Source organism: Ziziphus jujuba, chromosome 4 (assembly GCF_031755915.1).
Source record: "Ziziphus jujuba cultivar Dongzao chromosome 4, ASM3175591v1".
Lineage (NCBI taxonomy): Eukaryota > Viridiplantae > Streptophyta > Magnoliopsida > Rosales > Rhamnaceae > Ziziphus > Ziziphus jujuba.
Window position 1 is genome coordinate 9,929,712 of NC_083382.1, and position 72,089 is coordinate 10,001,800.

At 32.1% G+C, this 72,089-nt stretch overlaps 5 protein-coding genes across 18 annotated transcripts in view; all 5 read left to right on the forward strand.

Annotated features, from left to right (window-relative positions):
- The first annotated feature begins 22,796 nt into the window (after window positions 1–22,796).
- LOC107416708 (7-deoxyloganetin glucosyltransferase) lies at window positions 22,797–24,692 on the forward strand. The gene is made up of 2 exons (XM_016025232.4): window positions 22,797–23,440; window positions 23,577–24,692. The coding sequence occupies exons 1-2, from the start codon at window positions 22,897–22,899 to the stop codon at window positions 24,470–24,472; spliced, it is 1,440 nt and encodes a 479-aa protein (XP_015880718.2). The 5' UTR covers window positions 22,797–22,896; the 3' UTR covers window positions 24,473–24,692.
- A 2,935-nt stretch (window positions 24,693–27,627) lies between these two features.
- Window positions 27,628–34,831, forward strand: LOC125421886 (7-deoxyloganetin glucosyltransferase). Of its 14 annotated transcripts, none has more exons than XM_048471800.2 (7): window positions 27,628–28,326; window positions 28,900–30,668; window positions 31,144–31,312; window positions 32,040–32,417; window positions 32,778–32,822; window positions 33,720–33,807; window positions 34,561–34,831. In XM_048471800.2, the coding sequence occupies exons 1-2, from the start codon at window positions 27,801–27,803 to the stop codon at window positions 29,790–29,792; spliced, it is 1,419 nt and encodes a 472-aa protein (XP_048327757.1). In that variant the 5' UTR covers window positions 27,628–27,800; the 3' UTR covers window positions 29,793–30,668; window positions 31,144–31,312; window positions 32,040–32,417; window positions 32,778–32,822; window positions 33,720–33,807; window positions 34,561–34,831. The 14 variants fall into 14 exon arrangements, with proteins under 14 accessions (XP_048327757.1, XP_048327759.1, XP_048327758.1 ...); XM_048471802.2 differs by having other exon boundaries at window positions 33,780–33,807; XM_048471801.2 differs by lacking the exon at window positions 33,720–33,807 and having other exon boundaries at window positions 32,040–32,255; window positions 32,325–32,417.
- Window positions 34,832–47,161: 12,330 nt separating this feature from the next.
- LOC107416710 (adhesin AWP1) lies at window positions 47,162–48,881 on the forward strand. The gene is made up of 2 exons (XM_016025235.4): window positions 47,162–47,312; window positions 47,803–48,881. Exons 1-2 carry the CDS (start codon window positions 47,214–47,216, stop codon window positions 48,640–48,642), a joined length of 939 nt encoding a protein of 312 aa, XP_015880721.3. The 5' UTR covers window positions 47,162–47,213; the 3' UTR covers window positions 48,643–48,881.
- A 14,419-nt stretch (window positions 48,882–63,300) lies between these two features.
- Window positions 63,301–65,228, forward strand: LOC125421796 (7-deoxyloganetin glucosyltransferase). The gene is made up of 2 exons (XM_048471310.2): window positions 63,301–63,931; window positions 64,024–65,228. The coding sequence occupies exons 1-2, from the start codon at window positions 63,388–63,390 to the stop codon at window positions 64,917–64,919; spliced, it is 1,440 nt and encodes a 479-aa protein (XP_048327267.2). The 5' UTR covers window positions 63,301–63,387; the 3' UTR covers window positions 64,920–65,228.
- A 6,592-nt stretch (window positions 65,229–71,820) lies between these two features.
- LOC125422059 (7-deoxyloganetin glucosyltransferase) overlaps window positions 71,821–72,089 on the forward strand; it is a 1,699-nt gene continuing 1,430 nt past the window's right edge. Inside the window, exon 1 of the mRNA XM_060816241.1 lies at window positions 71,821–72,089. This exon is cut by the window's right edge and continues 349 nt beyond it. Coding sequence (XP_060672224.1) covers window positions 71,895–72,089 — 195 coding nt within the window. The 5' untranslated portion in view covers window positions 71,821–71,894.

Below are 72,089 nucleotides of genomic sequence, written 5' to 3' on the forward strand. Positions count from 1 at the left end.
TGTTTATGACTGACTATCTTTCTCAATTTGTTTGCAGTGCTGCCAATATCATCTCTGTTTCCATTCCTTTATTTGTGAGTGTTTTTTCCTTCATTATACTCATTTGTATATAGCTTCCAACATTTATAGCATTTTCCATGCCATTGATGGAATTTTGTCACTGTTATTTGAAATCGACATGTTTATAAGTTTGAAGGTGTTACTTGACATGGAAATGTTTCCTGTGTTACTTTTAATTATATCTTATGTTATTTGTCTTGCCTTTAGGAAATTCATAGAATGTATCTGCGGGCATCCTTTTAGCATATTTGTCTGACTCTTTTAGTTCCTGAATATGTATGAAATTAGATATTATTTTTTGAAACGAATTTGGGTGAATGCCTCTATTTTGAAAGCTTTAATGAAAAATACCCCATTTGTGTTGATATGTATATATGTTAATGAAATATACCTTCTCCCTTTCAATATTTTTTTATCTACCCTCTTATACCTATTTTATCTTTGAAAAAAATAAAATCGACTTGAGTGTCTTTTTTTAATATTTATATTTTTCTGGCAGTCTGGATTAATATTTGTTGAAGGTTGGCCATCTACTCAATGTATTGATTTCAATTGGTGTTTTTTTTGCTGTTTTGGAGATTTGGGCATCCTTTAGCAAATCAGTCTATGAGATTGGATTTTGGTTCTATATAATTTATAGAGAGCAAGGGATATTACTGGATATGAGCTATTGCCTCAATTGTTAGATTTGAACCTTTATACTTCTTTATGGATACTCTAGGTATTTAATTATTTTCTTTGAAACTTGTATGCTAAATATTGTAACTAATTGCAGATATTTCATTTGATTTCATCCAGGTATCAAATCGGTCTCCGTTTTAGTGGAGGTGTCTCGTATGCTTTTAATGTTGTCACTAAAGTTTGGCATTGTGGTGCCAATTGGTGTTCGAGATTTTGACATTGATGGGGAACATTGAGTCAATTCGGGATTGATACCAACAGAGGCTTTTGTAGGAGTTGTAATATTCTCTAGTTTTTATTCATAAAACACTTGTACAATTTCCTCTTGCTAATTCAAATTTTGTTTTTAGTTTTTGTACATGATTCTCGTGTCAAGATGATGTGTAAAGACCCAATTTCATTATTAAATTCTCCATATTATTTGAGATGTGGAAAAGCAATAAATAAGAAGGATGAGAATTTAAATGGATGGTAATTGAGTTCTCAAATATTGGCTCTCTAGTTTCTGATCATTTGAACTTGTTTGAATGGTATGCATTGAAATGTAGTTAGTTTTAGATTGTAGACTATTCCCAGTATGCAAGCTTCTTCCAATCACTTTTAAAATGCGGCTCCATGGTAGTATGTCCAAACGAGAGTTGTTAGGAGGGAATTAATTGTGCACTTGTGGAAAATATTTAAATAAATGGATATGAAAGTGTAAAATAAATGTAACAGTTTCCCATTTCTCATCTACCCTCATTTCTCATTAACTGTCGAATAAAGTGGAAAATATTTAAACAAATTTTTTTACCATCTCCCATTTCTCATCTACCCTCATTAACTTTTATCCCTCTCTCTTACTCTCCCTGCTACCTCATTAAATGAATCCTATGTGTCTTCCTCTCTCTTTCTCTTTTGTTGGTTACATACCTTTCAGCCTTTCTTCGCACTGATGAACCATTGCAGAAAACACAATACCACCTTCAGTTCAGTTCACCCTCCCTGCATACCCCCAACCTTTTGTGATAACAACAAGACTGAAAATCTTTATTGTGGAGCCCTGTGTACCCCCAACCTTTTGTGATAACAACAAGACTGAAAATCTTAATTGTGGAGCCCATACACTTCAAAAGGGTGTAATTAAATTGTACGTTTTTGCGGATCAGAGTTAAAGATTTTTTTGTATGCGTGTATATATATATATATAAATATATGTACAGATATGTATACATTTTCCCCTTATATTGGATTCATTGTTTGTCACGTTTTGACATGATATATAAGTACAAGTTCTATGTTGGTGCTATTTTATGTAAAACAATCCATAAATGGTTCGAAAATTTTCATTTGAAAATTACAACATTTGTTTGTTACATACGGTCCATCAGTAATTATGAAACACTTGCTTGTTGGAAAATTTAATGGCGGTTCCATCGGAATATTTAATTTTTCCATTTTCTAAAAGCAAACCGATTGGACAATCGAATTTGTCCACTTCTCTAATGTTATTGTATACGAATGACTTGCTAAATGTAACTATATTTGTGATGTTTAACAAAATAATCCACAGAGCACCACATTGTCAACATTGCATCCATTCAAGCTAACGTTATGTTATGATTTAGCACATGTGTCACAAATTTGACATCTTAATCTACTTGATCCACTATGTCTGTCAAGAATAGCTATTCTACTAGGTGTTAATATGCAACATTTAAAATGCATTTGTACTCATTTACTGAAAATGCATTTGTATTTTATCTTTACTCATTTACTGAAAATGCATTTATATTTGTATTTAAAATGCTATTCTACTCATTTGCATTTAAAATGCTATTCCACTAGGCGTTAATAATATAATTGTTTGGCTTATTTTCTGTACTCATTTACTGAAAATGCATTTGTATTTTTTCATTACTTTTGCTTCAGGATTATAGTTAAACCTTCCAGCAAAAATTCTACGATTGCAATTATTTTTAGTCATACGACCTCACGAATTAACACAAGCTTGTGACAGGGAGATACTTATTATGTTTTGAATTGGTAAACCTTTGTGCTCAATGTCACAAATTTTTGTTTTACTGTTCTATGATGGAACATGGAGTGTATGTTTTGAAGGTACTTGGAGATACCAACATCAAAGAACGAAGATTATACGTATCAAAAGGAATTGTACGTTGGCAGAACTTGAAGATGTTGTCTACAATGCTCTAAACTTAGATTCTACACAACATCAATTAATCTTCAAGTTTATATACCATGTGTGTTTGTCATATGAGCCGTACGTTGTGGAAAATGATAAAGACCTACAAAGTTTTATAGAAGAGTATAGTTCACACAGACCTCAAGACAGATCTCCACTTATTGTTGATGTGTTATCCAGGGTTCCACAGAGTATTAATACTGCTGGATGTGTTGTGAATAGGATACCTACAAGTTCAGGATTTATGACTATTGCCCCACTCTCTGCAGTTCCAGAGACAGCTACTTGTACCTCTGATGCTGACATGCAGTGTCAGGACCCGTCTAAAATTTCTCACCGGAACCCTAGACAAGCCCTGATTCGAGGGAAACCCTACCGGACCTTCGAATGGAAAATCCGGCAGAACCTCCCCTAAGGGTTGGACTTACCACAAATGTTCTGCGCTGAAAACACACTTCTATAAATATCCCCTTATTCCTCCCATATTACTACAATTTAATTTCACAAATTTACAACACTCCAAAATAATAATAGGGAATTAATGCAGTATTTAATAAAATGTGTCCAATACAATATACAGAGCATTATATAAATAAATATAGAATTAATACAATGTCAGATAAAGAAGCAATACAAGATGGAGAGGAAAAAGGGAAGAAATGCTTCTTGGACTTTCGGCAATGAACTGAGACGTCAAGTTCGCCCCGGACGATCAACGTCTCCCAATCCTTGTACCTAGGGGAACAGAATTTAGAAATATGAGATGCTAATCATCTCAGTGAGTAACCCAGTCTAAGATACAATTATAATAGTAATAATAATTATACTACACTTGATTAATTAAGAATAAATAAATAATTAATTAATAATTAATTGGAAATAATATTTTCTCTCAAAACCCTCACCATTCACTCCGTTGAAAAAGTTTCCCTTTTAAAACATTTTCGCAAAACCCAATATTTTATGCCCCAAAAATCAAGGAATAATTAATCCAATAAATTTTAAATAAAATACAAGAATTTAAGGATCCAAAATTATAATGGAAATAAAATAAAAATAGAAATAAAATAATTTTGTAACAATTACTAAATGATTGATAAATGTCATACACAAATAATACAAAAATATTAATGAAACTTACATTAAGACAATTCAGGAAATAATTAAAATAATTAGAATGAATGAATTAATTGAACGATTAAATAAAGGAATAATTAGACCAAATTAAAACCTCCATTTGAAATAAATAATAAAAACAACATTAAATATATTCTTAATTTAAATACAATTTCAAAATATTTATTTTGAAATCCATGTTCTGAAAACCACTTGATGCACCCACTATATACCAGTGGCGCCAACGGTACCCAGCATCCTAAGGTACCGTCAGACAGGAGGTTAAAGAGAGAAACCGGCATACGGTCGCATGGCGTCCCACCGCGCTGCTGCAAACAGGCGTCCCGGCGATGGAGGGGCGGCCTACTCTCATTTGATGGCAACTACAGGACAACCCCATAATCACCTGTGCGCTACTCACACCGACCTGCGCACTCACCACATCCATCTGCGCGCTAATCATATACATATATAAAGAATACCAGTCCGTGTATGGTGCATCTAAAAATCATAAAATTAATATATTTATTTTCAAATTTCAAAATCTCATAAATATCACCGGGTTCATTCCATCCAATTAAACCTGTAAATTTTCCACAATTCCTTTATAAATCATCGTCATAATCCATCGCATAATTTCCATCAATTTCAAACCCATCGACTTTCAAGTGCATCAATTTTCCAATCCACACTATTCAAATGCATAAGCATAATTTTTAAAATAATATCCTTAAATCCTTAAAATTCAATATAGGCATAATTTAATTAAAATCCCATAAAATTTCCAAAATTCATAAATCCATATAAATGCATTTTTATTGCTTGAAATAAACTCATAATAATTTCAACAATAAATCAATAATGTTAAAAATCATAATTTCTTTAAATATCAAATTTTCATAAAATGAATTTGCATAATTTATCAAAATCAGAATATGATTTAATGCACATATACATTTCAATTTATTCAAATTGTGCCATCAAAATTTCAAATATAATTTTGCTAAATATTTAACACATAATTATTAAATCCAAATATTTAATTATCACAAAATAAATATAATTTAACACCCGAAAATAATTTTGAAGGTGGGTCACTCATCTCGAGCACGCAATTAATCCAAGATCCTCCTTGGGATCAATTCCACGACGCACACGTGCTCATAGAACAACAATATTACACAACTCAAATAAATTAATATTCTATTAGGGTAACTAATACCCGGTATCTGGGGGGTTTAACACAAACGTTAACCAAAATTTGCAAGTAATATACCGAAACAAAGCTTATAGAACGAGGATCGCATTACCGGCCTCCATTGACCCGAATTCCGCCGATGGTTGTCGGAATTTGCTCGGGAAGTACCGGCCGAACTTCACCTCCTCATAACTCGCGAACCACTTCGAATTTAAACAATTGAAGACCATATTTGAACTCAGAGGACCCAAAATAGGGGGGAAAGGGTGGAAGAACGGATTGGGTTGGCCGAAAATGGCAAAAATCGTAGGAAAAACAAAATGAGCCGCCACCGGCTTCAACCGCCGATCTGGGCACGTCGCCGATTGGCCGGCTGCCAAACTTGGCGTCTGAGCTAGCCGACGGCTGGGCTTCATTGGTGGCCGGCACGTGTGGCCGTCCGGTGGCTGAAAAAGATGCAACAGGGAGAGAGATATTGATGGGAAGGAGAAAATGAAGAGAGAAGGAGAAGAAGGAAGAAGAAGAAGCAAGAAAGAAGGAGGGGCCCGTGGGCCTTTTTTCCCACATGGAGAAAGGAAAAAAGGAAAAGAAAAAAAAATAAAAGAAAATATTTAAATAATATTAAAATAATCTTATTGTATTGAATAATAATAAAATATGATAGTATTTAATCATGGTTAACATGTGGCATCTCACCGTTGTGACCCATGGCACCCTTTATTAAGTCACACGTGACACACTGTTCACATATTTAAAAATAATATTAAAATAATACTGTATTTGAAAAACTCTACAGGTCCATAACTTTTTAACCAGACGTCCAACTTAAACGTGCCACTAGTCTATGAACTCATATCGATGAGTACTTCATAACCATGCATGAGGCAAAGCTCAACTTTACATGAACAAAAATTCAACTCTGGTACCCTTTGGACAGTTTGGACCTTAACTTGTTTTGCTCATAACTTTCAAACCGTAGCTCCGTTTTTTACGTGCTACTAGTCTATGGACTCGTGATAATGTGTACTTTTTAATGGTACCTCAGTCAATGTGAAATTACATCAGGAACAAAAAGTCAATATTTGACCCCTTATCGGTCAACGACGGTCAAACCCAGTCAACTTTGGTCAAATTTGAGAAATTTCTGGTGTACTTCGAGACGGGGTGTTACATGCAGTCCCCATCGACTGAACTTCATGTGCCGGAAACTCAACCTGGATTCTCCGAAAATCAAATTTGTGAAAACAATGTGCAATCTGTGGAACATGATCATGATAATGAGTGCTTCGATATTAATGATATGAATGAATATCGTGGACATGATTATGATCAAGATGAACAATTTGAGGTTGAGGTCAACACTTATTGTAATGAAGATGGGTTACGTGACATTTATTAGACCCAACATTCGGGACTTTCAACTGATGATAGTCGACATGGTGAGTCTCTTTATGGTAATAGTCCAATTGATAATGGGAATGATGATGTGCTTGCCTCTCCTTGTACTGAAAACCATTTTGACATTCGACAGAATTCTACTGCATCCATGGCTGAACTTAGGGTTAACCGTCGCTTCTCATCTGTCAATGCCCATGAAATCATTCGAAGCAACTAACTCTTTGCGAATAAGAATGCACTACAGAAGACGCTTAGTCTTTATGCACTAAGGAGAAATTTTGAATTCAAGGTTAAGAAGTCAGATAGAGTTCGATATGAGGTTGTATGTACAAACGACAATTGCATGTGGCGGTGCTACCAAACTACATGGTGATAATACAAAGGCCTTCATGATTAGGGCCTTCAAGGATGAGCATATTTGCTCTTTAAATATCATGAAAAGGGATCATCATCAAGCAACAAGTTCAGTTATCGGAGACATTATCCAGCCAATGTTTGATGGGATTTTAAGGCAATACAAACCCCCCAAGATATCGTGCATGACATTCACTCTAATTACAAAGTAAACATAAGCTACAACAAAGCATGAGCCGCTAAGAAAGTTGCATTATCAGGTTTGTGGGGCACGCCAGAAGATTCATATGCAAAACTTCCTTTATGGAGTCACGTTTTGAAAAGCAAAAATCTGGGCACGTTTACTCAAATTGAAACTGACGATCAAAATAGATTTTTATATTATTTTCATGGCACTTTGAGCTAGCATTAGAGGGTTTCAGCATATGCAGAGAGTCGTAGCTGTCGATGAAACTACATTGAAGAATAGATATAGAGGTTTGTTATATATTGCATCATGTTTGGATGGGAACAATCAAATTTATCCACTTGCTTATGGAATAGGCCTTGGGGAGACGGATGCGGCTTACACGTGGTTTTTTGAGAGCTTTAAAGAAGCTTTTAGGGATGATCTGAATATAGCTTTTATATCGGATAGACATAAGAGCATTGCAAAAGCGATACATACAGTTTTCCCTATAATCACCATGGCCACTGTACATATCATCTTGGTACAAATTTACATGCTAAGAAGTTTAAAGGTAATGTCAATGCAATTATATCAACTTTTAATGATGCAGCTAGAGCATATATTGTTGAGCATTTTGATAAAGCCATGCAGCTTTTAGAAGGGGTTAGTATTGAAGTTGTACAATATCTCAAGGATGTAAGTCCTGTAAAATGGGCTGGATCACATTTTCCAGGCAATAGATACAACATAATGACAACTAATATCGCAAAGAGCATGAACTCTGTGCTTCTTGATGCTAGGGATAAACCTGTTTTGCCATTACTAGATCACATTCGTGATGTCTTGCAAAGGTGGTGGTATGAACGTCGAACTAACGCAGCTGCAATGCAAACTCCTATTACTAATTGGTTGGAAAATATCATGCAAAAGTGCTCAAATAATGGCAGAGGCTTACGTGTTATTCCATTGAACTTATATGAGTTTCAAGTTGTTGGCCATGGCATGTTCGTTGGAGTTGTTAACTTATAAAATAAGACGTGCTCATGCAAGGAATTTGACATTGATGGATTTCCTTGTGTCCATGCAATTGCAGCATGTAAGCATCGACATATTTCTCCATATATCCTTTGCTCAGCATATTACTCAGTTGACTCACTCCGTGACGCATATTCGGAAACCATATATCCACTTGGAGATAAATGTTAGTGGCATGCTCCAGATGATGTCATAAACCAGGTTGTACTTCCACCTCGAATTGGCAAACAGTCAGGAAGACCAAGAAAAAAGAGGATTCAATCTCAAGGAGAGGAGCGTCATCAATATAGATGCGGGAGGTGCAAACAGATTGGTCACAGCAGCCGATCATGCTCCGCTGCCGTACCTCTTGATAGCACTACCAACCAACAGCACCATTGAACCGAAGGCCCATAAATTGCGCGACGCTATATTAAGACAAAGGGGCCATGTTATGCGGTATGCGAGTGTATGCAATGTAGTCAGGAATGCAATTAGTTGCTTAACCGGATAACATGTGTTTTGGCATAATAGACGTTGGTTTTATGTGTTCTTTTATTGTCAAATTCATCTGTCGTATTGTTTTGATAACATATCATTCTGTGTTCAGTTTTTGGTTCAGTTGTTTGTAGGTTCTTACTGTTGCACGGATGATATTACTGGCCAATGGTAATGACCGATGCATCGTCGGTAATTGACATTTGTACACCGTCGTAAAAGAATCACCACAATTCCATCCGACAACTTCAATCATGTGTGTTCCAACCAATAACATGCTAAATGTAGCATTATTAATGATAAATTCTGACAAAGTAAGAGACAAAACGGAATTAATAAGTGAAAACGTTCAATTTGTTTTTGCTTCAAACATTACCGTAGGTTTCGTTGGTAATTACCAAAACCCTAGTGGTAATCACATTTTACCAATGTTATGGCCCCCACCAGTCCCCTAATGTGTGTTAAATGTAAGAACATGCAAAATATGGATGCTTACATGATTGTAAGGAGAGAAAACCGCAAAATCTCTGAAAAAGTTCCCAAATTGGAAAAAAAAATACGATTACTGTAGACCTTCGGTAATTACCTATTAAACCTTGGTAATCAACTTATACTCTCTGGAAAAATTACCGTAGGTTTCATCGGTAATAACCGAAACCCCAATGGTTATCATATTTGACCAATGTTTTGGGCCCCACAAGTCCCATAATGTGTGTTAAATGCAAACACATGCAAAATATGGATTCTTAAATGATCCTAAGGAGAGAAAACCCCAAAAGTTCAGAAAAAATTCTCAAATTTGCAAACTAAATATGATTACTATAGACATTCGGTAATTAGCGATGGAACCTATGGTAATCAATTTATACTCTCTGGAAAAATTACAGTAGATTTCATCGGTAATTACCGAAACCCCTATGGTAATCACATTTTACCAATTTTTTGGGCCCCACAAGTCCTCTAATGTGTGTTAAATGCAAACACATGCAAAATATGGATTCTTAAATGATCCTAAAGAGAGAAAACCCCAAAAGTTCTGAAAAAGTTCTCGAGTTGGAAAAAAAATTGTTAACTGTAGACTGTCGGTAATTACTGATGAAACATATGGTAATCAATTTATACTCTCTGGGAAAATTACCGTAGATTTCATCGGTAATTACCGAAATCCCTATGGTAATTACCAATTTTTGGTCCCCACAAGTCCCCTAACGTGTGTTAAATGCAAGAACATGCAAAATATGGATTCTTAAATGATCCTAATGAGAGAAAAGCCCAATATTTTCGAAAAAATTCTCAAATTGGCAATATAAATATGATTACTATAGACATTCGGTAATTACCGATGAAACCTACAGTAATCAATTTATACTCTCTGGAAAAATTACCGTAGATTTCATCGGTAATTATCGAAACCACTACGGTAATCACATTTTACCAATTTTTGGTCCCCACAAGTCCCCTAATGTGTGTTAAATGGAAAAAAATGCAAAATATATATTCTTAAATGATCCTAAGGAGAGAAAACTCAAAAATCTTTGAAAAAGTTATCGAGTTGGGAATAAACAAAAGTTAATTGTAGACTGTTGGTAATTACCGAGGAAACCTACGGTAATCATTTTATACTTTCTGGAAACATTACCGTAGGTTTCATCGGTAATTACCGAAACCTCTATGGTAATGTGGTTTTATTAATTTTTTGGCCCCCAAAAATCCCCTAATGTGTGTTAAATGGAACAACATGCAAAATATGGATTCTTCATTGATCGTAAGGAGAAAAAACCCCAAAAGATCGGAAAAAGTTATCAGAGTGTCAAAATTTTCCAAACTGCTGGGTTTTTTCTACTTAGGATCATTGAAGAATCTAAATTTGGCATGTTTTCGCATTTAACACACATTAGGGTACTTGTGGGGGCCAAAACAATTTGTAAAATGTGATTACCATAAAGGTTTCGGTAATACTAATGAAACCTATGGTAATTTTTACAGAAGGTATAAATTGATTACCATAGGTTTCATCGGTAATTACCGACGGTCTACAGTTAACAATTTTTTTTTTTCTAACTCGAGAACTTTTTCAGATATTTTGGGGTTTTCTCTACTTAGGATCATTTAAGAATATATATTTTGGATTTTTTTCCATTTAACACACATTAGGGGACTTGTGGGGGAAAAAAATTGATAAAATGTGATTACCATAGTGGTTTCAGTAATTACCGATGAAATCTACGGTAACTTTTCAAGAGAGTATAAATTGATTACCGTAGGTTTCATTAGTAATTACCGAATGTCTACAGTAATCGTATTTTTTTTGCCAATTTGAGAACTTTTTATGAAATTTTGGGCTTTTCTCTCATTAGGATCATTTAAGAATCCATATTTTGCATGTTTTTGCATTTAACACACGTTAGGGGACTTGTGGGGCCCAAAAAATTGGTAAAATGTGATTACCCTAGGAGTTTCAGTAAATACCGATGAAACCTATGGTAATTTTTCCAGAGAGTATAAATTGCTTACCATAAGTTTCATCGGTCATTACCGAAGGTCTACAGTAATCGTATTTTTTTGGCCAATTTGAGAACGTTTTCAGAGATTTTGGGATTTTCTCTCCTTAGGATAATTTAAGAATCCATATTTTGCATGTGTTTGCATTTAACACACATTATGGGACTTGTGGGGCCCAAAAAATTGGTCAAATGTGATAATCATTGGGGTTTCGGTAATTACCGATGAAACCTACGGTAATTTTTTCAGAGAGTATAAGTTGATCACCGAAGGTTTAATCGGTAATTACTGAAGGTCTACAGTAATCGTATTTTTTTCCAATTTGAGAACTTTTTCAGAGATTTTGAGGTTTTCTCTCCTTACGATCATGTAAGCATCCATATTTTGCATGTTCTTCCATTTAACACATATTAGGGGACTTGTTGGGGATATAACATTGGTAAAATGTGATTACCACTGGGGTTTCGGTAATTACCGATGAAACCTACGGTAATTAAATATTTTTGCCAATTGGAGAACGTTTTTGGAACATTTGGGTTTTTACTATTTGGGGGCATTGATGAATGTATGATTTGCATGTTGTTGCCGGAAACACCCATTAACTGAGTGTTTGGAGTAAAAAAAAATGTGAATTGATATTACCGAAAGCGTATCGGTAATTATCGATGGTGAATCGGGAATTATCGATGCACCATCGGTAATCATCTTTGCTTTAATTTTTATCACAACCGAGGGTCTTCTTTTCTCTTTTTTTTTTTTTTGTCAACGGTTGTCATTACTAAAGCTAGGTTCAGCATATTAAGATAACATTAGTATAGGGTGTCATAACATTAAACATACGATCTACATTGAAAGTTTATTAAAATATAAATCAACAGCATATTTTTTTCTAAAAAACCTAATGTCTTCCGGGCCAAATGAAAGATTCTCCTCACTGCAGCCACAATCAACGCTGCAGAATAGCATTAATGATTAGCATTAATGAAAACCAACCACGTGTATTTCCACACGTAACCACAATAAAATAGCAGCAGTAGAAGTGCTTTGAAATGACAATACAGTCATACCCATTATCTTGGCAGGGTGCATCTTTGATCATGGTCATCGTGAATGGCTTTTAAGTGGGAGGCACGTCCGGATTCTTCTCGTAATATCCCCCATCCCTCAATAGGTAAGGCAACATATACGTAAGACATTCCGCATTGTTCAACTCTTTATTCTAGACATATTTATTTCCCATATTTGGATCGTATAAATCAATATGTCGGGCCTTCAAGTCCACACATACTGCCAACCAATGGGTGCCTCCATTGTTGACAGGGATGTACACCTGCAAATTAGAACATAACCTCATTATCCACAAAATGGGAAACTTAGTGAGAATTTTTTTAAATATATGTAGGGACTTACATAATCAGATCTCCGCCACGACACGCTAGGTTTGGGTGACTTCCCACGCACATAGCTACGAAGGGTCGCATCACATAAATATGTGCTAGGAGATGCCCCCCATATGGGATAACGCCCTTTGATGGATGACTACCAAATAATGAAATAGATACAATATAAAATGTCATCAATATAACATTAAGCAACGCAGTAACATCCCATCGTCTTACCCAAAATAACACGTCTAATATGGCACAGGTGTGGGTGAACATCTTCTCATTCTCAAATCGCCTTTTTTGTATGAAATACAAAATAGTGTCAATATGCTGCAAAACCACATTAAAGGAAATAAATAACAAGTGCGAGGTGATAAATAAAACTCATTCCAAACGTAGGAACACAATGATTTTGCATGAAAATAAAGTATATAACTTACATCGGAAGTCAACCATCCTTTAGAGGTAAGTAGCTCAGCAAAAAATTTCTTCCCCACCATCATATAAGATGTACACACAGTTGCTTCCTTCGATGCCACCCTATACCACTCATCGAACGCCCTCTCCTTCGATGCATCAATATGTCGATTAAGATTAAATTTGACCTTCTTCTTACACGGGTCGGTGTAAGGAGAGATGACGTGATGTGACTGGTGGTAAACTCTACCGAATCGGCTTGTATCACCAACGTTATGCATCCAATCTTCCACCTCAATCTCAGCTGATTGGTCATGATGTGGACTGTCAGCTGAAGCACCAATATCCCACCCCAAATGCAAAGGCCGATATGGCACCAAAGCCCAGGAATCCTCCACATAGGGTCCTCCAGGTACGATAGGCTCAAACGGTGTAGTACAATCATCATCCTCCTTCCTACCATTGGAACTGTCTATGGGTGCATCAAATTCTTTGGCTTGTTCTCCAAATGACAGTGCCACAGGGGATGATGGTCGCACCGAAGATGACGGTGAATGGTTGTGCATATGATGTTCGGCCTGCAAAACACAAAGGTTATTTTGCAGTTCCCAAACCCTAACAACAAATAATTGCTGAATTACAATATATAATTTAATAATGCTGAAACACTAAAGTATACTAAGTTGTCTAAATGATACCTGATGCTTTTGTTGGTCAATAACAGAACTAAGCATCTTCCTTAACGATGCCATATCTTTATTTAATTCATCAAATTTTGCCTCCAAGCAAGCAAGCTAATCAATATCAATATCCAAAACATAAGTCAACATATATTAGTACAACATATGAAATACAAATTTGCTTGCAAGTAACAATTGCATACCCTGAAATTAGCATATGGAGGGCCACTAGAATGCTCCTTAGCTTTGGACGCATCTTTAGCGCCAACGGTGGCTATTGGTGCTACAAGTGCTGGTGCCGTATAGCGAACTTCATGTATGTTCACTGCTATTGTTCGCTAGTAATCCATAGTCTTCTCCTCATCGGTAGCATCTAACCTCCAGTGCACAACATACTACATGAAGTGAAGAAAGGAAAAAAAAGTAAATTTGGAAACTGACTTTGGTAATGTAACTTGAATGTAGTCGTACCATGTAGTCTAAAAAAAATTTGCCTTACATTGCTATTTGAGGTGAACCAATTATGGACAGCAAAATGGTCGGTTGACTTGTAGCATGCCATCCAAGGATCCTCGGACAACGGGTTTCCCGCCGCTCGCCAAATTGGTTACCAAAATCAGGGATTGCTTCAAACCCCTACAACTACAAAATATAAATTATAGGTTATTAAATATAATTTTTAAGTAAACGCTACATGTATTAAATATATTACCATACCTGAAACGCCAATGGAAAACCTTTTAGGTCATACGACTGTGATTTATTCTTTACTGCACGTCCTCTATGCTGGAATGCATTGTGGAATGAGTTGATCATCTCCTTGTAGCTCAGAATGCCCCAAGGGTAGGAATTAAATACCTCGATATCAGCAACCAAATCAATGTATTTTCTATTTATTTGAACACTCAGATCCATTTCGAGTACACCATGAACTAAGAAATATAGTAACGCAATTCTTATAGCATCCCAATCATCCACAAAATGTGTACCCTTGAATATTCGTTCCAGTTCCGGCGGTTTCAAGTCAGTCTTGTCATCTAGCAACCTCATGAGCAGCTCCTTTCCTTTGGAAATTTGCATATTATACATGGAAGGGTACCTACAAAACTTTAAGCCACTAATGAGTGTGAATTCCCACTTCATAAACCGCCCTCTAGATCCGCCAAAGTTAAACTCCAGTACTTCTGGATTGTTGGACACAACTCGTCTGCAAAGCAGGTGATGCACTACCTGACTAGAGAACCTGAGGTTCTTCATGTCAAGTAAGTGTCCAAAACATGTTTGTCTATACTTTTCCAGCTGCTCACTTGTGAGGAAGCTTGTAATTACTTTGTTCACTTCTATTGGATTCCCGAATGAATGTGCCCTAACTTTAAATATAGCGGCATCCTGAAAGATCCATTCCTTTGGAGCATCAATGGGCTGCAAAATGAATTACATAAATGGAACTAACGTCAACAATTTAATCATACCCTATTTTTCCACCCTAACTTGATAATAATAATTTCCAACTAAATCTTAAGACATATGGGTTCACATTTTTGCACTAGTGGTAATTACCGATGAAACCATTGGTAATCAACCTTCAATGAACTAAAAAAAATCCCGGTGGCCTATCGGTAATTACCGATGGCCATCGGGTGAAGTTTTTCTTGAGTTTTCACATTCATGAATAAATACTGACAGATGTCTTATCATTTACCGCAAAAAACAACATAAATGAATATAAAACTTACCATATCGGATGGGGGAGAGATAAGTGGAACATGCCCTCGAAGTTTGGCGCTTTCCGTCTCAGCTTTGGATTTCTGCCTAGTTGTTCGTCGATGCTTAGAGTTGGGTGCTGCTGTGCTACCACCACGTCTCTTACTTTCCACCTTCTTACCTCCCTTATTTGGTTGACCTCGCAAGTTCCTCTTTGGTGCCATTATAAAGTACAACATACAAATGTACATTGACAACATTAATAAATTTTTATCCACCTTTAACCACATTGTCAACTATGTATACATATATAAATATCTACAATCCTCAATTTCATACGGTCTCTTCCTAAGGATATTGTGTATGCCATCTACAAAACATTTACTGAACATTTACTGTATAGCAGTGTGTTTACTTCCAAATCTTTCTATCTTCTTCTTCTTCTTTATTTTTTTTTTCTTTTTTGGGGATAAAGTGTTTGCATGTTTGCTTCTAGCTAACCGTGTACCTAAAATTTTATGCACCGATCTTCTCTCTCTCTCTCTCTCTATATATATATATATATATCTATACCTTTAGAAAGTACTAACAATTAAAAAGTACTAACTCTGGAATTCTCAACTTCAATTCTAATTAATCATAAAGTATTTTTCTCTTATCTCCAAGTACTGATTTTTAGTAATAAATTACCCTAGCAAAAAGGAAGAGAAAAAACTTAAAAGAAAAAAGGTCTGAAAAGCAACTAAGATTTCTAATGCAGCTATAGTCTAAAGTGGGGTTTTCATAGAGCAACCCACAATTGTGGCCAATTATGATGCTACATGCAGAAGCAGATAAAGTGAAATATTGAAATGACTGGATAGGAAGTAGTCAATTCAGCCAAAATAGAAAAACAAGAAAGTGAAGTATAGAGGTGGAAGACTACATAGAAGCTACACAACAGACAAATTGTTATAAGCCAATCAAAACCAGCCTTTAGACTGTATATATACATATCATATTCATGTTATATTTAATTATTTCTTAACATACAATATATGTCTAAAAATGTGCACAAAAAGTTGCAGACTATAAACTGAACATATAGGTTAAGCTGGACTGCAACATGTCCACCACTTCTATATGAGTATGTCAACTAATGTAGCTACATCTCTTCCCCATACTGCTTGTGTTTAACCTGATTTGGTTATAATAGCTCAGACCTACCGATACCTATATATGCTATACAAATCATTCATTTTATATTTATTTTATCTGTATAATTAGTTTAGGGTCAAGGATTTATCTGTATACAAATCCAAAAAGAAATATAATTAGTTTCCAAAGGGTCAAGTACATTTTTAAAAAAATTCTTCTTTTCAACCCACAAAAGCAGTTTTCTAGACAGAGTTTGAGTATCATGTACTAGTGAGATAACACCTTTAGCTTTAGGATTTAAACTTCGATCAGGGTAAAAATCCTTATATCCCTAAGTTGTAACAAATATATATATATATACATATATTATGTTTTTTTATTACAAACTAACATTATTACAAACTAACATTATTCTTCATCAAATTCATTGATTTCCCTGCCTTCATCCTTTATTTATTTTCCATGCTCAGGGATGTCGATGGAACCAAAAAAAAAAAAAAAAATTTAAATTTCAAAAAAAAAATTAAAAAAATTAAAAACGACGTGTCATCTGGGTGTCGTTCATCCCAGATGACATGTCGTTCGATCCATCTTCAACCTTTGTCCGGGTTGACCTGAACCCGCCTGAACCGGTCCCGATTCGATTCTTGACTCGGTTATTTCTCGCACGTCTGACCACCGTTCAAGGCCAAACCAGCCTCATTTTTTTCCTCTCTTCATTTCCTACTAATACCTAATATCAGTCTATCCTAAAACCTAGGTTATAATCACTTCCATACAAAAACCTAAATCTTCAAAAATTTCACATTTTTAACCGGTTCTAAACACAAATCACAAGTTTCAATGTCTCACATTGTACTAAATTTGTAAGTATTTAACGGTAAGGCAACAAATAAACACAAAAAAAAAAAAAAAATCCACACGGGTCCACGGCAAGGCAACAAATAAACACAAAAACAAATCCACACCGGTCACGACAAGGCAAAAAATCCACACAAAAACAAAGCCACACCGGTCCACAGCAACAAATAAACAAAAATATTAAAACAATTACCTTGGATATAGCCATTCAAGGGTGCTGAGATGAGATGAAGTTTTATTTTTTTGTTTTTTCTTTGTATTTTTTTTTGGGTGCTGAGATGAAGCTTCCTTTGGCTTTTCCACGGCAAGTTTTGTTTTTTTGTATTTTTGTGTATTCTTGTAAAAACAATTACTTCATGTCCTTTGTTTTCTTTTTCTAAAAGGTAGATTTTTGTTCTTTGTTTGTTTAAAACATAAAAGGATATCTAAGTCATTTTTTATTGTTTTAAGGTTAAAATAGATATTGAAGGGTAGAAAAAAAAAATAGCAAATGAAAGGGTAAAAATCGTAAAGCTCATCCCTATGGGGGCATTGGGCCAAATTCCCCCAAAGGAAAAGACAACCTTTCTCTTTGAGTAGAAACTACAGGTCAACAGCACGAAAACAAAGCCCAATGATCAGCATAAAGCCCAATGCATGCAAACGCATCACATAGGACCAAGCCCAACAAGCAAATACAAAATAAATGACGTTGAATATTTTGTACTATACCATATAGAGAGCCATAAGATGCATCCTTGGGTGTTTGGTGAAAGAGAAACTATTTAAGGAAATTGGTTTTTGAAAATTAATTTTTTTAATATAATTTTTAGATAATGTGTTTTTTTGGGATTTTTTTTATAGTATTTGGTTAATTATAGAAGAAGATAGGATTTATAAGTAATTAAATAAATTTATATATTAAAATTAAAAAGTAAAATTGTATTTAAAAAATATGTAAAACTAATTTCTCAAAAAATTTTAAAATGACAAATTTTTGAGAGAATTCACTTTCCCTCTCACTTTCCAACATTATAAGATTTATTTTCTACTGAGACCCACAAATTCCTCCGTTTAAAAACTATCTAAACAAAAAAAAATTTCACTTTCGTAGGGAATTTTAAATTCTCACTAACTTTATCATTACCCAAACACCCCATATAGAAGGGAAGCAGCTCCCGCGAAATTTCATTTTTGTAATTAACCCTAAAACTATGGTATAAATAAATACATTAAGATGAGAGTTTAGAGGTCTTTTTCCTCTGATTTTTGATGGCACAATTATAGTTCTTACCATACAGATCAACCATAAACACAGATGGGCTCTAGGATAGAAGCTGATCATAAATCTCATGTCTTATGTATTGCATGGCCAGCTCAAAGCCATATAAAAGCCATGCTCAAATTAGCAAAGCTTCTTCATTCTAGAGGTTTCCACATCACTTTTGTGAACACCGAGTACAACCACAAACGATTTCTTAAATCTCTTGGTCCTGACTCCCTCCATGGCTTGCCTGACTTCCATTCGAAACAATTCCGGACAGCCTCCCTCCATTAGATAATCATGCCACCCAAGATGTGTTTTTGCTCTTTGTAAAGCCGTTCAAGAGAACATGTTGGCTCCATTTCGTGACCTCCTAAAAAGCTGGCTTAATGATAACAAAAATTCCAACATGCCCCCGGTGACAAACATTGTTTTCAATGCTACCATGTTGTCTATTTTATTATATAGCATTATGGATATTCAAAAATATTAGATTTATTAAAATATTTATCAAGTTTATCTATTAAATAACATGGTATATGATAGATAATACTTAAGTGGTTTATTTTTTTAATTCGTTATTTATTTAAGGATTTATTTTTTCATATTTAGATTATATGAAAATATCAATTAATAATATTTCAACACATAATATTTAATAAATAAATCTAGTAAAAATTTTAGTATCTATAACATTACTGAATAGATACATGATTTATACATATTATTTCGATTTTGCTAATATGGAAACCTTGTTCTCCTTTCGGTGGATTTTGACTGTTTAATTAGTAAGTGATTATGTGTAATCGCCATCCAATAACTGCATTGCACGGACAATGATCTCACAATATAGTGGGAATGTCACTTATAGTTTTATGTCCATCATATACAAATCATAATATGATATTATCATTCAATTAATTTGAATCATTACAAGTTACCATTCTTAGGGTATTATTTGATAGATGTAAAATTTTTAAATTCTATCAGATGCTCACATCCAACATGAAATCCCAATTTCAATCCCACACACTAAAGGTCCTCAGTCCACACATGCCAAGGACTTTTTTTCCTTTTTATCTTTTTTAAACCACATTGCAGTTGCTTTTTTATTTATCTATTTATTTATTGAGTTTTCTTGTCTATCGCTTATATTTCTGTCATCCAAGTACTGTGATTCTAAATTTTTTATTTTTGAGCATGAAATATTTGAGAAAATAATAGTGAGTCTCAGAATATGATGGATTTTTTTTTCTTTTTCCCTATTTATATGGTATGTAATTACGTATGAAGTTCTGACATGTGAACTAAAGATATATATATATATATATATATATATATATATATATAATTTTTTTTTCTTTTCTACGACTTATATGGTGTGTAACAGAGCAAGTTTCTTAATTTTGAAATTTCTAAAATTTGATGATAACAGAACACCACAATACCATTTATTTCTAATAAAAAAATATATATTGGCAATATAGACAGAGAAACCAGAACAGTATATTAGAAAAAGCATAGTTGAACTAGATCAATATATTAGAAAGTATTTGAAGTAATGACTTTGCTGTTTTTGGATCTAGCTTAGCTTACGATGGCTATGGAGTTTTTCCTGGGTCCCATTGGCGTTGTTGTGCGAGGCTATATGAGTTTTGGATGAGAAAACATAAAAATAAAAAATAAAAAAGTCAAGTGAGATTGTATTAAGCCAAATCTAATTGTTAGTAAAATTCAACAGTTAAGAATAGAATAATTTTGGGCTTTATTAAATTCCATGATCTTATATAGGAGCCATGTATATATAGATATATATACATAAAATAATTAATAAAATGAATATAAGTTATAACATAATTTATTGATTATTTTACAATAATTTTCTCTTTTATTTTGAATTAAGCAAAATGACTAAATTAAATTAGTTGAATATAAAAATAAATAGATAATTCCTTTATCTAATTATTTTTTTAAGAAAATCTAATTAATTTACAAAATCATTAATTTCAATTAACAAAATTATATATATTAATTTAAATATCTATAAAAAATTGAAAAAAATCAAAATAAAAATAAAAATAGAACGTAAATTAAATTTAAAATAGAAAAGAAATGGCAAGATAAGAAGAAGAAGAAAAACTAAAGCTAAAACTGATGCAATAAAAAAATAAACCAAGATTATAAAAGAATAAAAATTGAAAAGAAAAAGATTAAAGAGGGAAGAAAGAAAAGAAAAGAGAAGATAATAAAAGAAATAAGGGAAGAAAATTGAAGAGGAAAAAAAAGTGATACTGCCCAAAAAAATTAAACGAAATGAAGAAGGAAGAAACAAAGATTTAAAACGAAAAAGAAATAAAAATAATCAGGAAAAAAAACCAAGAATAAAAGATTTTAGAAAAATAATAAAAAAATCACAAAAAATCAAACAAATATGGTATGTGCTTAAGTAAGTTATGATATTTGTTGGTTGTAGTCAAATATTTAAAGTTTCATTATATATATGAAAAGTTTTTTATTTTTTATTTTTATTTTTTGCAAAGAAATCACTCAACTTTTTTGTTATGTGATAAATAATATTTAAAGTACATATTTTAAAATATTTATTAAATTTATTTATTAAATAATATATATTAAAATATTATTGATTAATATATTTATATAATTAAAAATAAAAAATTAAATTTTTAAATAGATAAATTCAAAAAATATATATTAATTAAATATGAATATTATTGATTAATATATTTATATAATTAAAAATAAAAAATTAAATTTTTAAATAGATAAATTCAAAAAATATATATTAATTAAATATTATCATATATTATATTATTTAATAAATAAATTTAACAAATATTTTAATAATTCCACCACGATAAATAGATATGTTACTTGCGCATAAACGTCCACGACATGGTGGATTGGCAATCTACATCGAAAAGTGATAGAATTTTTACCCCAAAAAAAAAATAAAAAATAAAAAATAAACATTTACATGGACTAGATCCATCATAATTAACCTCCACGCTCATCATATTTGGTCCCTGAGGCGGACGGCCACTCAATTTGTTTTTTGTTTCTTTTTTTTTTTTTTCATTTTTAAAATTTTAATGGTTTTTTTAACTATTTATTTTTTGTCCCCTTCCTAATTACATTTGTGCCCTAGTCGTCTCAGCCTTTACTAATTTTCTTTTGTTTCCGTTTTTTTATTTTGTTTTGTTTTTGTCACATTTATTTGTTTTCTTTTAATATTTCTATTTCACTTATCTGTAATATATTTTTTATCATCTCTTTTATATGTAATCAGTATTATTTAATATGTTTAAATATTTTAACACTATATACATATTTAATTAATATTTTAGTATAGTTTTATATACAAGTACAAATATTTTCTTAAAAAAAGTATAAATATTTATAATTTATTTTCTATTTAATTTTTGTTTGAATTACATAAGCTGCAATATTTTTGCTACTTCTTTTACGTTTTTAATTTACTTTAGATGTTTAAATTGTAACATAAACTAAAATTTATCTTGTGTCTTTCATGGAATGTGTTTACTTTTATTTTAATAGATTTGCAATTAACTTTTTATGTAAAGATTGGTGGAAACCCTGCGGAAAAAATTTACTGATCCGCATTGTCTTATCTAAATGTGATAAAAATTGTCTCAATATGTATATATATATATATATATACAGTCCGTCTATGGTGCGGACGGTCCTCATGCGGACCACAGTATTGGTGACGGTTTTTTATAGTATTGGTGATGCTTTTCTAAGAAACTGTCGTTAATACTATGAAAAACTGTCACTAATACTGCGGTGCTCATGCGGACCGTCCTCACCATAGAATTTCCGTATATATATATATTGTCTCTTTTCGTTTATTTAATTGTTGGGATCTCAATACGTATGAATAGTGAATTATACATATTTAAAATGCTGATATGTGTTGTGTTGTGTGTTTGCTTAATATTCATAGTTAACCGGGTTCTTTTTTTTTTTTTTTTTTTTGGGGGGGGTGTTGTCTTTTTGAGTTTTTGGAATAGATGACAAAATAGGTAACAATTTGTGATAATAATATTAAAAATAAAAACAAAAATGGGTAACAATTTAACGTGCTATCTATTAGAAACTTAACAGAAGTAGTTGTTGGAAACTTTGAAGTACCTACCTAATAATTGATCCTCTGACCCAACTTGGCATGGCACATATCAAGGCAAAAAGCTATAAGGCTGCTCCTTCTTCATAACTTTGAGTGCAAAAAAACTCTACAGAGTTGCCAGCCTATATGGATTCCAAGAAAGAAGAGGTAGCTGATAATAAAACTCATCACATCTTGTGTATTCCAACCCCAGCACAAAGCCATATCAAAGCAATGCTTAAATTAGCAAAGCTTCTCCATTCTAGAGGTTTTCATATTACTTTTGTCAACACCGCGTACAACCACAAACGCTTTCTTAAATCTCTTGGTCCCGACTCTCTCCACGGCTTGCCTGACTTCCGGTTCGAAACAATTCCTGACGGCCTTCCGCCTTCAGATGCTGATGCTACACAGGACCTTGTTCCTCTTATCGAAGCCATCATGGGGAAGATGTTGGCTCCCTTCTGTGATCTAGTCAAAAGACTCAATGATATGACCAGAACTGGCAATGATAGTCCCCCTCCAGTGACTCGCATTGTTTCCGACGGATTCATGCCGTTCACCATCACCGCCGGACGAGAACTTAAAATTCCGGTCGTGTTCTTTTATACTATTCCAGCCTGCTCTTTCATGGGCTTCAAACAACTAGGTACACTGCTAGAGAAGTTAGGACCTCCACCAGTACCCAAAGGTAAATATACATATACATATTTATATATATATATATATACACACACACACATATGAAAGACTTCTAATCTAATATTAGCCTTACAATTTAATTAATTATTTGATTTTCTTCATTTTTCTTTGTTTTTTAATTTCAGACACAATTATAGATTGGATTCCGGGAATGAAAGATATGCATGTTAGGGATATGCCAAGCTTTTGCTGGACAGGAAGTACAGCAGATCATTTTATGCTCAACTTTTGCATAGAAGCAACAGAAAAAGCCCATCAAGCTTCAGCAATTATTATTCTCACATTCAAAGCACTGGAGCAAGATGTTTTGGATGCGATCGCATCTATGTTTCCCAAAGTGTTCGCGATTGGTCCCCTTCAACTTCTTCTTAATCGCATACCGGAACACCCTTTGAAACTCAAATACAGTCTTTGGAAGGAAGAGAGCGAATGTCTCCAATGGCTCAATACCAAGCCAAAAGGCTCAGTTTTATACGTCAACTTTGGGAGCATAGCAGTCATGTCGCCAGAACAGCTCATGGAGTTTGGTTATGGAATTGCAAATAGCAAACACCCTTTCTTGTGGATAATCAGGCCTGATTTGGTAGTCGGAAAAACAGCTGTTTTGCCACCCGAGTTCTCCGTGGAAACGAAAGGAAGAGGACTGATAGGGAGTTGGTGCCCACAAGAGGAGGTTCTTAATCATCCATCAATTGGAGGTTTTTTAACACATAGTGGTTGGAATTCAACCGTGGAAAGCTTGTCTTCAGGTGTACCATTACTCTGTTGTCCATTTCTAGGGGATCAACCCACGAACTGCCGATTTTCTTGCAAGGAGTGGGGTATTGGAATGGAGATGGACAAAGAAGCATTGAAGAGAGAGGAAGTTGAGAAGCTTGTGAAAGAGTTGATGGAGGGAGAGAAGGGTAAGAAAATGAGAAAGAATGTGATGGAGTGGAAAAGACTAGCCCATGAGGCTACTGAACCTAATGGTTCTTCATCCATTGACTTGGATAATTTAGTTAGCCACTTAATTTCTTGAATAGGGCTGGCTAGGTCTCTCTAGCTTCACTTCAACCGGAGACTGAAAAATATAAGGGTATTGGTTTTTTTCTGTACACGTTTATATGCTGGCGATTTTCTTAGTTAATTTCTTTTGTTCTATTTTTTTATTGTTGTCGTTGTTTTCATTTTGGTTTTTGTTGTTAAACACGTTGGAGATGGGTAATAAATTGAATCTGAAGATATGCTCTCATATTTTAGCTTGCACTTTCCCTTGTAGTACTAACAATTATATATGGTTTCATGAACTACTAATTTTTCTCCTAAACAAAATGTGTCAAAAATAATGCCGATCGCAAATTATTTTACTACATATGTCACTTCTATGTGAATCCTAAACATAAATGAACAAATAATACTAAATAAAGAATAATGCTAGAGGCACATATCAAATAGTCTACCAAAATGTTCATCAAATATATATGCGTCATTAATTGATTAGCTTGTACTCAATTGAATTTCTCCTTTTAAAGATTAATTTATTTATATATAGGTTATGTTAATATTTTGACCAAGAAAATAGTAATACATATACATTTGATAAACAACTTAGTAGATTTTATTATATCTCTAGCATTACTCATAAATAAAAGCAAACTGCATCACATTTGGTTACATCACTTGGTAACATCTTAGCATTACTTATAGTTTCCTTGTCGGTAAACAAGCGGTTTTAGAATTGTCTTTTATTCCAAGATATAACTTGTATCCATGTGCTTCATATTGTCCTAGAGTTCACTGCTAGAAATATAGCCATCCCTACCCTTTTACGTCAGTCCCATGAAATGCAAGAACAATCCGGCTATAAATTTCATTATGAACATGATCGAACAACTAGTGTTTATTGAACAAGATATAGAGTTGATTGCAGAAATTACTAGTACGAAAGGCATGTTGTAATTGATCCGCTATAGGATTTACATTGGATGCAGTAGAAGCACCTGAAGTACTAAATAGAATAGGTATTAGTTGGTAATGGTTGGAGCAGCAAACTTGGAATCGTAGTTTCTATAGTATTATGATATCTAAAATATATAAAATAATGGATAAATCATATAAAATCTCTTAAATTATTTGATACTTACAAATTATTACTTAAATGCCCACAATGAATATATTCATTTAATTAAAATTAATAACATTTTAAAGAAAATATTATTGCTAATAACTTTTGCAGAAAATAATGTTCTAATAATTTGGAAGGAAATATTGTTTTTAATATTTTATCAAAAGAATATTATTTTAATAATTTTTGAAGATAACATTTTTTTTAATATTTACATTATTAAAAAAGTTTCGACTAAATTATTTGAAAAATGATAAAATGGGTACGCTAGAAGAGTATTTTTGTTAAATTAATTAAAGTATGTTTTAGCATTTAGTTAGTTTAAGGGGGAAAATGTGTTATATATAATGAAGGCTTTATTTGTTAATTTAATAGTTTAAGGAAGTTATTAGTATTAAATAGTTTTAAAAACTAATTGTATCAAATGGTTCAAGGGGGCTTTGTGTAGTTTAACCTTAAACAATTTTATAGTAGCTAATCAACTTAAAAAAATTTTACTTCATAGCTTGATGATGTTTACCAAAATTTATTTAGCACATGACTTGATTAAATATAATATTGCTATGACGTGTGAATATATATATTATTGGTTGGAAAAATTAATATCATTATGTTATTTGATAAATAATTTTGATATTTCTTGAATTATTAATATTGTTGTTCAATATATGTACCTGCTTTAAAGTCTCTGTCATATGCCAACCTACTCTTGGTCCGCATGTATATATAGTGTTCCTTTGCACTGCCTTAATTGTTTATCAAATTTTATAAATATATAGTATTTTTTTAGTTATATATTAGGATTTGCTTTATTCTTTTATATATATATATATATATATATAGTTGCAAAATTTTTATTGTATGTATATAATACATATATATTTCTTCTTTTTGCAATAATTTTAATTATAAATTTAATTATTATGTTTCTGCCAATTTTTTATTTTTTCAATATATTGTTACATTAATTTTTTTAGTTAAATTATTATGTTGTTATATTGTTACGTTAATTGTATTTAAATTTGTAGCTATCCATAGCATCACTTTCGTATTTATTGTCTCTTCCTTTTCTTTACAGTCGTGGCCACTCCTTGAATTTGTGTTGTTCCATTGTCGTCCTCCATTAACCGAATTGAGAAAACAATGAAGGATGACAATGACTGTAGTGTACACTAAAGAAGTTTAACGACAATACTGAGTGTACAATAATTGTATATAGCAATTAATACGTGCACCTAAATTTATTTTTTGTTGTTACCATCCGAATTATAAATTCTGGATTCAGACTTTATATTTTTTTTTAATTTTCCATATGCGAAGTTCTGAGTTCACATTAGCAATGACAAAAAATTAAGCAAAAATCAATCACCAGAAAATTTGTAAGTATTTATTTTAATGACAAGACACATTATATTAATAGTTATCAAAGAAAACTATATTCACAATTTTTTATTTGGTAATTTTAAACTTAAATAAATTACATAAAGTTAAAAGAAAAAAAAAACCCACATTTTTAAAACAAACTCCATAACAAATTGTGTTAAATTAATATACATTTTGAAGCATTCTAATATCATATTAACCATTTTGTAAACTCTAAGTTTGAATCCCTCAATTCTAATATCAAAAAATTTGCAATGTCCCAAATAATCTTCTTCTTTTTTTCATTTAATTCTATGCTATTGATCTTCCATAATCAAGTTATATGACAAAAGTATTAATTAGCTATATATTTTAAAAAATTTATAGATAAAAATTTAGATAGGGTGTAGCATGACAAAATAAAGATAAGCCCCAAAAAAAGTATACAGCGCAAAGCAAAAGAGTCTTTCTCAAGCTGAGCCCCCAAAGGAAGTATAAAGCGCAAAGAGTCTACCTTCCTCTAAACCTTTTTGAGTAGAAACAATATGTTAACACAGCAAAAGCAAAGCCCAATTGGCAAACATCAAAGCCCAATGAATGCAAACATATCACATGGGATCAAGCCCAACAAGCAAATGCATGACGAAGTGTACAAACAAATGGCGGCTTTGAATGTAGAGAGCAGTATATATTTTATATCTTACCCCTTTAGGTGTACAACAGCTGTGAGGGAAGCAGCTTCCACGAGATTTCATTTTGTAATTGATCCCAGAACTATGGTATAAATACATTAAGATGAGAAAATAGGAGGTCTTCTTCCTCCTCTGATTTTTGACGGCACAATTATATTTCTTACCATATAGATCAACCATAAACACAAATGGGTTCTAGGACAGAAGCTGATAGTAAATCTCATGTCTTATGTATTCCATGGCCAGCTCAAAGCCATATAAAAGCCATGCTTAAATTAGCGAAGCTTCTTCATTCAAGAGGCTTTCACATCACTTTTGTGAACACCGAGTACAACCACAAACGATTTCTTAAATCTCTTGGTCCTGACTCCCTCCAAGGCTTGCCTGACTTCCGATTCGAAACAATTCCGGACGGCCTCCCTCCATCAGATAATGATACCACCCAAGATGTGTTTGCTCTTTGTAGAGCCGTCCAAGAGAACATGTTGGCTCCATTTCGTGACCTCCTAAAAAGGCTCAATGATAACGGAAATTCCAACATGCCCCCGGTGACAAGCATTGTTTCCGATGCTACCATGTTGTCGTTCACTATTACAGCTGGAGAAGAGCTAGGAATTCCTGTGGTGTTGTTGTACACTATCTCTGCTTGTTCCTTCATGGGCATGAAACAATATCATACTGTGGTGGAAAAATTAGGCCATCATCCAAGTAAAGGTCAGAACACACAAACCAACATATTATATATGAATTAATATCTTTGTCAAAAAAGATATTAAAAAAAAAATTGTATGAGTATCATTTTTGTTTGAATTTTTCCGCTAAAAGTTAAAGAAAGTCTTGTATCGCCCCTAAACTATTGTATTCTTTCATGAGAAAGCCACTCTTAAAATTGGCCTTGATTTAGTTGAATTATGCATTTTCTATGTATGAATTTGATGAATTAACTAACCATCCATAACTCATATAATTCAATTGGAAAATTTTTTTATCAGTTTCATTTCATGCTTCACCAATACGTATGCCTAAGTTTTCAAATTTATTGTATCAAATTGCACGAGTTGATTAATGCGACAAAAAAAGGGCAGTTTAGGGGTAACATGGCAGTTTCTATGTTGTTGATGTTTATTTATTTATTTATTTATTTTTAATAATTAATTTAAGGTCACAATGTAAAAGATGTAATAGTTCAAGTAGAAAAATATAGCTAAACGCTTTGTTTGATTATTAAAACTGTAAAAACTGATTTGTCGATTTTTTTCCCCCTATTTCAACGAATGGATTTTTTAGACATAGTTATAGACTGGATTCCGGGAATGAAAGATATACACGTCAAAGATCTACCAAGCTCTCCTTCGACAGCAAATCCAGAGGATTGTAAACTCCTTAATAATTTTAGCTCGGAAGCAACTAATGGAGCTCATAAAGCTACAGCAGTTATATACCACACCTTCTATGCATTGGAGAAAGATGTTTTGGATGCTCTTTCGGCTATGCTGCCGCGAGTGTTTGCGATTGGTCCTCTCGAGCTTCTTCTAAATGGCATAAAAGAAGACGCTTTGAAGCTTAATTACAGCCTTTGGAAGGAAGAAAGTGAGTGCCTCCAATGGCTTGATACCAAAGCACCAAACTCGGTTTTGTATGTGAACTTCGGGAGCGTAGCAATGTTGTCGAAACAACAACTTGTGGAGTTTGCATTTGGACTTGCAAATAGCAAACACCCTTTTGTGTGGATAATTAGGCCAGATTTGGTAATTGGTGAATCAGCCATTTTGCCACCTGAGTTTGTGAATGAAACTAAAGAAAGAAGCCTAATTGCGAGTTGGTGTTCACAAGAGGAACTTCTTAATCACCCATCAATTGGAGGGTTCTTAACACACAGTGGTTGGAATTCAACCATTGAGAGTTTGTCTTCTGGTGTTCCAATGCTGTGTTGGCCGTTCTATGGGGACCAACCGATGAACTGTCGATATACTTGCAAGGAATGGGGGATCGGATTGAAGATTGATAATGAAGTGAAGAGAGAGGAAGTAGAAAAGCTTGTTAGGGAGCTGATGGAAGGAGAAAGAGGTAAAAACTTGAAAAGGAAAGTCATGGAGTGGAAAAGACTAGCTGAAGAGGCCATTGCTCCGGATGGCTCTTCATCCAAAGACTTTGATAGTTTGGTGAGGCAGTTCCTTTAATTTCATGAGAATGCTACCTAGCTCTCTCCGGAAGAACATATTAATATTATTCTTGATACGTTAGTTTCCACAGTGATTATTATTCTGTTATATGAATTGAATTTGTTATCAATCATGTATTGTTATATATATATATATATATATGAATATCTGCAAGAAAAATTTCATTAGTAACAATATTTGTAATGTCAATATGAATGTTCCCACTATATGTAGTTTTTTCTTGGCCATGTGTTGTAGTTGCCATTGATTTTCTTTAGCAAAAATGTTGTGGGCAGAAATAAAAGTTACCACATATAAATGCCACTAAAGACAAAATTAAGCTGCAAAAACACAGTTTGCCATGGATTATATTGTCGCTAAATTGTTGAAATTTTGGCAAAATTAAACTAGTGCAACTGATGCCAAATAATTTAGTAGCAAGACTAATTTATCGCCGGTAAAATAGAAAATGAGAAAATAAAGTTCGTCTCGCGGATAGGACTAAGCCACCGTAAAAGCATAAAACTAAACCTTCTCTCTCACCCTCCTTGTACAGTAGCCCGCTTCTCTCTCCCTCATCCTCTTTGTCTAGGAATCTGAACTCAATCTCTGCCATTCTGATTTCCATTGAAGACTTATTTCACAGAGCGAACAATGGTAGCTTCTTCGGACAGGAATTTGATCGGGGGTTGTTGACGGTGGACTGCAGTTCTGCAATTTGTGATGGTTTCGGGTCGTCACCGACTGTCATTGTTTCTTCAATCTCCAATCTCTGACTTTCACTGTTTCTGCAATTATGATGCTTATGCTTATGCTTTGCTTTCCACGCTTGGCTCCGGATTTGGAAGGCTTATGATTTCCACGCTTGGCGTCGCCTCCATAAGCACTTTCAAGGTCTCTCTACATCGATCGTTATTATTATTATTATTTTTTCATTTTTGCGTTGTGTTTGGTTTCTAAGAAAAAACACAGAGTGAAAATTTTGTGAACGTCTAAAATGTTTTATTCTTGTGAGATTAACTTTTAAATAATTTCAACAATTCAGATGTATTTAGGTAGTGAAAACCGATAGACAAATTTGATTTAATTTTGGCGTTTAATAATTTCTCACCATCAAAATGTTCTTCTTTTATACCTATTATACCAGATACTGTGACCCTCTATTTAGGCTTCCTGACATTTGCCCCCCTCCTATATGACCTTTTACCAGAATTTTGAATTCTTCCAATTTGATAAATCAGAAGGGGATATTTCGAGTGCTTTTTCCCTAAATTTTGTGTCTTTCGTTGTTTCTCAGGTTCATGCTCTAATTTTTGTGAGAATGCAATACAGTTTTGTGTTTACTTGTCTTTCAATTTTACTTTTTAAGGTTTTGGTAGAGCGAGGAAGTGAAGTGGGCTTATACATGGTAAGTTTATGTTAGGCATGCAGAATACGAAATTACAGGAGGGACTAGGGTGTGTTGTTTTTCAAGGGGAGAACACATGTTGGCAATGGAGGCAGAGCAGAGTTCGCTTGCTGGAAATGGAGATTTGTAGGTAACAGAGATTGTCCTTGTTTTCATTCAGATCCAACTACTAGTTAAAGGATTATCCTTGTGCTTTAACTACTTCCAAAGCTCTTGGGTTCAATCGGCATTTCGACTGTTAGCCATCATATTATTATTAATTTCGTGCCATGTATACCTCTTTTATTCTTTTTAGCTCCTTTTGTTACTCTAGAATACCATCATATTCTCAAACCTCTTTTAAAGTGCAAATTTATTAATCAAATCTTAGTCCTTTGACTGCTGATAATAGTTCCATGCTTCTGGATGCTTCAGATGGAATGCACAATAACATATGCCATACTTCTTGCTTCTTTTATTGGCAATCTGTAAATATTTTTGAGAATTCAGCAAAAAGTATTGTAAATATATGCGGTTATTTACTTCAGAGGGTTGTGGATTCTCTGTCTTTGTCTCTGGCTCTGTCTCTCTCTCTCTCTCTCTCTCTCTGTCTCTCTCTCTGTCTCTGTCTCTGTCTCTCTCTCTCTCTCTCTCTCCATGTATTATATTGTATTTTGCTATTTGTTTCTCCATGTTATTATGCATGTAATTTTATCTTTCATTTTCTCAGTGTTATTTATTTCTCCATGTTATTGTATTATTAATCTCAGGTCACATTTATCGTCAATAGCTACTAAAGATTAATCATGTTGTTTCTCCCTGTTGAGATTGTAATCAGTCAACTTGTATTTATTTATTTATTTATTTATTTTTTTCAGTGTGAACCTAAACTTCTTGGGAAGAGTTCAATGTTGGATTTAGATCTCACAGACCAATGGTTCTTGAACGAGCAAAAGTTGGTCGCTACTTACCAAATTTTGAGAGTAACAGTCTATACTAATTGCATTTTAGTAGAAAACACATTTAGATGACTTCATTGGCCCCTGCCCTGTTACTCATTGTTAATGCTGATATTATAGTCTTGCTTGCTAAATGTAAGTTTTTACTCATTGTTAATATTATTACCACATAGGTATATATATTCTTACTTCGCAAATTTGTAGAATAAGAAGGCAAGGCTCCTCCTTTCTCTTGCACTGGGCTCTGTTTTGTTCTAGAGTTTTGCAGTATGGCTCCTTTGGTTCTACCATGCGAAGGTTTGAGTTATTTCTACTTTCTTACTGTTATCAAGCACGGTGTGAAGTTGAATACTATGTTTATCTACTTTCTTATTTATGTGGTATTGCTTGTGTTGGGAAGTTTACCGTTGCAAGCCAACTTGCAGAGACAATACCAATAACATATATATGTGCTTAGATTGCCTACTGTTTGGGGAAGGACTTATGCTTTGGGAAAGTCTGCATTATTATATGAGGAAAAACGAATGGTTTGCTTCATGGGGTGTTGCCCTCTGCATAAATACATGCATTATTATATTTGTATATGTAGTTTCTATTCTCTGATTGTATTGATACTTTTTTCTTATATTGAATTTTCCAATTTTCTTTGTTATCCAGGTACTTTAAGTCTTCCTGATATTTGAAGTTTGAACAGTTAATCAGGTCAGCCTTCTTTCAATTGTTGACTGGTTGAACCTTTTTCCATCTCTAACTATTCTGAGTACATATTTATTACATATGTTTAAAAAAAATAAAAATAAAAATTTGGGCTTTTGTCCATTAAGAATTTAAAATGTTGCCTTCAACTGTGAAATAATCCGGGACTGTTATGAGGCTTTTGCATTATATTGCTCTGAGAGATATTTTATAGACTGCTTAGGTCAATTGCACATTTTTGTAATGGATAATAGATAATGGATCTTGAATAGCTTTGGATGTGTCAAAATTTAGCGACAGAGAGAAAGTGTCCAATTTTTAGAAGTGGCCAATCTAGATGAGTGATAGTCATGAGAAGCATTCATATGTTTCTTCCTATGTTTTTTGCTTGTGTGAAATACAAAATTATCTAAATAATTGTTTCCATGGTTGTTCAGGTTACTTCATTAAACTTCTTAAGCCACCTCTTCACAGGGAGTGAAACCACCTCTGTTTGGCTTGAGGTGGTTAAAGCTTAAAAAAATGCCCTAGGCTCTCCCTTGCATTATGTGAATTAAGCTCTTGTATTAATAGTCTAGTTGTAGATCATATTCCTCATTCCTCATCTAGTCCATTATATAAATGTGCTGGTTTTGGAGATAAAGAACGAATATGTTATTTGCTTAGTGAAAAATAGTGAAACTGTTTCAGGTTTTATATTTACCATGCATGTTTCCCACGTCCCATGTCAATTTACCCACTCTAAATGGCTCTGATAATAGGTAATTATGGTTTTGGTTCATCATAACCTTCTTGCTATACACCTAAACTTGAGCCCTTTCCAAAAGTCCTAATACTTACTAAAAGTCCAAGGTTTCAACATTTGACTTCTTCCTTTAATTTTTTTCCCCTCCATCCTACAAGCTTATCAAGAACAGTTGTCGAGACTTTCTAAGGCAGAGGCTTTGGATGTCCTAATTTCAGGGAAGAGAACTTGCAAGCGTCAATTCTGGTAATTGAGAATCGTTTGACATTATTAGCTGCAGGCGAGAACTTCTTCATATGAGTATTGACAAGCAATAACATCCTAAATGTCAAATTCATTCATTGACAACTCAAGGCTAATAACTTTTAGTACTATAAGCGAACAATTCAGAATCTCTGAAATCATATAGAAGTGAAAATGACTTCTCCTTTTTGTTGCTATGTGACTGGAACCCTTCTTATTTTACAACAATGGCTGCAACATCAATCTTACTGTTCATTTTTCACCAATGTATATATATATATATATATTCAAATTATCAATAAAGATTTTAGTACTGGTTTCTTTATTTCAATCAATCTTTTTCTGTTCAAATATTTATTTTATATTTGTTGAAGTGTTAAAGTATATAAACTAGTGTTGACCACTGGCTACCGGCTCCATGAAACAAGTAATCTCCCATTATGTTGGGTTCACTAAGCTGGGCTTCTTAGTGGTGGGTGAGATAGGAGGATTGGTTATTTAACATTCTGTACTTTAAGAATGACCATTGATTTATTAAATGCATATTGCTTATAGAGTTTCAGTAGTAGTCATATGTAATGCTACTTCTGTTTCTCTGTGTTTCCATTCTTCTTTTTTTGATTGCTAAAAAATGCAATCGAGTGGATATGCTTTTCCATTTTTATATTTTTATATCATGTATAATTGATAAAACTACTATTTTTTTTGGTGTCATTTTAAAATAATATACGTTCTCCTTTTGTTTTGCATTTTCAGATATCAAAAACTCACAAGCTAGGTTGATGACATTGGTTGTACCATAAGAAAGCTGCAAATGTGACCCAAGATTTCGTTGTTGGTGCCAACTAAGTGTAGAGGATAAAATGCTCTGCAGGAGGTTGAGGATCATACATGTTGGGATTACGGTTGTCGGAGATGTTGCTATTAATTTATAGGGTGCTTTTACGATTCCAATTTAAAAGATGTGTCGTGTTTTAGCTGCTAAATTGCTTGCTATTAGGAAGTAATAAATTTTTGTTTGCGGGAAGGTTTTATCGATGGTGAGATTTTAACTGATTCCCAAACCAAGGGCGGAGCCAGTAATGTTGGAGTGGGGAGGACCAAGAATTAAATTACATTATATAAAAAAAAAATTTAATTAATTAATTAATTAATATTTAAATCAAATTATTTTAAAAATAAAACAAAGCTACACAAGAACTTCGCATAATTATTTGTTTTATTTTCTTTGAAAATAAAAAGGTATAAATTAAATTACTTAATTTTATTGAATACAAGTAAAAATATGTTGGAAGAAAAAAAGATTAAAAGACCATATGAAATACTAAGCTTTTAGCGGTTATATACAAAAGTAAGAGGTTTTTATTTGTTTTTATTTGTCAATGTGATGGTAAAATACTTTCACAGTCTCCTATCTTATAAGAAGCTTAATTTAGAGTAACAAAATATATTTGGTCAACAGAAGAAGAAAAAAAAAAAAAAATAGAAAGAGTAAGACTGAAGAGATTATAATACATGATTGATTAATAGGTCACAAACTAATCAGTTTTCTTTATACAACTAATTTATTATTTCAACTGTTTTAATAATAACTTATAAATAATTACAAACTTTAAGTATTAATATTTTGTTGATAATCATGGATACTAATAAAATATAGGGGACCAAATATGTAAACTATAAGATACAAGCCTAAAATATATTAAAATACACATATTGTAAAAATAAAAATAAAAATAAAAAAGGCAGGGAGCCATGGCCCCATCAGAGCCAGCTATGGTTCCTCCCTTATTACCAATTTCGGTTCCGAGCTTAGATGTAAACTGTTTTTCAGTGGATGAGCTTAAGTTTCTGTTATCATCATGGTGGCTTTATTGTTTCGTTTGCAAATGGCAAAGCTAACCAGGTTGCTCATGGAATCGTCAAGTATGCTAAAAATCTTGGGTCTTTTGTTACCTGGTTAGTTGAGGTGCCAATTTGGCTTCCTCGATTGCTCCAGTTTGACAGTAACGGATAAGATATTTCTATTCATACCTTTATTTGGTAATGTCTTTTATTGATTCATAAAAACAGTAATATGTTTTTTTTCCCTGAAAAGGTTAAGTATTTAGTTACATATTATGAAAAATGTTCATATTCTAATCAATAAATGAATATTTCTTTTCATCAACTTGTAACACTTTTTGGAAAAAGCATTTGTTTCTAAGTATTTTAGACTTGTGTTCAATTCAAAGCTAAATAAATTTTTAAAAAATTTTAAAATTCTAAAATATTCAATTTAGAGTTACATAAAATCAGTATATAAAAGTCTAGACGTAATTAATTTAAATTATACAGTCTATAAGTGTTTAATTATAATTTTCTAATAATTTATCAAAATTTAAAAGTATTTAAACTATCACTGATTTGAAAGGATGATAAAATATACATATATATTTTTTTCCATTTAGAAGGGTTAGTGTAAAAACCACAATCCATCACATATCCAGCTTCCATGGCAAACATTTTACTTTCTCTGTCTTACAGTTTCTCACGCTCTCAAAATAAAAAGAAAAACAGTTTCTTCATCTCCCAGTTTCTCAAACTCTCAAATTAAAAACATCAAAAAAAAAAAAAAAAAAAACACGGTAGTTTTGATATAAATTTAATTTTGTCTTCCACTTATATTTTGGTATTTTGGATTTTTCTGATATATGTAAACTAGGAGAAAATCTTGCGTACCATATCAGATTATACCCCTTTCATTAGTTTTTTGTCTGTTTTTCTATTTGCCTCATCATTTAAAATTTTCCAAATTCACCATTTTTTATTTTTTTGAAAAAGTAAAATAATTATATATATATATATATATATATTTTTTTTTCCCATGGCTCTTTTTTCTTTCGTAGCAACACCATATGTGCAGTTTTACAAATAACTCCGATCGCAGTCGGAGAAAATAATAGCAAACATGTTAGCCAGATTGCACACGCATAAACCTCCCACGGAAAAATCAAAGTGTGGCTCTCCCATTTGCTTCTTCATTTTCTTAAGCTTTTGAGTGTTTTTTTTTTTTTATATATATTTTTTTCAATCTATAGGTGGTGAATGAAAAATGGGAGCAAATTTGGGATACTGACGCTTTATTATGTCTGTACTTCGTCATTTTTCTAAACTTTGAGGTTTTTTTTTTATTATTATTATTATTATTTTATCTGCAAAGGTGAATGAAATGTTGCTTCAGGTTTGAGATCTCTAAAGGATAAATTTTATTTTATTATTTTTCATAAAAATTATCAATTAAACTTGAAATTAGACAAATGAAATATTGGATATGATGCTTGTTCGATTTTTTTCTTTTACCGGTAAAAAATTTCATCAAACTTTCTAGAAAAAAAAAAAAAAAATCCTTCATCAAACTTAGATGAAGACTTTTTGTGTTTGGAGAACCTCCAAAATAACTAACTTTAACATACCTATTTGATGTATTTTGTGATCTGCTTCATAGCACTTAACGATTGAGAAACCATGGAGAAAACCAGATCTGAAATATAAAAGATCGTTCTTCAAAACGTTGGAGTAATTTTTTAAAATTTTTTTGAAACTATACTTTATTTTCTCGTAAAGAGACTAGGGCCGCTTACTTAACTAACCAATGATCGGTTATTGCCAAAAGTTTCCCAAAAAAGAAATAATAATAATAATAAAATCACTAGTCTCTGACACCATTTCTCTGTCATGATGGAGACAATTCAATGGAAGAATCAATTGCATTAATGAATCACTGCTCCACAACTACCAAGATTTACCACATAAATTGGCCAAGCAAGCAAAAAGACAACAAAGCCCCACTTTTAGTAAGCAGTCGGTACACTGACAGGTAGACACGTTCCACTATTCCAAAATATGAAATCCTCAGTTCGTGCATATCTTCCACGTGATACCTCTGTCCCGAATTAGGTGTCTCCGGCCCAATATTATTAATTGAAAATTCATTATGCACGTAAGGGGTAAGTGTCAATTTGGTCTTTCTACCATTTTTTTTTTCTTTTTAAGTTTGATGAAATTAACAATTTAGCATTTAAATAGACAGTTTCTATGAATATTATATATATATATATATATATATATTTTTTTTTTTCAATTTAAACTTTTATCTATATAAATTATAGATAAAAAAACAAAATGAAACAATTTTTTTAAGTATGTTTTCCTTTAATTTTTATCAAATTTTATTTTAAATATGTTTTCCATTAATTTTTATCAAATTTTATTTTAAAAACTTTCTGTATGTTTTCCGATCAATCCTGATGGTTTTGAACTCAACGAAAGTTGGTTTCGTGTTCATTGTTTTCTTAGCTTTCTTTTGGTATATTATTTGTGAATTATGATGAAGTATTTTGAAAAATACTATTTTTTAATAAAATATTATTATTTAAATATGATCATCTGAATTATCTATTTATTTAATATTTAAATAATTATTATTTATATTGAAGATGTTAAATTGTGTTGAATTGAATAAATGTGGTCTTGGATTAATGTTTTCAAAAAGTTGGTAAGCTGTAAATTTTTAAATTACTGTTAAATTATTATTAATTTTACTGTAAGATTATGGTATTTAGTAGAATGTATTTTTATGTACTCAATTATATGTGAAATTGTAAATGGTTCTAATGATAGTTGGATGAATTGATTTGAAGATTTGAGGAACTAATTATATTAAGTTACCGTGATAAAAATAAATATGTTTATGCGTTTAATTATTTATTTATTTATGGCATTTAATTATTGTGGAAGAGATTAATTATATGAAATTATGATTTAATTCTTATTAAATATATTGTTGATTTAAATGTTGAAATTTTGATACATAAATAATGCATTTATGTGATTTTAATTATGTATAAATTTTTATGTATTTTTCTTTATATTGTTTTGGAATAAATTGATTTTATGGATTTGAAGAAAAATATTTATTTAAATTTGAGTATTTCCAAAAAATATATTTATGTATTAATTAATTAATTTATTTATTTACTCATTTATTATTCATAAACTTGATTTTTATCTAATTTTATCAAAACTCATTATTTTAATAATACTATAAAAATGTATAGTTTTTAGATGCACCAAACACATACTGGTGTTCTATAGTTATGAATGTGATTAGCGCGCTGGTGGAGTGTGATGAGCATGCAAGTTTATACTCTCCTATGGTTGCCATTAGACCGAGGACGGGCAAGTTTGATATTAGCCATAGCCGCCCCTTCCATGATCGGGATTGAGGTTTATAGCATCGGCGCTGTTGGGATGCCAGGGTGGCCTGAATATAGATTTCTCTCTTTAACCTCTTCGTCAGGCGGTGCTTTGAGATGCTAGGCACCGTCGGGCATCACTGGTATATCATATGTGCATTAAGTATCTTTTATATATATATTTTATATTTGTATATATCACACCATATGGGGACATTAATCCAATGTGATCCATGAAAAGCTAGACTTGTAACCATGTTGCCTACGAGTCCAGGAGATTAGACGGTCGATCTAAGCAACCACCTCGGACTGTATTGGCAGCAGGGTGTCGGCGACCTGAAATCATGGTTTGTGCAACATATTAAAGGGTACCGCTTGTACCCCCCGATACGAGTGTATATTTCATAATATGTTTTGAATTCTAAAATATTACTATTATTAATATTACAATTATTATTTATCAGAATTACGTTTACAATTATTTTTACTATTAGTAATATTATAATCATCATTATGATTATTGTTATTAGTATTATTTTTTATTACAATTATTTATTTTTATTTTTATTTTTATTATCATTGTTATTATTATTACTATTATCATATGGTATCTTCGGAAGAGTCTCACAGCCTACGGGCAAGAAAGATAGTCATTAGATAAGTATAATAGTCTTGAACAAGTGGTAGCTTTTAGGCAAGTGAGATAGTCCTTGGGACAGCTGTGATTATGTAATAGCCTTGGACAAATGATTACCTTCGAATAAATATGATAGCCCTCGAGCATGTATGGTAATATGGTAGCCTTCAGGAAAATTATATCAATACTATTTTTATCATTAAAAATACTGCTACTAATATTATTGTTGATGTGATGGTTGTATTACATTTCTTTCTATATTACACATTTATATGTTGGTAAAACGATAATTGAAATGTACGACATTAAGTGGGTGGTGTGGGCGGACATGAATGTTTGAAGATATATTTTGTTCTTTACTCACTAATTCATTTATATTGTGTATGCGTTTTTATATATCTTGATATCGAATGACTACAAATTATGGAAATTATTATAGTAAGGTGGAAGGAATACGGTAGTACCATATAGGAGTACATCTTCCTGCAGATAATTTTTGTGGTAAGTCCAACCTTTAAGAAAGATGCTGTCAGATTTTTCATTGGAAGATTAGATAGTGTTTTCCTGACAGTGAGGATTGTGACTCGGAACTGTAGATAAAGTACACGCTACATACAAATCAAAACAAAACAAAAATTCAAAATAGAGGGACTATTTTTTTTTTTTAACCATTTTGTAAAGTTCATATAAATAGTAGTAGAATAGAAAAATAAAATTACGTGGCAATAAAACCCATCCACCCTTCGAAACGACCTTTAAACAGATTAATCTAACTAAAGTTAAAGTCTGTAGTCCAATTTATCGGCCTTGCAAACTGGATTTTGCTTGGCCAAAATTTCGTGCCCAGCCAATTTGTAATCCACTTTGTAAGCATGTTGTCCGGGGAATCGATGGCCACGAAAAAACAAATCGCCGCAGCGACATTTGAGTGCCCTGTTAGTCCCACTTCGTTGTTGCAGATCTCTTTCTATTAGAACATGTTTGTTTTTCTGAATTATCTTGATCTCCGAATTGATCATTGTTTTCCTTCAGAATTATTCCATTGATTAATGGTTGTTTCATGTCATCATCTTGTTGGAGATCAATGCTTGCTTTTGATTTAGAAATTAGCTGGTGTTTGAGATAATTCGTGTAGTGTGAAGTTCCACATCAGTTTGAAATGGGAACAAAACGCTCCATATAAGTGGGTGTAGATACCTTTTCCTTGCGAGGCCTTCCAAGGGAAACAAAGCCGTGAGGGCCATGCTCAAAGCGAACAATATCATAGTTGGGCCTAAGGCGCGGGCCAGTCGGACTGGCAGGTGAAGGAATGGGACCCTTAACCACTGCGAGGCCTTTTAAAACCTTGAGAGCTGAGTTGTAAGAGGATTCTTCAGGCCCAAATAGGACAATATCGTATGCGGGTGGTTTGGGCTATTACAGATGGTATTAGAGCAGGACCTGAATCGGTGTACCAGCGAGGACGTTGGGCCCCAAGGAAGGAGGATTATGAAGTCCCACATCGGTTGAAAAGGGGAACGAAACACTCCATATAAGTGGTGTGTGGATACATTTCTCTTGCGAGGCCTTCTAAGGGAAACAAAGCTGTGCGGGTTAGGCCCAAAACGGACAATATCGTAGTTGGGCCTGAGGTCCTGGCCAGTGGGACTGGCAGGTGAAGGGGTAGGACCCCTAACCACTGTAAGACCTTTTAAAATCTTGAGGGTTGGGTTGTAAGAGGATTTTCCAGGCCCAAAGTGAACAATATCACTGCGGATGGTCTGGACTATTACATGTAGCACTAGGAGCACAAGTTTCTTTTCTCTGCACATCCATAAAACCCACACCCGTTTGCACAAAGACCCGAATCCATGTCTCTCTCTTGCCAATATTTTTCTTGAAGACTCAATTTTTTTCTTCTTGTTCCAACTATAGATGTCTTCTTCTCAGTATAATTTTTCTTCTGCAGTGAATTGTATTTTTACAGAAGCAATGTGTGTGTGTGTGTATATATATATATATATATATGTACAGGTGGCCAACCTTTATTTTAGTATTAGGTTCTGTTTGACAAGGTTTTTTTTTTGCTTAAAAGCTCTACTTGAGGACTAAAAGCTCTTTTATAAAAAAATAAATGTGTTTAACAAAAGTTAATAAATACTTATTGATCAAAAAATAAACTTTTTTAAGCTGTTTTGTAGAAGCCCAAATTTTGAATTTTTCTAAAAAAGCTCTTTTTTTACTTTATATAGAAATTTAACAAGTATTTAATACAGCTTAATAAGCATTTAATGCAGTTTTTTGTTCACAACCAAACACTAATTAGCTTTTTAATAAAAATTCTTTTTAAAAAAGATTTATTATACAAAGCGCTACAGACCAAAGCTCTATTTTCATCAGTAACACCAAATGAACCCTTAGAAATATGATAGTGTTTCTATTAAATTCCTAAATCACTCAAAACATTCCTTTTATGGAAGTGGATACATATAATGGTGAGCTTGTTTGTCAATTTCTTTAGAAGGTAATATCCAAATTCTTTTTTGTATATCTTTATTGGAAAGTAATATACTTTTAAACCAAGTAATGTGTAAGGTGGTAAAATAAACTCAATATAAATTAAGTATAAATAAATAAACTTTCAGAAGGATAAGGGAAACACATTATTCTCTGCTTTATCTGTAACAATTTGCTATCCATATTTGATACCCATAAATTTTATTACTTTTCATGACCAATTTCTTTTTTTATCTATCCTTATGGGAAAAATTATATGATTAATATTTAATTAATAAACACATTGGCCATCAAATAACGTATCGACTTATGCATATAATTTGGTGATCGATCATCACACATTAGTTAGACATATCTTTAAAAAAAAGTAAAAAATAATTAGACTTATCTATTACAACAATATTTTAATAAAACCATATAAATATTTACTGTTCCAAATTTAATTAGTATTGATGATTATTAGAATTTTAATAATAACTCTTACTTTACTTGCAATCCTCCATCAAAACGAAAGCAGATTTCACATTAACACCTAGATTTATTGCTCCCTAAGAAACATGGAGCAACATGTATCCCACTCAAAATCTTTACAATTGACTTTCAATAGCTATGGATATATAAATTATTTTAAAAGTCCAAAACTGATCTTTAAATTAAAAAATTTAATAGAAACACTTATTTATTTACTTAGCTAATTAATTAGGCATGGTTTTATTAGTTTAAAAGATAATGCATCCCTGCCATTTTTGATACTCCGTCTCCTACAGGTAAAACTCCTGCCTCTCACAAATTAACGGTAGATTACTATTACTGGGTTGGAATTTGCAGTAATCTACCGTTTGTGAAAGATGGGAGTTGTACTCGATAAAGTAGGAGAAGAGCTTCAGTGGATGGGCGCACCAGCTAAGATGTTCTGCCTGCCCACTTAAATTATGACACCTATGAAAATTGTGTTTTTAATTTTTCAATTCCTCTTTTTGTCTATACGTGTGTTGAAATTTTTGCCCTAATATAGATAACAACTACTTCTTTCTCTTCCCTCCATCCTTTTCAGTTCTCTACTGTGTCCCACCTTTCTCTCTCATCTTTCTATTTTTTCAAAGTATAAAATCAGAATCATTTTTGTTTCCTTTTTTTTTTTTTAACTCTTTGGTCTCTTCATTGTTCTTTAACCATAGTAACCCACAATTTAAATAAAAAAAAAAAAACTCTTTCAACAAAATAAAAAACATTTCTAACAAAATATAAAATAAATTGAAAAATTGGAATTAGTTTCCTAAAATATTTTTATTTCTGCCAAACCAAATGGGAAGATCTACTTTTTATTTTAATTTCCTATGTTATGGGATTCATTTTCTTCTCACACCCATAAATTTTTCTTTTCAAAAATTATTTATATAAAAAAAATTTAAATTTCAATTAACTTTATCGTTACTTAAACATTCAATCATATCATAACAAAAAAAAAATAATAATAATATTTTTTGTTTGTTTGCCTGTTGGTCAAGATTCCCATTATATTATTATTATTATTATTATTATTATTTTCGGGCTAAAATTATAATTTTTTTGTTTCGAATATCATTTTAGATACCAACGTATTCTAATACTTTGAAAACGAGTGGTCGTAACCACTGGACCAATCTTATCATGGTGAGGGACGAGATGTTATTTAAATTATTTGTTATGTTAGATAATAATTCACAAAAAAAGTAGCGGATAAGATATTTCTATTCGTACCTTTATTCGGTAATGTAATTTATTGATAATAATTCAGAATAATAATAATAATAATAATAATAATGAAAAAGCATTTGTTTCTAAGTATTTTAGAGTTATTTCAGCTGTTTTAATAATATTAATAACTTATAAATAATTACAAACTTTAAAGATTAATATTTAGCTGATAATCATGAAAAGTAATAAAATATAGGGGAACAAATATGTAAACTACAAAATACACATGTTGTAAAAATAAAAAAGGTCAGAGAGCCATGGCCCGCTCAGAGCCAACTACGGTTCCGCCCCGATCCCAAACTATGGTGAAGTTATTTACCAATTTCGGTTCTGAGCTTAGACGTGAACTGTTTTTCAGTGGATGAGTTAAACTCTCTGTTATCTTATCATGGTGGCTTCACTGTTTCGTTTGCAAATGGCAAAGCTAACCAGATTGCTCATGGAATTGTTAAGTATGCTAAAAATCTTTGGTCATTTGTTACTTGGTTAGTTTAGGTGCCAATTTGGCTTACTCGTTCGCTTCAGTTTGACATGAGAGGTTGTATATCTGTTTATGTTTAATAAAAGTTTTTTATTTCAAAAAAAATAAAAAATCAATGTTTTGATTGCTCAGACAAACGTTGACATCCAATAAATAGCAATTAAATGGAACCAGAAAAAAAAAAAAATCGCAGTTAAAAAGCAAACGAGAGTAATCTTTGTCTTGTAGGGATAATTGAGGGAAAATTATTAGTGACATGTGGAACAATCGAGCACAAAAAATAAATAAATAAACAATACTTCAATCAGGTAAAAGCAAAAAGAAAAAGTTATTATTATTTTTTTGTTTGTTTGTTTGTCTGTCTGTCAAAATTCCCATAATATTATTGTTTTTTCAGTTTTTGGTTAAAACCATAATATAATTGTTTCGAATATTATTTTAAATACCAACGTATTCTAATAATTTGAAAAATCACTGGACCAATCTTATCATGATAAGGGACAGGATATTGTTACGTAAATTCTTTTTTTTTTTTTTTTTTTTGGTGCTGTGCCCCTATTGTTATGTAAATTCATATCTTTATATGTTATATCATATAATAATTCACAAAAACAGTATGGATAAGATATTTCTATTCAAACCTTTATTTGGCAATGGCTTTTATTGATAATAATTCATAAAAACAATAATTTTTTTTTTTGCTTGAAAACAGTTAAGTTACAAATTATGAAAAATGTTCATATTCTAATCAATAAATGAATATTTCTTTTCATCAACTTGTACACTTTTTTGAAGAAGCATTTATTTCTAAGTATTTTAGAGTTGTGTTATGTGAACTTTTATATCGGTTAGAAAGAAAAACGAAGTATGCTTTATAAGTGGATGTTGATACTTTTTCTTTGCGATGCCTTTTAAAATCTTGAGAGTTAGATTATAAGAGGATTCTCTAGATCCAAGGAGTACAATATCGGATGCAGATGGTTTGAGCTGTTACAGTTGGTATCAGAGCCAGTACCCGGATCGATATGCCAAAGAGGACGTTGGACCCCAAAAGAAGAGGATTGTGAAGTCCCACATACATTAAAAAAGGAGAACGAAGCATGCCTTATAAGTGGGTGTGGATACCTTTCCCTTGCGAAGCCTTTTAAAACCTTGAAAACTGGATTGTAAGAGAATTTTCCAGGTTGAAAAAAAACAATATCGCATGCAAATGGTATGGACTATTACATATTTAATTCCGAGCTAAATGAATTTTAAAGAGATTTTAAAATTTTAAAATATTCAATTTAAAATTACATGAAACCAATATATAAAAGTTTGAAATGTATTTAATTTAAACTATTGTATAACCGTAAGTGTTGTCTAACTGTCTAACTGTAAGTATTTAATCATAATTTTTTAATAATATATTAAAATTTAAAAATATTCAAACAATCATTGATGATTTGAAAAGATTATAAAATAATATATATATATATATATTTTTTTTTTTCTATTTTAGAACGGTTAGTGTACAAACCAAAATCAATCACATATCCAGCCTCCATAGCAAACATACCAAATTGACACTTACCCCTTACGTGCATGATGAATTTTCAATTTATAATATTGGACCGGAGACTCTCAGAATAAAAAGAAAAGCAGTTTCTTCATCCCCCAGTTTCTCAAATTCTCAAAAAAAAAAAAAAAAAAAACAAAAAAACAAAAAAACAAAAAAAAATCTCAAAATTAAAAAAAAAAAATGGTAGTTTTGATATAAATTTAATTTTCTCTTCCAATTATATTTTGGTATTTGGGATTTTTCTGGTATATGTAAATTAGGGCCGCTTACATTAACCAATCAATGATCCCTTATTGGTTATTCCCAAAAATTCAAAACAAACAAAATATAAAAGAAAATCACTGATCTCTAAGCACCATTTCGCTGTCATGATAGAGACAATTCAATGTAATAATCAGTTACAAAATGAATTACTGGTCCAAGTACGGAGCAAGCAAAAAGACAACAAAGGCCCATTTTTGATAAGCAGTCGGTACACTGACAGGTAGACACGTTCCACTATTCCAAAATATGAAATCCTCAGTTGGGGGCATATCCTCCACGTGAAACCTCTGTCCCATTAGGTGTCCCGGTCCAATATTATAAATTGAAAATTCATTATGCACGCAAGGGGTAAGTGTCAATTTGGTCTTTCTATCCTTTTTTTTATTTATTTTTTTTGGCCTTTTAAGTCTGATGAAATTAACAAATTAGCATTTAAATAGACAGTTTCTATGAATATTAATATATATATATATATATATAATTCAATTTCAACTTTTATCTATATAAAAAATATAGGTAAAAAAACAAAATGAAACAATTTTTTAAAGTATGTTTTCCTTTAATTTTTATCAAATTTTATTTCAAAAAACGTTTGTAACGAAGTATATATTGTTTATATCTGTTTGATTTTTAATAATTATCTTCCAAATAATAATATAGCAATGCATTCTCAACTAAATTTTTAATTTTAATTAATTAATTACATTTATTCAAGAAAAATAACTAATTGCCTAATTCGTGTACAACTTGCCAAGTCACAATGTTATTTTTAAATAAACATTAAATAGTAAGGGAGAGAATCAATTCTACATAAAAGGTTATCTGGTTCACGGATGAAATTTCTTAAAACAAAAAAGCCTATCGAACAAATTGGAACAAAAGTTGACGGGTAGTCTTGTAATTTTCACTTTTGATAATGTAATATTTGTTTTCACAAGTAGAGTCATCAATAGCCACTCCTTTGCATGTATGGTGTGTCTATAAATACTGAGAGCTATGAGAGAGCCTCTTCATCATTCGAGCTTCTCCAAATTCCAATTTGTCATCAAGATGAAAAGTTTCTTTGCGCTTCTCGCCTTCTCTTCACTTCTTCTGGTAAGGATCAGAAGGTCATATTTTTTGTTAATACAATGCCACTAAAAGAAGTTTATTCCATATCTGATAATACAGTTAGTAATAAATTCGAAAGCTGTGATTAGAAATATGTATTTGTGGCAAAAATAAGTTTCTGTCTCTCAGATTTGTGACTTATAAAAAATATATATATCACTAAAATGGGTAAAATATGTTACTAAACCCTTAGTGTGATGGTGCTATATGATAAACTAGCTACAAACATACTTTCATGATATTGATTAGTATACCAGTCAACTTGGAATTATTAGACATTCATCTTATGTTCATATTAAAGATGAAAATATATATTTGCCCCTCTTCAAGATCTTCTAATATTACTTCTTGTAGCATGCATTTCTCTCATGCTACTAATCCAATTCCTTGAAAATAGCAATGGTGATGAAATAGGAAATATATTATTTATGTTTACTTTGATCATTGCTCTAATATTTTTTTGATGATTATGCAGTTGGCAAGCACCATCACAGCAAGGAAAGAGCCTGCTGAATATGTGAAGACTACCTTGGAGCAAGTAGCCAAAGATCTTTCTATAGATCCATCTTCTTTTGTTCCCTTTTACCACAGAAAGCAAAATGACATTTCTGTTGATCCATCGTCTTTTATTCCCTTTTACCACGGAAAGCCAAATGGCCTTTCTGTAGATCCATCGTCCTTTATTCCCTTTTACCACGGAAAGCAAAATGACCTTTCTGTTGATCCATCGTCTTTTGTTCCCTTTTACCACGGAAAACCAAATGGTCTTTCTGTAGATCCATCGTCATTTGTTCCCTTTTACCATGGAAAGCCAAACGACCTTTCTGTAGATCCATCGTCCTTTGTTCCCTTTTACCATGGAAAGCCAAATGATCTTTCCGTAGATCCATCGTCCTTTGTTCCCTTTTATCGCGGAAACAAAAATGGCAATTCTGTAGATCCATCATCCTTTATTCCCTTTTATCATGGAAAGGCAAATCGCCTTTCTGTAGATCCATCTTCATTGGTTCCCTTTTACCACGGAAAGCCAAATGGCCTTTCTATAGATCCATCGTCCTTTGTTCCCTTATACCACGGAAATCGAAATGGCTTTTCTGTTGATCCATCGTCCTTTGTTCCTTTTTACCACGGAAATCGAAATGATCTTTCTGTAGATCCATCTTCTTTTATTCCCCTTTATCAGGGAAACCAAAATGGCCTTTCTGTAGATCCATCATCCTTTATTCCTTTTTACCACGGAAACGAAAATAGTGATCAAAACACCAAGATTAATGAAGAAGGTGTTGCCAAAGTTGTTTCTCCTGATCATCAGTAAACAGTACTAGTAGATGATAAGCAAAACCAAACTTCAATAGAAAATCCTATCAATAATAAGTATGTAGTTTGAAGTTTGTTAATGCCTTTATGTGGCAAATTGTAGTAGTTTATGACCTTGGATGATTTATCTTCTATGTTTGTAGTGTTGTTATCATTGTTGACTACTCTTGTATGCATTTCTTTAACTAAATAAATTATTATGGCTTGTGTTATATATGCATAGGCCATAGTTGTGAATGTTTCTACTCTTTCCCCAGCTTTACATGAATGGTTTAAAACTTACTTAATTAAAAAAGTTCATGAACCTTAAAAGTAAACTAGTGCAAAAATACACTTCTTATGAATTGCATACAATTTTTCCTTTTCTAGAACATCACAAATAGCCTTAAGATGCTCAACATGCTCTTTTAAATTATGGTTATATATTAAGATGTCATTAAAATACACAGCAACAAATTTTCCTAAATATGCTTTTAAAACACAATTCATAAGATGCATAAATGTACTAGGTGCATTAGTTAAACCAAAAGGCATAACTAACCATTCATAAAATCAATGTTTAGTTTTAAAAGCTGTTTTTCATTCATCATCTTTTTTCATGCGAATTTGATGATATCCACTTTTAATATCAATTTTAGAGAAAACATAAGCACCATGCAATTCATCAAACATATCATTTAATCTAGGTATTGGATATCTATACTTAATTATTATGTCCTCTAATCAACACACATTCTCCATGTTTCATCTTTTTTAAGCACTAATAACATAGACACAGCACAAGGGCTCATACTTTCTCTAACATAGCCTTTATCAAGAAGTTCACTGACCTGAACTTCTATTTTATTTCCTCCGGATTGACTCTATATGCAGGCTTATTGGAAAATGAAGCTCTAGAAATGAAATCTATTTGATGTTCAATTCCTCTTAATGGAGGTAATCTTTTAGGAATCTCCTCTAGAAATACATCTTCATATTCCTGCAAAAAAGATATAATAGAACTAGACAAAATAGGATCATCAAGGTTAGCCAAATAATTCATAAAGGCTTAAAGATCTTGATAAAATACTTTATGAATCTTCCATAGAACCCAGCATGCCTTTGAAAGCTTTTAAGTCCCTTAACTAATGTTAGCAATGGTAAATTAGCAATTGTCTCGATCTTGGTTCGTGAAGCTCAATACCATTTTCAGAAATCCGATCACCAAGCACAATTCCAAAATGACAATTCTCCCAATCAAGTACCGAATTAGTATTCTCACACTGCTTCAATACCCATGCCAAATTTTCTAAACACTCATCAACAGAATTTACAAACTTAGAAAAATCATCCTTGAATCCTTCTATACACTTCTGTACCATATCATTAAATATTAACATCATGAACTTTTGAAAAGTTACAGGTGCATTATACCACCAGAATGGCATCATCCTATAAGCGAAGGTACCATAAGGACATATGAATGTCGTCTTCTCTTCATCTTTCGATGCTATGGCTATTTGATTATATCTTGAATAGCCATCTAAGAAGCAATAATAAGCATGTCCAATAAATCTCTCTAGCATTTGATGAATAAAAGGGAATGGGAAATGTTCCTTTCTTATAGCTTTGTTCAATTTTCTATAATTAATATACATACTCTCCAATATGTCTTTGTCCTTATGGGGAGTAACTTATTGTTCCCAATTCGCACAACTGGCATCCCTTATTTCTAAGGCACCACTTACACTGGATTTACCTATGAACTATCTGAATTAGATAGATTATTCCAGTCTTAAGTAACTTGAGAATATTTACCTTGACAACCTCTTGCATATCAAGATTGAGCTGCCTTTGATGATCAATTGTTGATTTGTGATTCTCCTCCGTCAAAATCTTATGTGTACAAATAGATGGACTAATACTTTTTATATATTCAATAGACCATTTAGTTGCACTCTTAATGTGTGTTAAATGCATCCAATAATTTATCTTCTTATTCATTAGTAAGTGATACAGCTGTAATGAATAGAAAACTAAAATTCTTATCCATATAAGTATACATTAAATGAGTAGGTAATATTTTTAACTCCACATTTGTTGGTTTCCCTCGCTTATTCTCCATATCATGTATACGACTTTTCTTAAGCTCCATTACCTACTCAATTACCAATTTCTTAGCCTCCAATTGGATCTTATCCTTTAAATCTTTAACATAAATTAATTGAACTAAACATACCTCCAAAGGATCATCTGAACCACATATCTTTTCTTACTTAATAACCTCTTCATCTGAGTCAACTTCCTTCTTTGGGTACTTCATTGCATCGAAAACATTCATGTCACTTCTTGATCTTACACCCTCAAAGTAAGTTGTCCATTTTACACATCTATCAAAAATCATCCGATCGCTAGAAAATGTCTTCTCAAAATGAACGGCATCTCATGATCAACTTACATATCCAAGATAATAAAATTTGCAGGAAATATGAACTTATCTACCTTGACAAGACATCTTCAATTATGCTTTTTAGGTGCTTCACTAAATGATCTACCAAAGGAAACCGTAATAGACTTGACATCTCTAGTCTCAAGTTTTTGAAACGTAGAAAGAGACATTACATTAATTGGTTAATTTCAACTGCAATTCCTAAGATTTAATTAATATCAAATTTTATCCTTGCATTTTGAAACAAGACAACCGTAGTCCCTACTTTATAAGGGTGTTTGAAATATGTTACACTTTCTCATACATGATAATTAAAATTAACTTTTACACTTTTGAAAATTAAATTTAAAATAAATAGAAATTGAAACATAATAAAATTATTTTTATTAAAAAAGAAAAATTTCTCTTTCCTCTCGCCTCCGTCTTCTCCTATCTTCTTAATTTTCTTCCGTAATGGCCAAAGCAGCCATCGGAAATCTCTGCAAGTTCATCATTAAAAAAATTAAAAGCTTGGTATTAGAAATTCCTGCTAATCCCCCTAAAAAAAATCAATAGCAAACCCAGCGCAACCAAAAAAGTTAAAAGCTTGGTCTTAGATGGAATTTGCGTTCTGTTGCACCACCATCGAAGCCATGATGAGGTGTGATTCCTCTGTCAAAGTTGCACCAATTGCACATAGCAACACATAAATACCACCAATCATCGTGTGTGTCATGTAGAACCTCAATGATGCATTGATAGACTCTAACAGCTTCTTGTTAGTCTCATTATTTACTGCCAAAGTACTTGTTTTTTAGAAAGATACTGCCAAAGTACTTAACATCATATTTTTCCATATAGAAAAAAATTAAAAACGATTTAACGGTTAATTTGCTTAATATTCTAATTAATTTGACTACAAACAAAAATGTTACGTTTTTTACGTTTTTTTTTATGTTTGTATTTCACAACACCATAAATTGGAAAAAAGTAAAAATCTAAGTGTTATTATATAATGTTGGTAGGAAATTTTTGTTCAATCTACCACAAATGGTACCTCCTAGAACAATTTCCTAGGTTTGCCACTGGGGTGATCCTATGGCTGTAAGTGGGCCCGACTAGTTCATAAATAGCTCAAGTTCGACTCCTTTTTTAACTTGCTCAAACTTGATTTGTAAAAAAAAAAAAAAAATGAGTTGACCTTGAATAAGAAAATAAGTTCGAAGTCAATCTTTAACAATAAATTAAACTAATAAATAGTTAATTTTGCTATTTATATGCAATTATATAAAAATTATATTATAAAATTAACCAAATTGAATATTTATAATGCATAAATAAAAATTTTTATATTTTAAATCTACAAACTTTTTAAGAATAAATTAATTTTATAATAAAATTAATAGAATAAATAAACATAATTAATTATTCATGTTAAATTATTACTTTTAAAGAATAAATAATGAAGTTTTTAAATGTTTTCATGAAGAAGTTGAACCAAACTTAAGCAATTTATTTTAAAATGTTATAAACTTGAGCCAAGCCTAAACATTACTAAAATTATGCAAGTTAAGCTTGAGAATGCTAATACTTAGCTCAAACTGACCTTATTTACATTGATCATGAGCCGTGAAAATTTATGTGCACTAGTCAACAGTCCTTTTTATTTATTTTATTATATAGCATTATGAATACCAAAAATGTCAAATTTATCAAAATATTTATTAAATAACATGACAGATAATATAATAATATTTAATTGATTTATTTTTTTTAATTCACATATTTATTTAAAAGTTTATTTTTTCATATTTAGATTATATAAATATATCAATCAATAATATTTTAACATATATCATTTCGTAAATAAATATAGTAAATATTTTATACATGTAATATTAGTGAATAGATACATGGTTTATACATATTATTTCAATTTTGCTATTATGGAAACCTTGCCCTCCTTTGGATGAGTCGTTATGGGTAATGATTGTTTAATTACTAAGTGATTTTGTGTAATCACCATCCAATTACTGCACTGCTGGGACAATGACAAATTGGTCACAATATAGTGGGTATTTCACTTATAGTACATTTATGTCCATCATATACATTTTTCTTTTTTCTAAACCACATTGCAGTTGCTTTTTATTTTTATTTTTTGTGTGTTTTCTTTTCTATCGATTATATTTCTTTCATCCAAGTACTTTGATTCTAAATTTTTGATTTTTGAGTACGAAATATTGAAGAAAATAATAGTGAGTGACACAATATGATGGATTTTTTTTTTCTTTTTCCCTATGTATGTAGTATGTAATTATGTATGAAGTTCTGAGATATGGACAACTAGAGATATTTTTTTTTTCTTTCTAACGACGTATATGGTGTGTAACAGAGCAAGTGTCTCAATATTTAAAATTCTAAAATTTGATGATAACAGAACACCAGAATACGATTTATTTCTAGTTAAAAATATATATTGGCAATGTAGAGAGAGAAACCAGATCCATATATTAAAAAAGAATAGTTGAACTAGATCAATATATTATAAAGTATTTGAAGTAATGACTTTGCTGTTTTTGGATCTAGCTTACGGTGGCTATGGAGTTTCTCCCGAGTTCCATTGGCGTTGTTGTGCGAGGCTATATGAGTTTTGGGTGCGAGGCCATACAAGTTTTCGATGAGAAAACATATAAAAAATAAAAAAATGAAAGCCAATTGAGATTGTATTAAGCCAAATCTAATATTGACTGTTGGTAAAATTGAACAGTCAAGAATAGAATTTTGAACTTTATTAAAATCCATGAATCTGATATAAGAGCCTCAATATATATATATATATATATATATATATATATATATATAATTATTATTATTAAAATGAATATAAATTATAACATAATTTATTGACTATTTACAATAATTTTTTCTTTTATTTTGAATAAAATAAAATAATTTAAATTAGATAAATTTAATATATAAAAAAGTAGATAAGTCTTTTATCTAATGATTTTTTTTAAAAAATATCTATTAATTTATAAAATCATTAATATCAATTAATTTAGATATCTATAAAAAGAAACAAAAATAGGAAAAATCAAAATAAAAATAAAAAAGAGAAAGAAAATTATTATTTTAAGAAAAAAGAAATGGAAAGATAAGAAGGAGAAGAAGAAGAAGAAAACTGAAACAAAAACTGATGGAAAAAAAAAAAAAGAAAAGAAAAGATTGAAAAAGAAAGATTGAAAAAGAAAGAAAGAAAAAGATAATAAAAAAAAAGGGAAGAAAACTGAAGGGGGAAAAAGTGATACTGCTCAACAAAAATTAAAAAAAATAATATAAACAAAGATTATAAAAGAATAAAAATTGAAAAAAAAAGATTAAAAAAGAAAGAAAGAAAAGAAAAGAAAAGATAATAAAAAAATAAGGGAAGAAAACTGGAGGAAAAAAAGTGATACTGCTGAAAAAAAAATTAAAGAAAAATGGAAGAAATAAAAATAATCAGATAAAAAAAAACCAATAATAAAAAAATCACAAAAAGGTCAATTCTTTTTTTTTTTTTTTTATGAGTAGAAAGGCAAATTAATTGATTAAATTTTATCCGACCCTTTTATACAGGATTAATTATTTCATGCGAAGGAGATTATTACGCTGGTTTATAATTTTTTAATGCTACCAACTTTTCACATCAAATCAAATCAAGCATATAAATGCTTCAATCAAAAACGTGCTTTAGTTCATAATTTCCTCTCCTTTTTTATTTATTTATTTATTATTTTTTTTTGGTAAAAAGTACTGCATTAAGCACAAAAGAGGGGGGCACCGGAACAAGAAACCCAGTTACCCCAAGGTACAAGAAGAGATCTCCTCCAAAAGGATTTGCTCTTGAATAGTATCTGGACAATTAAACATATTAGAGCTCGAACAAAAAATGGTTAATTTATTTTTCATTGCTTCTTTAGCTGCTAGATCAGCACACTTGTTTGCTTGTCTTGGAGTCCAAGAAATTCTCCAGTTGTGTTTTTTCATTGTCTTCTTAATGGACGTGATGATCTCCCAAGAGCTCCACGCATACGGCTCATCCCTGTCCAGCAGCTGGTTAACCACTGAACGGGCGTCACTCAGCCATTCTATGTCTTTCCAGTTGGATTCCTCAGCTGTGGCCATTGCCCACTCGATGGCCTTTATTTCGGCGAGTTCACTTTCCATTGGAGTAGCTGGTTTAGCAGCTAGCAGAAGGACTTTACCTTTGTCATCCCTTGCTATAAAAGCTAAACCAGTTTTATCTGGACTACATGCAGCATCTGTATTTATGCAGATTTTGCCTTTTTGGGGGGGGATCCAGCTGACCTTTTTGGGAGAAGGAGTAGGGATGTGTCTATTTAGCACCACTTGACTGTACTCTTCAACTAGAGATTCCCATCTTTTCGTAACCGTGATCAAGGTGCCAGTGTTTTCAAAAATTCTGTCATTTCTCATCTCCCAGACTACAAATAGAAAGGTGGCCAAGAGCAGAGTAGTAAACTCTTTGCCTCCAAACTTTGAATGTAATTGGGAGGACGGATTTAAACACCACAAAACTATTTCTTGAGCATTATTGGCTACTACAGAGTCTATCCTGAGGCCCCATTTGCTTCCGAAGGCTACTGCTCTAGCTGCTGGACACTTGGTAAATAGGTGGGTCGGGGATTCAAAAAAGAAATCGCATAAGGAGCATCTCGAGTCCCCTTTGCCTGTTCTTTCAAATAAAAGGCCTTTGAAAGGCAGAACCTCGGCTGCCATCCTCCAAAGAAACATCTTGAGCCTCTCGTGGAGTTTGGAGGCCCAAATCTCCTTCCAAAGTTTATCGCCAGTTTCCCCGTTGCTTGATAGAATTCGATAACAGCTTTTCACGGAAAAAACTCCATTGTTTGTACCAGTCCAGCACAGTTTGTCCTCAACGTTTGGTCCACGGCACTTTACATTTTTGATGGCCACAATGGAATCTTGGTCACACATTGCTTGTAGCTTCGTTTCGTCCCATGAGAGGGTGTGTGGGTTCAGCAACTCCGCAACTCTCTGCACTTGACTTTCATCCGCTCCCTGAATGAGCTTGGGAGTTTTGTCTCTGATATCTGGGACCCACGGGTCCTTCCAAGGGTTGGTGCCCCATCCGTTTCCTATTTTGAAACAGGATCCCTTTCGAACTATCTCTTTCGAACATAAAAGGCTCTTCCAAACGTAAGAATTTCCTGCTTTGAATTTGCAACCGAAGAAAGATTTGTTTCTTAGATACTTAGCTCGGATGATTTGTGTCCAAAGGCTGTCCTCACCCTTGGCTAGTTTCCAACCAAGTTTAGCCAAGAGAGCTAAGTTGAAATCTTTGAACTTCCTGAACCCCAGGCCTCCAAGAGCTTTAGGTTGGCATAGAAGGTTCCAGCTTTTAAGAGCTAGGTAGTGTTTGCTCCCCTCCTTTGCCCCCCACCAAAATCTTCTGATAGCTGTGTCCATCTCATTGCATAGAGAATTTGGGATTTTGAAAGTTGACATTGTGTAGACAGGGCCTGCTTGTGCCACAGACTTGATCAATGTAGCCTTTCCAGCTTTTGAGAGAACTTTACTCTTCCAACCTTCCAACGTGTTTTGCAGTTTTTCCTTGAGCTTCGAAAATTCCTTACTTCTATTTTTTCCTAGCAAGAGAGAGTTTCTGAGGTACATAGAGCCAGCTTTTAGGTCCTTGAAACCTAGTTTTTCTTTGATCAAAGCCTTGGTTCTTGCTGGAATGTTTCTTGAGAAGAGAATCTGAGATTTTTCTGAATTTGGCTCTTGTCCTGACCACCTGCTGTAAAGCCTTAAAACTTCTTGGATTCCCTTAACATTTTGGTCATTTGCTCGGCAAGCCACCAGAATATCGTCTGCATAGAGGAGGTGAGAAATTGCAGGTGCTTCCTTGCAAATCTTGATCCCTTGGATGTTTGAATTTTTCTCCATTAATCTCGTGAATATCTCTGAGCATAGGATGAACAAAAACGGGGATAGGGGGTCTCCTTGGCGGATTCCTCTTTCCGGGTTGACCGTATCCATTTTACTTCCGTTGATTAGGAGATCGAATTCCACCGAGCTGATGCAGCTGAAAATCATTCTCCTGAAGTCCTCAGAAAAACCCCATAACTTTAGAACCTTGGTGATGAACTGCCACTCCAGCCTATCATAGGCCTTCTTCATGTCAATCTTAACAAGCATCAATCCATTCTTCCCTTTGTGTTTCCGAACTTTGTGGGCAACCTCTTGACCGACTACCGTATTCTCCGCTATCCATCTGCCTTCAAGGAAGGCTCCTTGGTGAGGGGAAATGATTTTGGACATCAGGGGCCTCAATCTAGCTGTAAGGATTTTAGCTACTATCTTGTAACAGAAGTTGCAGAGGCTGATAGGCCGGAACTGGTTGAGATTAGAAGCATTCTTTGTCTTGGAAATGAGGACCAGCATTGTCTTGTTCACTCCCCTTGTGATAGTCTTTGTTCTAAAACTTTCCTGCACCATATCTATGAGTTGAGTCTTTACAATACTCCAGTAGGATTTGTAAAAAATACCCGAAAAGCCATCAGGTCCAGGGGCCTTTAGAGGGTGTAGCTCCCAAACTGTCTTCCTGATTTCTTCCTCCAAGGGGATTGCCATGAGTCTACTGTTTTCCTCCTCCGTAATATAGCTGACTCCCATATCATCCAGCTCTGCCTCAAAGACTGGGTTTGAAGAAGTGAAGAGTTCAGTAAATCCTTCCTTGAAATAATTGCTAATTTGTTCCCTGTTATGGATCCATATCTCTCCTTTCCTTATGCAGTCTATTTTGTTCCTTCTTCTTTTAACAAGGGTGGACGTATGGAAAAATTTGGTATTACGATCTCCTTCAAAAAGCCATGTTTCCCTCGATTTCTGTTTCCAGATGCTTTCCAGCCTGGTTCGTTGTATTCTTAATTCATTCTCCACGACAGATTGCTTTGCTCTTTCTTCCTCTTTTCCATACTGAATCTCTTTCAGTTCTTTTTCCAGCCTCTTTATATTTTCTTGCACAAAGCCAAAGTGTGATTTATTCCATCATTTCAGAGCTATTTCTGCGTTGTGGAGCCTTCTGAGCAGCTTGTGAGCCTCCATACCATTTCTTGTGTCTTCGTTCCAAGCCTTTTTAATTATCTCACCACTAGAAATGTCCTCTGTCCATGCTTTCAAAAATCTGAAGGGGCGGTCTCTCCTCTGCTCATTCTCGTGAGAATATAAAAGGAGAGGAGAGTGATCCGACTGTTCTAAAGCCAGATGACTGATTTTGGCTTCACTAAAGAGGGAAAGCCAATCTTGACTGGCCAAACCCTTGTCAAGTCTCTCTTTTATGTAAGATCGTCCTTCCTGTTTGTTTTCCCACGTGAATTTTTTCCCCGAAAATCCGAGATCGATTGCTCCCACATTCTGTACAAAAGTATTCAAATAGGAGTGATTTCTTTGAAAACCTTTGCCTCCAACCTTTTCTGTGTCATCCAGGATTTCGTTCAGGTCTCCTAAGATGAGCTAAGGCAGCTTGCAGTTGAGAATTGTTTCTTCAAGAAGTTCCCAAAATTCCGCTTTTTTTTTTTCTGTAGGGAGTTCCGTATACTCCAAGAAAACACCATCTCTGTTTTTCCTCTAGGTCTTTGACTGTTCCACAAATCACTCGTTCAGAACTCCAACTCAGCTCAAACTTACATTCATCCTTCCACATAAAGGCTAATCCTCCAGCTCGCCCTTTCGCTTCAACTATTTCGAAATTGTTGAAGTTGAGAGTTTTGCAAATTTTTGTCATTTTGTCCTTGTTTGCTTTAGTCTCCATGAGATAAAGGCAATGAGGGTCGTGTCTTTTGATCAGGCTACGGAGGGCTCTGGCTGTATCTTTTCCTCCTATGCCCCTACAATTCCAAGAAATGACCTTTATTGGCGAGGGGGGGGCATGAAATGGCCCGCCTCCTCGGCCGAATGAAAATCCTGGTGATTTGTTGATGTTTGTCCTCTCTCGGTCCTTCTAGATGGTGTTCTTGTCTGGATATTGGATCTTCTAGCATCCTTCTTCCACTTTCTTGACCTTCCTGAAATTGCTTCATAAGATCCTTGACTGAAGGGAATTTCTTCAAAAATAGCGGTTGTGATCTGGGTGCTTGGCGTATTTGGGGATTCCTCTCTGGGTTCCTGGGGTCTTTCCTCTTGTGTTCCTGCACTCCCTTGAAAGCTCTCGAAGGATATGGGTTCCAGGTCTTCCAACACCTTTAATACTCTTGGGCTTTTTCTGAAAGGGTGTTCTGAGAGAGCTTGGGCTACCCTTTTTAGAAGAGTGGGTGGGATTTCCTTTCTTGCAATTTTTGAACCACTTGGCCCAGAAATATGGCCCGGTTCTGGTATAGGCCCAATTGGTTTGCTTCTTTCCTGGTTATTAAAAAAAGATATATTATTTAAAAGTACAGAGGCCCACTCACCTAGAATTTGAGGATCAAAATTGGAAATTTTTGCTTGGTGAAGCATGGCTGCGTAAAAATCTTTCAGATTTCCTTCACAATTTGAATCCATAGTCTTTTTTAGAGAATCGAGTTCAGGACAAGTATCCAAGGCTGATTGTAGGTCTGCCATAGGCGTGCTTTTGTTGCCCTCCTCGAGCAGCACCACCTGCTTCTGTCTGGCCCTATTCTGACATTTGGTGAGTTGCTTTTCTAGCTGTCTATCACATTCCTGTAGCTTCTTCCTGTGATGGGTTTGACTTGCTTCTTCTTCCGGTAGGTTAATGAAGAGAAGGTTGCCGCCGTGCTCCGCCCTGATCCACGGTCCATACAGCTTGGCCGTAATTCCGTTTGCTGAGGTAATAGTTGCTGGGTTTTCATATCTGCAGATTCCAGTGACATGGTCCAGTTTTCCGCATTTGTAGCAGAAATCAGACAACTTCTCAAACTTAAATTGGATCCATCTTTCGGTTCCATCTTCCCTGTCTTGAAAGAAGCCCGGTGGAAGGGGGTTGAGGGTGGAAATATCAACTCTGATTTTGAGGAATCGTTGGCCTACCACACATTTCTTTGTCAAGGATTCCTTGTGAACACCTCCCAATTGGTTTCCGATTTGTGCTGCTGTGTGTTCATTCATGTATAAGGAGGGTAGCCCGTGTATCTGGATTGAGAAAGCTGTTGTGTCAAAAGAGATTTCCTTGATGGATTTGTTTGGTGGCCACTCTTTTAGAATGAGATGGGCTCCGTCGATGGACCAGGGTTTGTTCCTGAAGATTTGATCCTTTTCCTCCAAGGAGCCGAAGAGGAAAGTGAAGATGGACCAGGGTCTGTTCCTGAAGATTTGATCCTTTTCCTCCAAGGAGCCGAAGAGGAAAGTGAAGGTGCTTTCGTCAATCTTCGCGACTTTAACCTTGGTTTTTACTCTCCAGATTTTGGAAATGGTTTCTGCAAGTTTGAATCTTCTGAATCTTCTTGCAGTGAGGATTCTTCCTACTAACGTTCTTTCTGAAAAGGACTCTTCCTTGTCTGTGTTGGGTTTCAGTGTGAGTGTCCTTAGGACCTGTTGTAAGACTTTCAGATTGCTCTGCTGGTTGTCCATTTCTCTATGAAACACACTTACAGGAGAAGACTGGATTGGGAAAAATTTCGTGTTTCCGGATAGTGTTCAAGATAAAATAATCCTTCTTGCTCTTTTGTGTGTCAGAGTCTTTGAATGCCTCTGAAGCTCCCTCTTTATCTCATAATTTTTCCTTTTTGGGTAATTTCTCTTTGTCTCATATGAATGCAATAACACACAAAGAGAAGAAGACTTGGAAAAGTCCAACAAAAGGAAAATGAATTTACGGAAAAGACTTGGAAAAAAGTTCTTTCTCAATCATCTACTTATTTTCCGTTTTCTGTTTCTCTTTTACCTTTTCTTTTCTTTTCCTTTCTTTCTTGATCAACTCTCTCTCTCGACGCGAAGCCGAACTCCGGTCTGTTCCCCCTCGACGCCGATCTCAGATCTGCTTCTCTCTCTCGACAACGATCTCAGATCTGCTGAAAAAGGACCATATTTTGTTTTGGCCCACGCATAAAGTTGGGATACTGGATTGGTTGCATTTATTTATTTATTTATTGTGCGTGCAATGTATGCCTCTCGAAATTTCTTTCGTACTTCACTGTCAGATATTGATTAATTGTCAATTATGGCACCTACTACGCTGTTTTTCTCTTTCCAATTTTCGTTGGTCATACTCAAGGTACTTGTTTTTTTTTTTTTTTTTTTTTTTTTTGAGGCATACATTGCATGCACAAAATTTATTACTAATTTTTATTCTTGAGGCAAGGGTTTGAACTTTTAGAAGAGGAAAGAGGGGTTTTCCTAGTCTCTAATATTTTTCAAAAGCAAAAAATATGTATAATTTTTGATAGTTTTGATAATTTTCCGTTAGTTTGACTATTATATATATTTTGCAAATATTAAAATTGCAACAAATGTTAATTAAGTTAATTATTTTTATAACTAAAAACTAAATAATATTTAATTATAGCATTAATTTATATAAATATTTTCTTTAACATATATTTGGATGCATGACAGGTCGTAGACCAAATACGCATAAAAATATTATCAATACATTTTGATATATTATATTTATATATATTAGTTATAATCTAGTAAACTATTAGCTCACTTTATAATTAAATATATAGCAGTCAAATGGTAAATTATGGATAATAATAGTAATTTATAATATTTTATTTTTATTGTTATTTTTTATATTAAAAATTTACTAAAGAAAACTAAATCCAGAGCCAGTTTAATTATTATATAATGCCCAAATAACATTTGATTTTTCAATAAAAAATAAAAAAATTATTTATTTTCTGTTTGAAGAATACCCATATTTCTCTTCGGGGTTCTCACGAGGAATACCAATAACGTTGCAGATAGGCTAACTCATTTTGCTTTCCCAATTGATCACCTGAGGTAGGTCCAAATTGGCTGGATTTTCTACTAAAAAAGGATCCATCTTTTGTGTCTCTGGTTTAATGGAATGATTTTTACTTAATATATATAAATATTATATCCATAGTGAAGAATAATTATGAAAGACAACCTTCAAATCAAAAAAATATACAGATATGATATATGTTTAATAAGATATAATATTTGTACATTATAGTCAAACATTTAAAGTTGCATTATATATATATATATATATATATATGAAAAGATTTTTTATTTTTTTATTTTTTTACAAAGAAATCTCTTTAACTTTTTATTATGAATAACAGTTGAGCTTTCAGAATATTTATTAAAATTATTTATTAAATAATATATATTAAAATATTATTAATTAATATATTTATATAATAAATAATTAAATATTATTATATCATCTAACTCCAACAGATAACTAATTTTGTTACTTTCCATGGACTAGATCCATTGTAATTAACTTTCAAGATCGTCATATCTGACCTCTGAGGCGGTACCCAGTCAATTTGTTTTTTGTTTTTTTGTTCTTTTTTTTTATATATATATATTTTAAAAATTTTAATGATTTTTTTAACTATTTATTTTTCCGTCCCCTTACTATGTGCCCCTGCCGCCTTTACTATTTTTCTTTTGTTTTCGTTTTACTGTTTTGTATTTGTTTTTCACATTTATTTTTTTTTTTAATATTTTTAGTTCACTTATCTGTAATATATTTTTTATCATCTCTTTTATATGTAATCAGTGTTATTTAATATGTTTAAATATATTAACACTATATACATATTTAATCAATATTTTAGTATTTTACTATTTTAATATAATTTTATATGCAGGTACAAACATTTTCTTTAAAAAAGTATAAATATTTATAATTTATTTTCTATCTAATTTTTGTTTGGATTACATAAGCCGCAATTTTGCCACTTCTTTTAATTACTTTAGATGTTTAAATTGTAACATAAACTAAAATTTATCTACTGTCTTTCATGGAATGTGTTTTTTTTTATCTTTTGTTACTTCTTTTTAGTTTGTTTGTCCGAATCTCAATATGTGCGTTAAGTGAATTATACATATTAAAAATGCTGAGGTATGTTGTGTGTTAGCTTAATATGTATACATAGGTAACCGGGTGGGTCTTTTTTTTTTTTTTTTTTTGGTTATCTTTTTGAGTTTTTGGAATTAGATGACAAAATAGTTAACAATTTGTGATAATAACATTTAAAGTAAAAATAGACAGGTAACAATTCTCTGACCCAACTTGGCATGGCATTAAAAAAAATATCAAGGCAACGCTATAAGGCTGCTCCTTCTTCATAACTTTTGAGTGCAAAACAAAAAACTTTAGAGTTGCCAGCAGATATGGATTCCAAGAAAGTGGAGGTAGCTGATAATAAAACTCATCATATCTTATGTATTCCATGCCCAGCTCAAAGCCATATCAAAGCAATGCTTAAATTAGCAAAGCTTCTCCATTCTAGAGGTTTTCATATCACGTTTGTCAACACCGAGTACAACCACAAACGGTTTCTTAAATCTCTTGGTCCCGACTCTCTCCATGGCTTGCCTGACTTCCGGTTCAAAACAATTCCCGATGGCCTTCCGCCTTCAGATGCTGATGCTACCCAAGACCTTGTTTCTCTTGCCGAAGCCTTCACGGAGTACATGTTGGCTCCCTTTTGTGATCTAGTCAAAAGACTCAATGACATGACCGGAACTTGCAATGATAGTCCCCCTCCGGTGACTCGTATTGTTTCCGACGGATTCTTGCCGTTCACCATCACCGCCGGAAAAGAACTTGGAATTCCGGTTGTGTTCTTTTATACTATTCCAGCCTGCTCTTTCATGGGCTTCGAACAACTAGGTACTCTGCTGGAGAAGTTAGGACCTGCACCAGTACCAAAAGGTAAATATATATACGAACGACTTTTAAACTAGTATTAGCCTTTCAATTTAATTAATTATTTAATATTCTTCATTTCTTTCTTTAATTTTCAGACACAATTATAGGTTGGATTCCTGGAATGAAGGATATATACGTTAGGGATATGCCAAGCTTTTGTTGGTCAGGAGGTACAGCAGATAATGTTCTGCTCAACTTTGGCATAGAAGCAATGAAAAAAGCCCATCAAGCTTCAGCAATCATTATTCACACATTCAGTGCATTGGAGCGAGATGTTTTGGATGCGATCTCATCTATGTTTCCGAAAGTGTTCGCATTTGGTCCTCTTCAACTTCTTCTTAATCGCATACCGGAACACCCTTTGAAACTCAAATACAGTCTTTGGAAGGAAGAGAACGAATGTCTCCAATGGCTCAATGCCAAGCCAAAAGGCTCGGTTTTGTATGTTAACTTTGGGAGCGTAGCAGTCATGTCGCCGCAACAGCTCGCGGAGTTTGGTTTTGGAATTGCAAATAGCAAACACCCTTTCTTGTGGATAATTAGGCCTGATTTGGTAGTCGGCCAAACCGCTGTTTTGCCGCCCAAGTTCGTGACGGAAACGAAAGGAAGAGGACTGATAGGGAGTTGGTGCCCACAAGAGGAAGTTCTTAATCATCTATCAATTGGAGGTTTTTTAACACATAGTGGTTGGAATTCAACCGTGGAAAGCTTGTCTTCAGGTGTACCATTACTATGTTGTCCATTTTTGGGGGACCAACCCACGAACTGCCGATTTTCTTGCAAGGAGTGGGGTATTGGAATGGAGATGGACAAAGAAGCAGTGAAGAGAGAGGAAGTTGAGAAGCTTGTGAAAGAGTTGATGGAGGGAGAGAAGGGTAAGGAAATGAGAAAGAATGTGATGGAGTGGAAAAGACTAGCCCATGAGGCTACTGAACCTAATGGTTCCTCATCCATTGACTTGGATAATTTTGTTAGCCACTTAATTTCTTGAATAAGGTTGGCCAAGTATATCTATCTTCAACCCGAGACCGAAAAATATAAGGGTATTGGTATTTTTAGTACGCGTTTACATGCTGGTGATTTTCTTAGTCAATTTCTTTTGTTCTTTTTTTTTTTGTTTTTTTTTTTTTAATTGTGTTTTTTTTTTTTTTATTCGTTGTTTTTGTTTTGGTTTTTGCTGCTAAACATGTTGGAGATGGGTAAGAAATTAAATCTGGAGATATGCTCTCATATTTTAGCTTGCATTTTCTTTTAAAGTACTAACAATTATACATGGTTATAGGAACTACTAATTTTTCTCCTAAACAAAATGTGTCAAAAATAATGCCAATAAAAAATTATATTTTACTGCATTTGTCCTTTTATATGAATACTAAATATAAATGAACAAATAATACTAAATAAAAGAATAATGCTAGAAGTATATATTAAAAAGTCTACCAAAATATTTATCAAATATATAAATGTATTATTAATTGATTAGCTTACATTTAATTAATTTATTCCTTCAATGATTAATTTCTCTATATATAGGTTATGTTAATATTTTGACCAATAAAATAAAATAAAATAAGTAATATGCATACATTTGATAAAAAATTTGTTAAAAAAAAAATCTATTAAAATTTTTAAATTTAATATTACTTAAATGCGTATAACGAGTATATTCATTTAATTAAAATTAATAACATTTTTAAGAAAATATTATTGTTAATAAATTTTGCAGAAATAATTTTTTAAAATCTTATTTTTTTTTGAAAAATATTATTTTTATTATTTTTGAAGAAAATATTGTTTTTAATTTTTTTTATCAAAAGAATATTATTTTAATAATTTTTGAAGATAATATTATTTTCAATATTTATATAATTTAAAAAAAAGTTTCGACTAATTATTTGAAAAATGATATAATGTGTACGTTAGAAGGGCATTTTTATTAAATTAATTAAAATATGTTTGAGCATTTAATTGATTTGAAGGGGATGCCGAGTATATATAGTCAAGGGTTTATATGTTATTTTAATAGTTTAAGGAAGTTATTGGTAAATATTAACTAGTTTTAAAAACAAAAAGTATTGAATGGCTCAAGGGGGCTTTGCGTGGTTTACCCTCAAATAAGTTTATAGCCGCTAATCAATTTGAAATTTATTTGATAGCTTTGATGATGTTTACTAAAATTTATTTAGTAAATAACTTGATATTGCTATGATGTGTGAATATATTATTGATTGGAAAAATTAATACTGCTATTTTTTTGGTAAATAATTTTGATATTTCTTGAATTATTAATATATGTGCCTGCTTTAAAGTCTCTGTCATATGCCAACCCACCTTTGGACCGCATGTATATATGTGGTTTCCTTTACACGGCCTTGATTGTTCATCAAATTATATATATATATATATATATATAATATTATTTTAGTTATATAGTAGGATTTATTTTACTCTTTTATATATATATATAGTTGCAAAATTTTTGTTTTGTGCTGGTGTTATACATATATATATTTCTTCTTTTTCCAATAATTTTAGTTTATACATTTAATAATTATATTTCTGCCATTTTTTTTTAAATTTTTTTATAGACTGTTACGTTATTTTTTTTAGTTAAATTATTATATTGTTATATTTTTACATTAATTGGTATTTAAATTTTTAGCTATCCATAGCATCACTTTCTTATTATTGTGTCTCTCTTCATTGTCTTTGCAGTTGTGGCCTCTCCCTGAATTTGTGTTATTTCTCTGTCATCCTCCATTAACAGAATTGACAAAAGCAATGAAGGATGGCAGTGACTGCAATGTACACTGAAGAAGTTTAACTACAATACTAACCATACGAATTATAAATCCTGGATTCAGACTTTGAATATTTTGTACTATACCATATAGAGAGCAGTAAGATGTTTTCTATTGCATCCCTTAGTGTAGAACAGCTGTGAGGGAAGCAGCCGCCACGAAATTTCATTTTTGTAATTAATCCTAAAACTATGGTATAAATAAATACATTAAGATGAGAGATTAGGGGGTCTTCTTACTCTGATTTTTGACGGCACAACTATAGTTCTTACCATACAGATCAACCATAAACACAGATTGGTTCCAGGACAGAAGCTGATCGTAAATCTCATGTCTTATGTATTGCATGGCTGGCTCAAAGCCATATAAAAGCCATGCTTAACTTAGCAAAGCTTCTTCATTCCAAAGGTTTTCACATCACTTTTGTGAACACCGAGTACAACCACAAATGATTTCTTAAATCTCTTGGTCCTGACTCCCTCCACGGCTTGCCTGATTTTGCTAATATGGAAACCTTGTCCTCCTTTCGGTGGATCTTGACTGTTTAATTAGTAAGTGATCATGTGTAATTGCCATCCAATTACTGCATTGCACGGACAATGATAAATTGCTCACAATATAGTGGGTATGTCGCTTCTAGTACATTTATGTCCATCATATACAAATCATAATATGATATTATCATTCAATTAATTTGAATCATTATAAGTTCTCATTCTAAGGGTATTATTTGATAGATATAAAATTTTTAAGTTCTATCATATGCTCACATCAATCATGAAATCCCAATTTCAATCCCGCACACTAAAGGTCCTAGGTCCATACATGCGAAGGACTTTTTTTTCCTTTTTATTTTTATTTTTTTAAACCACATTGCAGTTGCTTTTTTATTTATCTATTTATTTATTTATTTATTTTTTGTGTTTTCTTGTCCATCGATTATATTTATGTCGTCCAAGTACTATGATTCTAAAGTTTTGATTTTTGAGTATGAAATATTTAAGAAACTAATAGAATATGATGGATTTTTTTTTTCTTTTTCCCTAGGTATATGATATATGGTATGTAATTATGTATGAAGTTCTGACATTTGAACTAAAGAAATATTTTTTTTTTCTTTTCTACGGCTTATATGGTGTGTAACAGAGCAAGTTTCTAAATTTTGAAAATTCTAAAATTTGATGATAACAGAACACCACAAAACCACTTATTTCTAATAAAAAATATATATTGGCAATATGGACAGAGAAACCAGAACAATATATTAGAAAAAGCATTGTTAAACTAGATCAATATATTAGAAAGAATCTGAAGTATGACTTTGCTGTTTTTGGATCTAGCTTACGATGGCTATGGAGTTTTTCCTCAGTCCCATTGGCGTTGTTGTGCGAGGCTATATGAGTTTCCGTGCGTGGCCACATAAGTTTTGGATGAGAAAACATAAAAAAAATAAAAAAGTCAAGTGAAATTGTATTAAGCCAAATTTAATTGTTAGTAAAATTCAACAGTTAAGAATAGAATTTCGAGGTTTATTAAAATCAATGATCTTATATAGGAGTTGTATATATAATTAATAAAATGAATATAAGTTATAACATAATTTATTGATTATTTTACAATAATTTTCTCTTTTATTTTGAATTAAACAAAATGACTTAAATTAAATAAGTTGAATATAAAAATAAATAGATAATTCTTTTATCTAATTATTTTTTTAAAAATTCATCTAATTAATTAATAAAATCATTAATATCAATTAACAAAATTGCATATATTAATTTAAATATCTATAAAAAAATTGAAAAAAATAAAAATAAAAATAAAAATAGAAAGCAAATTAAATTAAAAAAAAAAAGAAATGGCAAGATAAGAAGAAGAAGAAGAAGAAGAAGAAGACAAACTAAAGCTAAAACTGATGCAATAAAAAAATAAACAAAGATTATAAAAGAATAAAAATTGAAAAGAAAAAGATTAAAAAGGGAAGAAAGAAAAGAAAAGAAAATATAATAAAAAAAAATAAGGGAAGAAAATTGAGGAGGAAAAAAAAAGTGATATTGCGGAAAAAAAATTAAAAAAAAAAGGAAGAAACAAAGATTTAAAACAAGAAAGAAATAAAAATAATCAGAAAAAAAAACGAAGGATAAAAGATTTTAGAAAAATAATAAAAAAAATCACAGAAAGGCCAATTCTTTTTTTTTATTTTATTTTTTATTTTTTATTTTGATGAATAGAAAGGCAAATTAATTGAATACATTTTATCCCACCCTTTTATACATGATTAATTATGCCATGCGTAGGGGAGCATTTCTTACGTCTATAATTTTTAAATCCTACCATCTTTTCACATCAAATTAAATCAAGCATATAAATGCTGCCAACAAAAGCACGCTTTAATTCATAATTTATATTCTGCCTTTTTATTTATTTATTTATTTATTGTGTGTGCAATTTATACCTTTCGAAATTCACAAAAAAAAAAAAAAAAAAAAGTGTATACCCTTCGAAATTTCTTTCGTACTTCACGGTCAACTATTGAATAATTGTCAATTGTGGCAGCTACCACGCTGCTTTTCTCTCACGCTGCTTTTCTTTCGTCATTCTTAAGGTACTTCTTATGGCGAAAATTTTTATTTTATTTTATTTTATTTATTTATTTTTTTGTAAATGTCAAAGTTACGTATTACAACTAATTTTTATTTGTGAGGGAAGGGTTTAAACTTTGAACTTTTACTTAGAGGAAATAGTAGTTTTCCCACTCTCTAATATTTTTTAAAGTTTTTATAGTTTTGATAATTTTCCGTCAGTTTAACTATTATATATTTTTTACAAATGTTAAAATTGCAATAAGTGTTAATTAATTTTAGAACTAAAAACTAAATAATATTTAATTATAGCATTAATTTGTTACAAATATTTTTTCAATATATATTTGGATGCATGAGAGGTCCTAGACCATAGAGGCATAAAAATATTATCATTACATTTTGATATAATATATATAATTTAAGATTTAACAAGGTATTTAGTTCACTTTATAATTGATTTTTGATTATATAAAAATCAACGGTATATCATAGATAATAATAATAATCATTTATAATATTTTATTTTATTATTATTTTTATAAAAACTACTAAAGAAAATTGAATCCGACAGTCAATTAAATTATTATGTAATGTGAAAATCACACTTGATTTTTCAATAAAAAAATCAAAAATTATTTATTTTCTGTTTGAAGAATTCCCATATTACTCTTCTGGGTTCTCTCCGAGTAATGCCAATAATGTTGCAGATAGGCTAACTCATTTTGCTTTCCAAATTGATCAATTTTGTGTTTGGCTTGAGGAAAGTCCAAATTTGGCTGGATTTTCTGCTGAAAACGGATGTATCTTTTGTTTCTCTGGTTTAATGGAATGATTTTACTTATATATATATATATATATGTCCTGTATCGCATTATTATTAAGGATCATAAGATGATATTATATGTATATATGTTTTGATATAGTAAAAGGTTAGTAGAGAAAAACTGTAAAAGATAACTTTCTAATTATAAAAATCATACAATATATAATATGTTCAAGTAAGTTATGATATTTGTTGGTTGTAATCAAATATTTAAAGTTTCATTATATATATATATATGAAAAGTTTTTTTTTTTGGAAAGAAATTTCTCAATTTTTTATTATGTAATAAATAATAATTAAGCTATATATTTTAAAATATTCACTAAATTTATTTATTAAATAATATATATTAAAATATTATTAATTAATATATTTATATAATCAAAATATAAAAAATAAAATTTTTAAATAAATAAATTTTAAACAATACTAATTAAATATTATCATATTATTTAATAAATAAATTTAATAAACATTTACTAACTTGTAACACAATAAATAATTTTGTTACTTGGGCGTAAAAGTCACATGGTAGATTGGCAATCTTTCATCGAAAAATGATAGATTTAAAAAGAAAAAAAGAAAAAAAAAAATTTACATGGACTAGATCCATCATTATTAACCTTCACGCTCATCATATCTGATCCCCGAGGCGGACGCCAACTCAATTCCCTTTTTTTTTTTTTTTTTTTTTAAATTTAAAAATTTTAATGATATTTTTAACTATTTATTTTTTGTCCCCTCTCTAGTTACATTTGTGCCTTTGCCGTCTCTGCCTTTACTATTTTTCTTTTGTTTTCGTTTTTTTTATTTTTTATTTTTGGTTTTGTATTGTTTTTGTCTCATTTAGTTGTTTTCTTTTAACATTTCTATTTCTTCTATCTGTAATATATTTTTTACCATCTCTTTTATATGTAATCAGTATTATTTAATATTTTTAAAAATTTTAACACTATATACATATTTAATTAATATTTTAGTATAGTTTTATATACAAGTACAAATATTTTATTAAAAAAAAGTATAAATATTTATAATTTATTTTCTATTTAATTTTTGTTTGAATTACATAAGTTGCAATATTTTTGCTACTTCTTTTTTACGTTTTTAATTACTTTAGATGTTTAAACTGTAACATACACTAAAATTTATCTTTTTGTCTTTCGTGGAATGTGTTTATTTTATTTTAATAGATTTGCAATTAACTTATTATGTAACCATTGGTGGTAACACTGCAGAAAAATTTCCTGATCCGGATTGTCTCATCTAATGTGATAAAAATTGTCTCGCTATGTACGTATGTATGTATGTATATATATTATTTCTTTTTCGTTTGTTTAATTGTCGGGATCTCAGTATGTATGATTAGTGAATTGTACATATTTAAAATGCTGATGTGGTGTTGTGTGTTTGCGTAAAATATATACATAGTTAACAGGATCCCTTTTTTTATTTTTTATTTTTTTGGGTTATCTTTTTGAGTTTTTGGAATAGATGACAAAATTAGCAACAATTTGTGATAATAATAATAAAAACAAAAACAAAAATGGGTAACAATTTAACGTGCTATCTATCAGAACCTTAACAGAGGTAGTTGTATGAAACTTTGTAGTACCTACCTAATAATTGATCCTCCGACCCAACTTGGCATGGCATTAAAGTATATAAAAGATAAAATATCAAGGCAAGGCTATAAGGCTGCTCCTTCTTCATAACTTATTGAGTGCAAAAAAAACTTTACAGAGTTGCCAGCAGATATGGATTCCAAGAAAGGAGAGGTAGCTGATAATAAAACTCATCACATCTTATGTATTCCAACCCCAAGTCAAAGCCATATCAAAGCAATGCTTAAATTGGCAAAGCTTCTCCATTCTAGAGGTTTTCATATCACTTTTGTCAACACCGAGTACAACCACAAACGCTTTCTTAAATCTCTTGGTCCCGACTCTCTC

Bases quoted from the DNA above. Each gene is read 5' to 3' on its own strand.
- LOC107416708 (XM_016025232.4), top strand. From the start codon at position 22,897: ATGGATTCCAAGAAAGAAGAGGTAGCTGATAATAAAACTCATCACATC. The intron at 23,441-23,576 runs GTAAATATACAT...TTTTAATTTCAG, and splicing joins ACCTCCACCAGTACCCAAAG to ACACAATTATAGATTGGATT.
- LOC125421886 (XM_048471800.2), top strand. From the start codon at position 27,801: ATGGGTTCTAGGACAGAAGCTGATAGTAAATCTCATGTCTTATGTATT. The intron at 28,327-28,899 runs GTCAGAACACAC...TGGATTTTTTAG, and splicing joins AGGCCATCATCCAAGTAAAG to ACATAGTTATAGACTGGATT.
- LOC107416710 (XM_016025235.4), top strand. From the start codon at position 47,214: ATGAGAGAGCCTCTTCATCATTCGAGCTTCTCCAAATTCCAATTTGTC. The intron at 47,313-47,802 runs GTAAGGATCAGA...ATGATTATGCAG, and splicing joins CCTTCTCTTCACTTCTTCTG to TTGGCAAGCACCATCACAGC.
- LOC125421796 (XM_048471310.2), top strand. From the start codon at position 63,388: ATGGATTCCAAGAAAGTGGAGGTAGCTGATAATAAAACTCATCATATC. The intron at 63,932-64,023 runs GTAAATATATAT...TTTAATTTTCAG, and splicing joins ACCTGCACCAGTACCAAAAG to ACACAATTATAGGTTGGATT.